The sequence below is a fragment of the Globicephala melas genome, chromosome 21 (genome assembly GCF_963455315.2).
Source record: "Globicephala melas chromosome 21, mGloMel1.2, whole genome shotgun sequence".
NCBI classification, from domain to species: Eukaryota; Metazoa; Chordata; class Mammalia; order Artiodactyla; family Delphinidae; genus Globicephala; species Globicephala melas.
Window position 1 is genome coordinate 21,231,488 of NC_083334.1, and position 71,454 is coordinate 21,302,941.

Sequence of the window (71,454 nt, forward strand, 5' to 3'; positions counted from 1 at the left end):
GCTGCCAGCTCCAGCTGCAGGGGTAGAGTCGGCACTGGCCGAGAAGGCCCTGTCTGCTCTGTGCCCTTGTGTGCCTTCTGCGCCGGAAGCATGGCCCGCACACTCACCCCCCACTTCTCTCCCCCAGTCCCTGTTTCCATGTGGAGCTGTTCCACTGGACAGAACAGCCAGCGAGCCCCTTCATTCTGTCCATAGTCAATCAGGTACTCGAAACAGCACATGACTCATGCTGAACTCGGCCAAGACCAACAGCATCAGGCTCCTTTTGTTGAAGAGTTAACTCTAAGTTCCATAAACAATTTCCATCAGTGGAGTTCTTGTTGCTTACACGGCACTGTCTACAGTCAGGGAAAAGCCACAGAAAAGCCAAGCCGCAGAGTAGCACAGTCTTTTCCCTCCTTGAACGCTCTTTCTGGAAGATCATTGTGGAAATGTTTTCCTCTGCGACCTGGCCATGGTCAGCAGGTTGAGTTGGTGGTGCGGGCTCAATGCAGAGCTTATCAGAGAAGTGCTGGGTTTCAAGTGCAAGAACCAGCAGTGCCACTCCAGAGAGGAGTGAAGGTCAAGGATAAAATTCATCATTAAACTCAGGGGTCTGCTGTCAATGCTGACTGCGGTTTGGGGCAAACCTCAGGATTTCTATCTGGGAGGAAAAACAGTCCATACCTCTCCATGGCAATGAAATGTGTTGTCCTAAGAACTGAGGAGCTATAGCACTAAGGGATCTTTAAAACTCTGGTGGATGAATACTCTTCAAGCTGTGCAAATAATGTTTTTAATACCTGGGTTGAAGGCGATGAAACCTTGTCAATTCTCTGAATCAAGTGAGAGGTCAAGTTGCCTCCTCGCTTTAAGAAAGCTTCTGTTGACACACTGCTAAGAGAGAAAAGCAAAGTGCTCTTGTATCTCCAGTCTACTAACTTTTGTGTGAGACAAAAGAAATATATTTGCCGCTGCCCATTTGGTTCATGGCACACAGGAAGGAAAAAGAAGAAATCAGTGAGGATGGGTGGGAGCAGGGTGGAAACAATGGAGGGATGGCGACAGGAGATGGGGGGGTGATACCTCTCTGAGTATATATTTTTTGAATAGTTTGGGCTTTTTTTGCCATGTTATGTTTTATATTCTCAAAATAAATAAAGCCAGTAAGACTGAGGGGTAGGGGAGAGGCGATCTCTGTCATTCCTTTAGGAAAACCAAAAATTGTTTCCATCATCATGGTGATGGGAATGGTCAGTCAAAAAAGGACATAAATAAAGGGCACAATTTTAAAAAATAAATTTATTTATTTATACTTATTTATTATTTTTGGCTGTGTTGGGTCTTCATTGCTGTGTGCAGGCTTTCTCTAGTTACGGCGAGCAGGGGCTACTCTTCATTGCGGTGAGCTGGCTTCTCTTGTTGTGGAGCACAGGCTCTAGAGCGCGTGGGCTTCAGTAGATGTAGCACGTGGGCTCAGTAGTTGTGGCTCGCAGGCTCTAGAGCGCAGGCTCAGTAGTTGTGGTACACGGACTTAGTTGCTGCGCGGCATGCGGGATCTTCCCAGAGCAGGGATGGAACCCGTGTCCCCTGCATTGGCAGGTGGATTCTTAACCACTGCGCCACCAGGGAAGTCCCAAGTCTTTCTAACTTCTAAAGGAAACTGCTATAAACTTGGAAATTGAAATCTACACAATCTAGAGTTCTATAGTTTCCACATGGCTGGAGCTCTTTGAGAACAGAATAGTGTCCATATGATCCCAGTGAGGGTGTTGACAAGAGTGATGCTGTGGACTGAATGTTTGTGTACCCCCCTCTCCCCTCAAAATTCATACATTGAAACTCAATTCCCAATGTGATGGTAGTAGGTGGTGGGGCCTTTGGGTGGTGATAAGATCATGAGGTTGGGGCCTTCATGAATGGCATTAGTGGTCTTACAAAAGAGACCCCAGAGAACTCCCTTGCCCTTTCTGCCACGTGATGATACAGTGAAAATATGGCCATCTATGGACTAGGGAGTGTGGTATTACCAGAACTGAATCTGCTGGACTAGGGAGTGTGGGAGTGTGGTATTAGGACTAGGAAGTGTGGTATGGACTAGGGAGTGTGGTATTACCAGAACTGAATCTGCTGGCACCTTGATCTTGGACTTACCAGCTTCTAGAACTATGAGAAATAAATTTCTGTTGTCATAAGCCACCCTTTATGGCATTTTGTTACAGCAGCCCTACTGGACTAAGACAAAAGAATACCTTTTTGGGACTTGTGGGAAGTCCTCAGGGCTGGCTCCAGGCAAGTGATAAAACAGGTGGTTTGTCTCTGAATCTTGTCTTCTCATTTCCTGCCTTCTCTTCCACCCTTAGATGAAGAGTTCAGTTGCCATGCTCAGTTCCCTCAACCTGTCTCCATGCCTGATTAGCTCTGACAGGGCATCAAGTCAGGAGCCTGAAGAATGACCTTTAGGTCTTAAGACCATACATAAATGTTCTGGTAGTCTAGCCACATCCGGTGTTCAGGACAGTGTTTTTGTAGGAAATAGCTGTAATCACTTCTAGTAAAAGATCTGGAAAGATCTGAATCCAGCATTCAGAATATATGCTAAGTGTACATGTTCAAGTCCGACTGGGATAGCCCAATACCAAGTTGGCTTGCTGGCATGCAGAAAAACCCCAAGTAAACTTGACTTTGCTTCCGCCACTCCAGAAAGTTGGGATGGATGTAGTCAAGTCCCAGGAGGAAACATGCAGATCAGAGAAGACTGAATACCCAGGATCCAGTAAGGTTCCAAACTGACCATGGAAGTTCTGGCCCATCCCCGGTTCCCCCTCAATCAATGGTATTGTGTTCGGGTTAATTTGGACTCCTTTCCTTAAGGCGACCTCCTTTCCAGGGCACAGGTCCTCCAAAGACATCTCTTGCCTGGAGTAGGTTTCCTTGACTGTCATTAACCACATACTTAGCATTGGAAAAGAGACGGAAAGAGTAATTTGTCGACTTTTGTCCCATAGAACTTACCCTAGATGTTTTATTCTTGTCTTTTATTTTTAGCAATGACAGCAGTTGGTTTAAGTTTTGGTTTCTAATAAATCAATTCCATTTACCTCACCCTCTATTAAATATGCCAAGCAGATTTTACGTCATAAATCTACTATTTTAATGAGATTTAATGAGCTTATCCTTAGATCTTCAAAGATTTATAGACATTCATCAGAGTGGGAAAGGGCTGCTTCCTCTATTGGCTGTATATTTAAAGAACACATTTCAGAGAAGTCATTAAAGTGACGTGTGTCTTCCCTCTTCAGAATCTTCATAACTGTTCTGTGTACATGTGTGCATCACAAAAGAGCTTTTTCCAGCCCCAAGCCTTTGAAAACCAGGACGTGTGACACAGTGATAACTACAGCTCCCCAGAGCCCTGTCTTTTTAGATCTGAGCCATGTGTTTTGATAAATAAATCATCTCTGAAGTGCTTATCTTGCTTCTGGCAAGGATATAATAATTTAGATGCCTGCTTCGTAACGCCTACAGGAAAGAGAACGATTCCACATCTTGGCATGAGAAAGGGAAAGGCCCGTTAACAACCCAAATTACAATGTGGAAAGGATATGGGGGCGACTTGACTCAGAGTTGGAGGGAAAAAAACCTGGAGATTTAAATACTAGTTGGGTCTAAAGCCAAGAAAAAAAGGAGATGAACTCACAGATAACAGAACTATGAAACAGCCAGATGTTACAGGACTGTCATCATATAAAGGTCCCTGCTTATTTCTGAACCTCAGTCCGTGGAAGAAACTTTTGTTACTGGACTTAATCCATTCGGTGCTTGAAACTTCTGTGAGGTAAAGCCATGCATCCCAGGTGTATTTTGGGGTAACAAAAAAACAGTTACATCGAGTCCCTGAATTTTGTGTGAATGAAGCTGTTTGCCAAAGCTAATATTTGTAGCCACGTGACTTACCGTTCACGGAAGAGGTGGACCAATGGGAATGAGTGGGTGGCGAGTGCCCTGCAGAACCACCTTGATGAAACGAGGCCTGAACACTCCACACCTGGATTTCACCAACTGTGGATAGAAGAAATTGCCCCATCTAGAAAAATGTTATTTTGTTTACGTGCTATTGGGAACATTATTCGATGCCTTCAAACAAGGAAATCCTTGGCAAAGTCCCTTCAAAACCAAGCACCGGGATAAGGTTTGTTCCTCCCGATGAACAGTTTCCTAAAATTATACGAATTCTGCAACTGGTTGTTTTCCACTTTTCTAGGTTGGTGGACAGCTCAGAAGTAAGTTTTATCGCTATCATTCCTCTCAATTAGAATGTATTGCTATAGTTCCTTTCCTTTCCACCTTAATTTTGGGTTCATTTTGGTTCCTAAAATCTTTTCTACCATCTGTTTTTTTTTTCCTGAAGTGGGTGGCATATAAAAAAGGTGCAATTAATTCAGAGGTTTAAAATGTGCCTCTTGAGACGTTTATTTCCAAATAGCGCCTTATTCCCCGGCAGAATATTTGTTTCCTCCCTCTCCATTGTTTATTTATTTGAAGTAAGAAAGAACAAGAAAGCAAAAGACAGCAAATCAAAGGCAGAGGGTTTGCCTGGAAAATTCCCAGGAAGAAGCAACGGACAAAATAATACCCCCTGAAACAGACAGGTCCTACGGAGAATTATGATTTCCATGTTCAAAACTCTTTCTCTTGTACAAACATAGTTGGAAGCTGGTTTTAGCCACTTCTTCCCTCAATGCTCAAGTGAGAGTTGAAATGACAAATGTGCCCCGAAGCCCCAGGTTTCACCTCAGGTGCTTGCAAGTGTAGGTGTGTTTACCTGGAGTCCCAGGATGGAAGGCTTGTAAAAGGAGTGAAATTAATACGCAGAAGGTGACCTGGGAGATTTCCCCATCCTGGTTGCTAGCCACATTCCTAGATTTCTAGGACATTCATTAAGATCTTTGCATTTGTTTTAAAATTGTCCATAGTTATTAACAAGGTTTGAGAAATTAGTTCACAAGTTGGAAGATTACTCCTTAGGTAGAAATACAAGGGCCTTGGGCTGTTTCTCTTCAAATGAGTATTTAGTGACTTCTTGTGAGTCTAGTTTTGAGGAGGAAAGATCTGCTGCTTCCTAATTTTCTTTGAGTATTTTTAAAGTATTTTGAATGAGTTTTTGAAAATGGAAACCCAAAAGAGCTTAGAACAGCAGGGGGACTAGCGATCTGAAAGTGGGAACACTGGAGTTCGATTCTTGCCCTGTCCTTATCTAGGACAGCAGTACCAGTGGGCTGTTTTCCACCTAGCCCTCTATCCATCCTTCTCAACCCTGCCCAGGGAGGCCAATCCTGCAGACTGTATCACCCAGGTCCCCTTGCTGTCTGGCATCTCACTGGTCTTGGCCTAGGGATGACAGGTGGGAAACAGGTTGCGTGAATCCTCCCCATTCCTGCCCTTGCTTTTGCCTCATCGTCCTTTGCTTTTCTCTAACCCTGCCTACAACTCTCTAAGTGGTCCCCTGTTAAGGTCTTGTCATTTGAACCATCTGGGGTGGCTTCTGCTTTGAGCCAGGCTTCTGATACAAATGACAACCAGCTTTAGCAAACTGGAAATGGATTTCAAGCAGTGGGATTAAATTCTGAAATTCTGGGATCACACCAGCTGTGTCTGAATTCTTCCTAAGAGACTTGTTAGGTGGGGAGAGAAGCGGGGAAGATTAACTGGTCTCCGCATGCCTGGGGCCCTTGCGGCCTTTTGCTCTATCTTACGAGAAGTGTAAGACAGAGGACAGTTCAGGTGGTCTTGAAGTCACTGCTCCAGGGGCTTAAAAACAATTTTACCCGCCAAAGGTATTAACGCACTTGGGCACTTGAGGATAAAAGAGCTTTCTTTACTCATGAGTCAACCGAAAATTTTAATTAAAAATGGAGGGTTTTTTGGTTTTTTTTTAAATAGCCACTTGACAAGAGGGTAAAGAGAGCCCATAATGGGGTAGTGAGACCAGAGTCCAGGCTTCACTCTGCTGGCCACACTGTCCTCAGGACCTTGCAATAAGCTAGAAATGTACACAATTGTAGGCGAAAACTTCGAGGCTAGGGGAGGAGAGGAGGCCAGACCAGGGTGGGCAGTGACATCCTCAGTCTTTTGTATTTATATCTTACACACACACACACACACACACACATATATATAACATCCAAGTACAACAGTCATTTGTACCATTTCCCAGGAGACACAGATGTTTCCAAGGCAAGGCAGGGCGGGGCTGGGGGCAGCACGCGGGACGGGGGCTGCCTCACAGAAGCTGCAGGAGCTTCAGCGATTGTAAGAGAGCTCCGGGCTCCGCCGACGCCAAATACTGGCAGCAGAGCCAGTCCTCCAGCTCCACCCCGCGCCGGCGGTCCACCGCCTTCTCGGCGAACTTCATCATCATCAGGGCCCGCTTCATGTCGATCCAGTTGCTGAGCGTGGCGCACAGCGCCTCCTCCGAGGTGCCCGGCTGCTCCACCAGCTCCCGCCGGGGTCCCCACAGAAGGCACTGCAGCACGCGCTTGGCCTCGCCGATGCGGATGCGCTTGATGGGGTCGGCCTGCAGCAGCAGGTGCGCAAGCCGCTGCAGGCCCGGCGAGTAGAGGGACAGCGCGGGCAGTGGGGGCAGGTCCTCCTGCCGGTAGTCCTGCTCCCGCAGCTGCGCCCGCACCTCGAACGGGTTGGGCTGGTGGAGCAGCTCATAAATGAGGATGCCCGTTTGGAACTCGTCGAACTTGCGGTACTGGGAGGCAGACACAATCTCTGGGGCCAGGCGGGCCTGGCTCTTTTTCTGCTGCAGGTTGGTGGAACCGCCCGGCTTCTGCTTGGCCTTCAGGAAGTTGCTGATGATGAGTCGGGGCAAGTGCTTCTCGCCGGGCCCTCCCTGACAGGCGGGGCCAGCCGGAGGGGTGGGCGTGACGCCGGCCGGGAGGGCGGCAGAGGGGCAAGAGGAAGGGGTAGCTGCAGGGGCAGGGGGTATGGTGGTGGGAGGGGCCCAGGAGGTGGCGGAGGAGGGGTCCGGGGAGGCCTGCGGGGCGCAGTGCACCAGCAGCAGGTTCTCCAGGCATAGGTCCCGGTGGATGATGCCGTGCTCCTTCAGGTGCTCCAGCCCGTTGCAGAGCTGCAGAAGCAGGAAGCACACGCGCCGCTCGTAAACTTCGGGCTCAGACTGGTGGCTGGTGGCTGAGTCTTGCACAAAGTCCGAGGCGGTCTGGTGGGGTACCTCTCGGGTGATGACCACCACGCAGTCCTGCTCCTGGGCGGGGGGATGTGAAGGCAGGGCAGACAGGGGGTCCTTGGGCGCATCGGGAGAGGTGAGCATGCTGGAGGGCACCGAGGCGACAAAGTGGCCGCAGTCCTGCTGGATGTTGAAGTGCACGGGCACGGAAGGGCTGCAGTATGAGGCTGCTTTGGGCTCAGGGGTTTTGCAGATCTGTGGGGGAAAGGGGCAGTGAGGTCAAAGGGCCAGAGCCAGCATTCGGTTCAGCAGCTGGGGTTGGGACATTTAGCTTTCCACATGCAAAACGGTGAACTTACACCCATATCTCACACAATTTAACTCAAAATGGATCCCAGAGACCTAGGTCATAATGGAGAGACTTAGATGTGAGAGCCAAAACGTACGCACTTTTGAAGAAAACACAGGACAGAATCTTTGAGACCTTAGGCTGAGCCAAGGAGTTCTCAGATACTACACCAAAAGCATGGTCCATGAGAGAAAAAATGGCACCAAAAGCATGGTCCACGAGAGAAAAAAATGGACAAGCTTGACCTTACCGAAACTCAAAACTTGTATGCTTCAAAGGATACTAAGAAAATGCAAAGACAAGTAATAGAGTGGGAGGAAATATCTGCAAAACACATATCCAGTAAAATGATTTCTATCCAGAATTTACCAAAAATTCTTGCAATGCAGTAATAAGATAAATTACCCAATCAAAAAGTGGGCAAAAGATCAACAGGCATTTCACCAAAGAAATATATAATTGGCCATAAACACATGAAAAGATGTTCAACATCATGAATCATAAGGGAAATGCAAGTCAAAACCACAATGAGAGACCAGGTGAGGCCCACCAGAACGGCTATAATAAAATGATAACAGCAAGTGTCTATGAGGATGTGGAGAAATGGGAACTCTCATTTATAGCTGGTGGAATGTAAAATGGTACCACCACTCTGGAATACGGTTTCGCAATTTCTTAACAAGTTAAACCTAAAATTATCACACAACCCAGCAAGAGTGAGTTCCCTTGGTAGGAAGACGTCCCCATGCCCACAGCGTAGGCTGGACAAATTCTCAGGAAGCCAGATAAGAGCTTACACAGGCAGTCAGCCTCACTCCCCAGCCCTTGCACCTGAATTGGCAGCTACCTTATAACAGATGTGTTCGACCCCTGGGATGTTCCCTTCTTGGGGAATCTCGGGGGCAGATGCAGGCCCTAAATCTCTAGGACTTGGTCAAATTCTCTTAGGCTGCCCTAGTTTCTAGATCCAGGTACATATGCCATGCCTACCGGCTGGCACAACCTGTGGGGCTGATTTCAGTGGAACCGCTAAGTGGAAGCCATGAGCTTTTCCTCCAAGGGTGAGTCAGAGCAGTTGAAAGAAAACAGAAAGCTCTCCAGAGAATAGGGAACCCAGAGGGCCCGAAGGCACCCTCTGAACCAGAGGTGGGAATAAACAGACGGATGATCTCAAGCTCCTTTGGGGAATTCCCAGTATCTTTCCCACCTCTTCTACATCTTCTTGTACTAACGACAGCGACTGCCAACTAAGGATCCTGAGCAACAGGAACCCTCATCTGGTGGCCACACAACTGAAGAGTCTTGAGCCAGACACAGTGGCCCCCTGTCAGGCCTCAATTTCCCTCTAATTACACTGAAAGGGTCGGTATATGGTCTGTGGGTGCCCCTCTCAAAAGGAGATGATGCAACCCCAGCCGTACTTTGTAGAAAGGTAAGGATCAGTGCGTAATCCTGAGAAGAAAGGCATTTCGCCTCCATCTATAAAATATCATCCTGCAAACAATCCAAAAATAACCCTTTGGGGTGCTGCACGGCTGCACTCAGATGAGTACAGCAGTGTTTATGGAGCACCACAATGCTTACAGGTGACGTTTTTAGAAGTTCTGTTGCAAGTACCTTTTCAAAGAGATTTATTTATATTGCAGTTCTACAAAGCTCAGCATAAAACCTGGCATAAAAGAGCTCCGCTTCTGAGAAAACTTTTTAAAAGATAATTGAAGGGCTTGGGGGAGAGAACACATTAATTTATTGATCCCTCTATTAGAGAAGTAGAATAGAAATAAAAGGAAAGTACATTTTATCCCAGACAGTGCTTCCTATTACTAACAAAAGTGATTTCAGAATGCATGCCTAAAAGGCACTGCTGCAGGCTCTTTCTTATCCAAGCACACCCAGCTATATTCAGTTTTTATTTTTGGCTGTGTTGGGTCCCCATTGCTGCACATGGGCTCTCTCTAGTCGAGGCAAGCAGGGGCTACTCTTCGTTGCGGTGCGCGGGCCTCTCTTGTTGCACAGCACAGGCTCCAGAGCGCAGGCTCAGTAGTTGTGGCGCACGGGCTTAGTTGCTCCGCGGCATGTGGGACCTTCCCGGGCCAGGGATCGAACCCGTGTCCACTGCACTGGCAGGCGGATTCTTAACCACTGCGCCACCGGGGAAGCCCTGTATTCAATTTTTAAATGGCAATCTTCTGGAACACTATTACACTAAAGGAAATTTGGGAGGGGTCCTCAAAAAACAGTCTTGCATATAAATACCAACCCCTGTGTATGGACCCGTCTGCTGTGCCATCCATGGATACTGACGTCATCCCCTCCAGTGAGGGCTTCTCAACTACAACATATACCTACCGAACTCTTGCACCATGCCTACAAGCATTTTGTCATGTAGTGTCTCGTTAAATCTCATTGAACAACTCAATGAGGTAGATGCTACTACAGAGGAGGAAACTGAGACTTCAAGAGGTTAAATTATTTGCCCTAGATTATACAGCTAAGAAGTGTTCTGGAGGTGAAAAGTATGGGCTTTGGAGTGAAAAGGACCTTAGTTTAAATATAAACTCTGTAAACATTGGCAACTTTCCCTTGATTCTTGTTATTTGTAGTAGTTATGTTCTATTAAGTAGCCACAAACACTGAATGCATGAATGCTGAACCACTGCTCCTGGGGAAATACAATGTGAAGTTCTTGCAAGCCTCTGGTCACAAGATGTTCACCAACTTATCAATATGTAACCTTGTTGTATACTGTGTGTGTTTCTGTTTAAAGACGCCTTATTCATAGATACTGCTGATGCACTAACACTGACTCACAGCCAACAGCAGTGTAACTCATGCCTGAACTAAGCCGATCTAACACCCTCTCAAAGGTGCATCACAGCCTTCCTGACCTTAGGAACACGAGACAGGACTTCAGCGCTCAGCGTGGCCATTTTAAAGCGAAATCGCCAACGAAAAGCACAGAAGTGTGACGATGAGGCACTCAATAGACACAAAAAGCACACCTGTGTACAGTATGAGAGCTGAAACAAGAAGGCGGAGGGTCCCTTTGTACCACCTCAGCTGAAGACGTGCAAGTCAGATGACCCGGATTTCCGCCCCTGCCCACTGTGTGCCAGTTCAGGAATGAACCCCAAAGCCCTCCAAGTATTGACGTGGGGTTACAAGTAAGTTTCAGCATCGAATTCACAAACGCAGAATCCACGAATACTGAAGATCAATGGTATTTATCTCCAAGTATGTTTCTCCTCTGTATCTCAGGGGCAGTGTCCCTCTTCACAGGGCCACTGGGAGCATTAAAGGACACAGCACAGGTGTAGCTTTCATCACAATGCCCAGGCGAGCACCCACCGGGAGAGGTTGCTATGGTGACTGCCCTTGCGGGTCCGGCTGTAGCCATGTGGTGGTGCTGGGCAATTCCAGAGCTGGCTGGCTGTACAAACCCAGAGGGTTCAGCTGCCGGGGCCTGGGCTGTGTTTCCAAGGATCCCTTCTCCAGGGTATCAAAGGCCTGGGCCCGGCAAACACTCTCCTTGGGAGCTCCAGGCACTTCGCACAGAGGTGTAAATGAAAGAGGAGAGTAAATGACAAGTGGCCTGGATGCATTTCAGAATCAGTGAGCTGGTCCCTCTGGCAAGACCTGCAGCTTCCTCACTGCCTCGAACAAAAGACAGAGCGCGTGTTATCCAGAGGGGCAGCCTGGGCCACCGCCAAGATCATTCTACAGTGTCAAATTAGAGGTGAGGGGAGAGGAGGGGGCGGAGGGAGGGGATGGCTTCTTTTCCACCCCATCTCCCCTCACCGCCCCCCAAGTTCATTTTCAGGGAGTCTGTGCTTGGGTTCTGGCTCAAGACCTTCACACAGACCTTTGGTTCAGCTCAAATTTCAAACGTTTCACTGAGCCAAGTCTCACTTTAAACTTTGGTGCCACGGCCTGATTCGTGGTTGAAAATCTGGGCTAAGTCACGTCTGTTAAATAAAAAAGGCCCAGCCCGCTTAGCGCAGGTCCCTAATTACCGGAGTTCTGGCTGACTGAGGCATGAAACGGCTTCGAAAGCACACACAACTAAGGCTTTTTTTCCCTCCTCATACTCGTGGAGCTGGGCTGCATGAGCTGGCTTCACCTCCTCGTGGCTACAGGGCGTCAAGCCCACAAACGGAGGGACCAGCGTCAGCCCGAGCAGGTGGGAGCCTGCAACTGAAGCTCCCGCTTCCCAGGCACGGATGAAATGAGCTCAGCCACAGCCAGGCGGTGCGGGAAGGAGCCCCCTCCCCACTCCTGGGGATTCAGCCGATTTAGATGACTGTATTCCATCTAGGATCAGCACTAATGAAGTGGAACAGCAGTGTGGAAGGATGCTCCGTGCCCCGCCCCTCCCCTCCCCTCCCCCCCCAGACCAGGCCCATTTGCAAATTGATATTGTTGTTCCCCAGACTCTGAATACTGGAAGCTCTTCTCCAGATTTTCTTTTCACACATTACGGAGATAGTCCCTGAGCTGCCAAGGCTCCAGCAAAATCAAAGAGGAGACCCCGGGGACTCTCTTCCTTAAGAGGACCAAGGTCTATCGCTGGCTTCCTTATGGTTTAGATTTCGAATGCAATGAACGATGCTGCCTTTTAACATCCTCTGGAAATGCTGAATTTTCTGCACTGTTCTTCGGAGAACTGGCTAATTCTACATTGTTACAGGAGGTCCTAGAATCCAAGTTGCACGTCACCATGATGGATATAAAAAACAAACCCCTTTGCCCGGAGGTTCTGATCCAGCGGCAGATCTTGCGCCACGTGGCCCCCTGGGCCATATCACTTTCCACCCCATGGGCAAGAGGGATTAAGCCTGTCCCACCAGGCTCTTTCCTCCTCAAAATGGAGAAGTCAGCTGTCTCTTGACAGTGAAGGAGCCGCCCAGGTCCAGCCCAAGTAGGCGGGGGAGAGTAACACATGCACTTGAACACAGGAAATGTTCAGGGTGGAAGCAGAGACATTATTCACAAATCCCTTTCTCAGGTCCACTAGGTTGGCAGAAGCAAAGAACTTCCTAAAGGCACCTCCATCCCCTTGACTTTCAAGGAGCTCAAACTTACATCCCTTTCAGTGCATGGATACAGGCCCCTGGCTCTGGGCCACCAGTGATGACCAGGCTGACCATGTCCAGCTCTCTGGAGGGTCTACTCACTCTTCCTTTACTGGATACAGCACCCTGCTAATAGGAAGGGAAACGCTGGGGTTGTTTCTTTTTCTTTTAATTGTGGTTGGGGGGGGGGTGACCAGGAAGGGTAGCTCAACAAGAGAGTACTGCCGAGTTCAGATATAAAGAGGCAATGAAGTTCAAAAATCTATCTAGTCTTTCGGGGCCTTGATTTCTGACAATGAACTGGATCCTCCTAATAGCTACCTTCCTGCCTAGTTTTTTTGCAAGAAGGCAGCGAGTAATTATACAGAGCCCCTTGAACAAATAAATCAGGGGTTCCCAATCTGTATTTTATGGTGGTGTCACCAATTTTTTAAAAGAAAAATCTCACAGTAAAATTCACTGCAATTTTCCTTGGTTAATAATCATAGTATTAAAAAAAATCTTACTGGTAAGAAGGAAGCCACCCCGCCAAGATCGTTTCATGTTAGTTCACCGTTTGCATTTTTTCTAATTAGAAATAAAAGAATGTCTTGGGGCAGGTGATGGCAGAAAAGAGTTCAGGGTTCCCTTCTCACTCCTCACAAAAGCCTGCATTTATAGAAGGACCACAGACCACCAGGTACTCAAGGGACACCAAAAGAAGATGAGAAAAGGGGCCACCAGAGGGGCCAGATGGATACAGACAGCTCCACCAGCTTACTCAGAGCTGTGCCCCAAAAGAGCAGTGGGGCGTGCTAGCAACAGCCCTGATCCAGGGCCAACGATTAAACAGCTGTGTTACTTTAGGCTAGTCACTTAGCTTCCCTGAACTTCATTTTTCTTAACTGAAAGGGTGGTAGCATAGGCTTTGAGACAAGACAAAGAAGACTTCAAATCCATCTTAGCCACCTGCCAGCTGTGGGCAGATTACTTAATCATTTTGAGCCTCAGATTTCCCACCTGTAACACCTACCTCCCCTGTGAGGATTTGAGGTCGTGTAGTTAACACACCCATCCAAGAGTCTAGTTGTATACTGACTGCTCTATCAATAATATTACTGTTGTGGTTCAAGATGATGTTTGGGTCTAACTCTCCTTCCGGCTCTATTTTAAGAACTATATCTGAATTGCCTACCTCCCGTATTAGATTATAGCTCCACAGGAACCATATGTTCACCTCTATATAGTCAGATCTTTACAAAATACCTGGCTCATAGGAGGCATTCAATAGAAACCTGCTGAATAAATGAATGAATTCTCCATCACATTAAAAGGCAACTGTCTTAATCCAACTCGATCACGTAGGTTCGTTCCTGAAAGCACAGAATGAACCTTGTATTCATTGTACAAATCACACTGCACCACGTCCTGGGCCAGGCAGAGAGTGAGATCACCGAGCATTTTTTGGAATCTACCCTCCTTCGGGAGCTGGCTGAGGGGAAATGACTTCCCCAGCCATAGCGCTGCCCCCCCAGCCAGGACTGGCTGGCGGCACTGTGGAATGGGAGGAGGGGTTGGTACCTACTTTCACAGCGTAGGTGCTGCCGGGGTCCTCGGAGCAGGTGGCACAGTAATAAATGGCATCCCCCGAGTCGCAGCAGGGCTTGTTACAGGCCAGCTTGAACAGGGACCAGTTATTCTCGCTGAAGTGCAGCCCCTTTTTCTGGCCGCCCATGAAGAGGTCCTCACACCTGGCCACGAGGCGGACCAAGGACTGGGCGTAGAGCCCTCCCAGCTTGGTGTAGGTGCCCTCCTTGCTGCTGATGCTGCTCAGGAGGCTGTGCAGCTGCAGCTGGGCACTGCCCGCCGAGGCCTGGCTGGACACGCTCAGCTGGGAGGCCGCGGCCGAGGAGACCCCTTTGCCCTGCAGGCTCTGGCTGCCCGCCAGCCCTGGCGCTGGGCCCCAGGGGCCATTGTCTTTGAATGTTTTCTCCAGAGGCTCGGAAGCAGAGAAGGTGTGCTGGAGGCGGCTGCCGGGGCCTGAGGAGTAGCTGAAGTGGGACTCGTCATGGACACAGACGTTGGTTTCCGAGTGGCTGAGGTTCAGCTTGGGACCTGCTGTTCTTGGCTTGGGGGAGCCTTGGGTCCAGAAGAAGCCATCCGGAGAAGAGGCCGCCCGGCTCACTAGCTTCTTCTGGGGGAGAGGTGGGGGCTGCAGGGGGCCACTGGGGGACACATCCTCAGTGGAGCCCGAAGGGAAGGGGACAGGGCTGAAGAGCTCCTTCCCGCTGCTGGTGGGCGAGTGAGTCAGCTCAGATGATGGACCTGAAAAAGAGAAACAGAAACCATCAGACCGGGGGCCCAGGCCACTCAGTTCCAGGGTCCCGTGGGCCTTTTTTTTTCTTTCCATCAAAGCAATCTATTTTATTTTGTTTTTATCTATTTCTTGAAGAGACAACATATGCACAATGAACACAACTCAAAATGCAAAAAAGGTGTACAATGCCAATGAAGTCTTCCTCCTACCCTGTTCCTTAGCGCCCAGTCCCTCTCTTCAGAGGAAACATGGCTGGCAATTTCCCACACATCCTTCTGGAGATCTGCCAAACAACCCAAACACACACACACACACACACACACACACACACACACACACACACACACACATTTACACAAAGGAGAGCAAACGGTGCCCACTGATTGCAGTATTCCTTTTCTTCACTTGCCACTATGGCTTGGAGATATTCCACATCAGATGATGTTCAGGTCTATCTAATTCTTTTTAAAAGCTATCCCATACTGTATCATCATATGCAAGTACCAAAATTTATTTAACTGGTCCCCCATGGATGGACACTTAGGTTGCTTCTAATATTTTGCAAACAATGTTGCAACAGCACCAACAAACTTGAACATGTATGGCTTGGCTGGATTTTTTCAAAATGTCAGTTTATAGAGGGTACAATTTAGCTACAGTATAATTCCTCCTTTTTAGGGTATAATTCTCTGAGTTTTGACAAATGCCCTGATGGCCTGGGGGACAGTGCAGGCCCACAGACATTTCAGAAGACAGAGAATGTGATTTCATAAGAAGAAACAGATTTCAAGGGAAAGCGAGTGGTTCCCAGGCCCCACAGTTCCCAGAGGTGCACGTGGATATTGATGTGATTTGGGGAAAGTTCCATCACTGCCTCAGGCCTCCGCAGAGCATGGGGACCTTCAGAAATGTCACAGACGGTGAGATAAGAGCGAAGACTGGACTTACTCTTTATATCAATGTATGAAATGGAGAGTTCACAATGAAACAAGAGTTCAGGTAAAAAATACATAAGAAAAGGTACTGACATCAGAGACAAGAAAGGGCCAATTGAAAATAATACTCATTTCTTTCATTCTAAGAACTGACTCAAAGATATACCCAATATTTTAATAACAGTTTTTAAGGGGATTAAAAAAAAACCAAAACATTAACTGTATCCATACATTATAAAATACATCCTATTATCCTGAAGGTTAAAATGTGAAAGAAATATGGGTCTCAGATTCAAGGAAATAGGCAGTTATGATGTGCGCCCCTCATTTAGTTGACTGTGCATGTAGCCTAAGGGTGGGGCACATAGTGCCTCTCTGGACGCCCTCCCACCTTAGCAGGACGACCAAGATGCAAGACGCACAACAAACACAGAGGCCAGAGGCAAGTGGAGAAAGGCCGCAAAGGAAGCAAACTGTCTGTTAGTTTTGTGTCACTTCACTCAGAGGCACATGGCCTTCGCAGGGCTGCTTCTGAACAGGTAACAGCTGTCTCTGCTTGAGTCCCTCTCTGATTTCTCCAGCCAAAGGGGGACAGAATGGGCTGGCACCAAGCCTCTCCCATCAACACGGGGGCCTCCTTACATGGGGGTGCTCCACAGGCAGGAGGGAGCCAGGTGGATGACCATGTCCTCAGGCGCCGATGTCCGTGCCTCAGCCCCATTGACCAGCATCAGTAAGTGACAGCAGGGGCCTCCTGCACAGTACAAGCTCCAGCGCAAAGCCCCCAGGAGGACAGAGTTGGTAAACGCAGCTAGTTGAACACAGGAGCTGGGAACCAGGTTTGTGCAAAGAGATGCATTATCAACACGCAGAAGATAAGGGTTGGGGAGGCGGCAGGCAGAGCGTGATCAGAATCCCGGTCAACGCTTTACTCAGTGCCTCCAGTCTCCCTGTCCAGACAGGGACAGCCTGCCTATGGTCAGGACACCTGGGTCCCCCGTCCAACCAGCCGGGGAGCTTTTTGACAAATCAGTTTCATGGCTAGTCCCCTCCTTAAGCCTTATGCTTATTCCCACCCCTTTCTTTGGTTTGTCTTCCTGGGCTTCCCCCTACAGCTCTCCTTGACGCTTTCAACACATTCCTTTCTGCCTCTGGTCTGATCTGAGGGCGCATAGTGGGATGAACCCTGATGTAAGCTGTCAATCTTACTCGGCTGAATTTCCTCATTTAAAAACTGACCAGGGGGCTTCCCTGGTGGCGCAGTGGTTGAGGGTCCGTCTGCCGATGCAGGGGACACAGGTTCGTGCCCCCGTCTGGGAGGATCCCACATGCCGCGGAGCGGCTGGGCCCGTGAGCCATGGCCGCTGAGCCTGTGCTCCGCGACAGGAGAGGCCACAGCAGTGGGAGGCCCGCGTACCGCAAAAAAACAAAAACTAACCGGATTGCATCCCTGCGAAGGCTCCTTCCAGCACTAACAGTCTATAATTTCAGCCGTTCTCTCCATTTTCAACAACTCCTCATGTGCATTTTGTCTCAAAGCTGCCCCTGAAATAAAATACCTCTAGGCAGATGGTTATCTTGCTTCCACTGTTCCTCTATCTCTAGTTCCCACAAGCTGCTGCTGGAAAACTTTTCAATCTTTAAGCATAGCAGGAATCTTAAAAAATATATATATATATATATATATATATATCGGTAACACTTCTCATTCCCTAGATTACCAAAGCAAACCAAGAGGTTGTGCTTTAGCACAGAAAATAACGCGTGTGTTCAGGCGTTGGAAGGAAGTGATTTTCTCCTTTGCCCTGTGTGTGTTCTCTTGCTTTCTTGTGGGACCTGTGAGTGCGTGGCTTTGATCAGATCTATATCCCATAACCACTTAGCTAAGTAGGGGCAGGAGTACTGGGTATTAGAAGGAGGTGCGGCTTCAGGGATTAGCATGTGGACTGGTTCATTTTTCTTTATTTTTTAGATGTTAGGTGTTTCTCACCCAACAATCACTGCCTAAAGCACACGGTAATCAGAGGACGGCACTGCACAGGAAGGCTCCTAGCCATGCACTTCCCCAGAGGCTGTAAAGGACTGCATTACACAGACCTCATCTGGTGAAGTGAGGCTCATCTGAAATGTGCACTTCCTCTGTATGACTGGGCATTACATACACATATTGTGTATGTAACAGGTACACCATCTTCTGACCGTTCTCCAGATGTGGACCCGCACCAGGCAAAAAGACCATAATTCACTCTGATCGCCCCCAGGCACCCCAGGACCATATAACATCTCAGCTGTTAATATTCTTGGCTGTTAATATTTGGAGGGAGATGTCTACGTGTAGCCCTTCTCGATAAAACCGATTTCTCCAGCATGAGACAAGCAGTTAGCTGTCTTCTGCGGGACCAGAGAGCCCCCCAGAAGACCCGCTCTGGTTCTGTCGTGTTGTTGGCTCTCGCACGGGGCACCTCCTCACAGACACAGCTTATCCCGGTTCTATGCCGGTGTTAGATCACCCTGTTTCCAAATTCTGGCTTACAATTAAGGGTGTAAAAAGGATATGAATGGAAAATTCATATCAAAGGATATGAATGAAAAATACTTTGCTGGGAAGTCTGCCTACATCATAGTTACATAATTAGTGGTTTTTTGTTTTTTTTTTAAATGACTTTGAGTCCTAATTGGGCCAGAGAGCTACAAATCCCATTTCCTAAGTTTTCCTTCCAATTTCCAATTCTGCATGTCAAGCCTGCAGCCGGCTATAGAGCAGAACACCTCTGCATCTCCTTAGTGCCTGTGCTTCAGAGAAGAGAAAAAAGTTTTCTAGAGAACTTCCTAGAGAAGTTTTCTAGGAAAAAACTACACATCACATTTGGTGCACTGGGTGGGATCTTAAAACGATGGAGAGGAAAGTATACCAGTTTGGTGCCATTATATTTATAAAGCAGAGAAGGGAAATCAGGATTTCAACGGTGGGGGAAAAAAAGGCTCAACTCCTATGCAGAAATGCAGGCCAAAAGTTCAAACCCAGCACTGTGAGGTTTTCTGATTATAGAGTCCTCTCTTCTGGCTGGGTTTTAATAGGTACTTTCACTGTTCTCTATAGCCAAAGGGAGAGCTGGGCTTCAGGAGGAAGTGGTCAGTCCAGTTTTGAACCGTATAAATGAGCCCGTGTGGCTTGCTTGGCGCCCGGCTCTGCCTCCTGACGGCAGCTGGGCCAGAACAAATGTGGGGACAAAGGGCAGGGTCCCAGCTAAGAGTCCCCCAGCTCCAAACTTCAGCTTTGGTGTCTGACGAGTCTCCAACTTAAAGTAAAGGAAAGCAAATTGCATTTTCTTTTGTTCGAAACACTGAGTGTTCTGTGGATTGTTTTTAAAAATGAGGATAAGAGATTTGGCTGGAAACGGCTGTATAGATGAATCCATGCATTCACTCAGCATTTCTTGAGCACCTACAAAATGCAAGGCAGAGGGAACAAAGCAGATGGAGAAAACCTCACCCACACCCTGTGGCCTGGTTCAATCCCTTCATGTTCAAGGTGAGAAAACTAAAGCCATCTGTGTAGGCCAGGGTCACACAGGAAGTGGCAGTCTTACAGGTTTTGGCCAAAACCCCTCTTCCCACCCCCAGAAGACGTGAAGAGTGGTGGCAGAGGGGATGTTCTAGCCTCACAGAGAGTAATTTTTTCCTCCAAAGGAAAATTTGGTCAGAATAAACTCTAATTTTTTTTTTAAAGGAAGGCACATAGCATTCCTTCAAGAGGAACCCTTGCTTTTTCAAGAAGGTAAACGTGGTCTGAAAATGGAAGCATAGTATTAGCATTTTACAATTGGATGGAAAATGTGGCATTTGTGAGAAGTCTCTCCAGACCAGTTAATCATCCCAAGAAACAGTGATCCAGATGGGTAGGCAATTGACATGCAAAACAGGAGAAGCACCGTCTCAGTTTGGAAAACAGGCTCGTGGAAAATATTGCGTGTCTACAGCCCATGTGTGGTTCCATGATCTTTCCCCTGTTGTAACAAAATCATCATGGGTTTTCTTCCAAATGAACAGTAAAATTAAAAGTTAGTTCAAGGCACTTTCACATGCTGTTGACAGAAGCATAAACTGACATTTTTAGAGGTTAATTTGGTAACATCTGTTTAAAAATGCATATACATTTTGACATACCGATTCTACTTCTAGTAATTTATCTTACAGATATGCTCACCAAATTATCTTGGTGTACGTCACAGGATCTTCCTGCAGACTTGTAATGAAAGTAACCTAAACGTGCATTGACAAGAGAAGGGTTTAACCAATTTATACGATGAAAAAAATATACAGCATGAAAAAAAATGAGGTAGACCTAGAGGTTCTGATTTGAAGGACTTCAAGATACATTAAGTACAAAAATGTGTAGAACTGAAGTTTATATTTAAAATATGGATACGAATTTCTGGGATGATATAGAAAAAAATGTTCCAAATGGGGGGTGGAGCTGGGAGTCTGAAGACTCTGACTTTTCACTTTATATCTTTCTCCATTGTTTGGATTTTTATCATAGACATGTATTGACTTCATTGAAGTAATAATATATTTTTAAAAATTTAGTTTAAAGGGAATAGCTCAAACTAAAACGAAGCTTCACTTTAGAGATACTGTGAGGGCTCAGGTCACAGACAATCTTAAAAACGCGTATTTTTTCCTTTAGGATAACTTCTCCATCCTTCAGTAACACATCTCCCAGAATAGAACCGGTGACTCAGTCTGTCTCCGTGGGGGATGGGAGGGTATACTGTGTTAGAGCAAAACATCAGTGTAATATATTAGACTGAACCCATCAATTTAGGATCAAGTGCTCTAACAAGCCTGCTTAATTGTCAGAAAGCACGCTATTTTTGGCTAGAGAGGTTTAGATGCCTTTTTCAGGACCACCTTTCTTTTTTCTTTTTTTTTTTGGCTGCTACGTGCGGCTTGTGGAATCTCAGTCCCCTGACCAGGGATTGAACCTGGGCCACGGCAATGAAAGCCTGGAATCCTAACCACTAGGCCACCAGGGAACTCCCAGGACCACCTTTTTAAAAATACTATTTCTTCTTCTTTTTTTTTTTAACATCTTTATTGGAGTATAATTGCTGTACAATGGTGTGTTAGTTTCTGCTTTATAACAAAGTGAATCAGCTACACATACACCTACATCCCCATATCTCCTCGCTCTTGTGTTCTCCCTCCCACCCTCCCTATCCCACCCCTCTAGGTGGTCACAAAGCACGGAGCTGATCTCCCTGTGTTATGCGGCTGCTTCCCATTAGCTAACTATTTTACATTTGGTAGTGTATATATGTCCATGCCACTCTCTCACTTCGTCCCAGCTTATCCTCCCCCCTCCCCATGTCCTCAAGTCCATTCACTACGTCTGCATTCCTGTCCTGCCCTTAAGTTCTTCAGAACCTTTTTTTTTTTTTTTAGATTCCATATATATATGTGTTAGCATACGGTATTTGTTTTTCTCTTTCTGACTTACTTTAATCTGTATGACAGACTCTAGGTCCATCCACCTCACTACAAATAACTCAATTTCGTTTCTTTTCATGGCTGAGTAATATTCCATTGTATATATGTGCCACATCTTCTTTATCCATTCATCTGTCGATGGACACTTAGGTTGCTTCCATGTCCTGGCTATTGTAAATAGAGCTGCAGTGAACATTGTGGTACATGACTCTTTTAAAAATACTATTTCTTCTTAGAGTCTCAGGTAACAGCCTGAGTGGGTGAGCAAGGGCTCAGTGAGGGTCAGGCTGTCACTCATTCTGACTGACGTCTTTGTGGACTTACTATCTCCCCACCCTTCCCTGGCCCCTTCCTGGCTGACTTTTCCCCATAGCACTTACTGCCATCTGACACACTGGCTACTTTAGTCCCTTATCTTCCTCATTGCCCATCTCTCCCCACTAGAATGTGAGCTCCACGAAAGGAAGGGACAGGGCATTTTTTGGTCACTGCTGTATCTTCAGCATCTAAAACTGTATCCAGCCCATAGTTTGTATTCAACAAATATCTATCAAACCAATGACTGAATTAATGTCTATATTTCAAAAATCTTCTTGGCATTATTGTTGAGAAACACAAGCTGACTACTGTCAAGATATTTAATTAACTTCCTGTGTTTCTGGTTGGCAGTTACAAAAAAATCAGAACACAAACACTGCCTTGGTGCATAGCTTCATGGGAGTTTATAAGTATATTCACTACTGTATAGTTATTTAGACCTCTCATCTATCACTTCTGCCCATATTTTCAGTTCAACACAGCACTCATCTCCTTTGGGAAGAGGGGAACCTGGCATCTATGATGTTTGTTTAACTGTGGAACTGAGTTGTAATGTTATCCTAAATCAAAAGGGAAAATGATCTTAATGCAATTATGAGGTCTGCGTATTTAAAAGTAACCATTTAAAAGCACAAGAGTCTTCTGGTGACCATTTCTGCTGATCATTCCCCCCACGCCCATCCATCCATCCACTACAGAGGACCTTCCCCTTGGCAGCGTTCGTGGATCTGTCCTAATACATGCAGTTTGTCCCTCCCCAACCAAGCATAAACCCGACAACTGCTTAGATGGATTTTTCCTTTCACCAAGTTGACCTACTGTTCAATGGAACTGCCCACATGGACAAATGGGATAACAGATGTGCTTGGAGAAGTATGGAATGTGATACAAGCACAAAGAGCTGACATTAACACTGATATAAAATATTTTGTCAACGAAAAGTTTAGACACACTCGTTTTTAAAATGCAACCAAGTTATAGCTTTCGATTATGTTTATTTTACTTAGAAAATTTAAAACTATATTTTGGGGGACCACAAAACCTGAATGGTAGAAAACTAATTTTCACCATTAACCCTGATGAGCTTCCAAGAAGTTTACACAGACTACTACTATGCTATGCCCCGGAATGACTTTGTCCTTAACTCCCCCAGGCCCACCCATACCACAGAGGCACAAAGTCCATGAAATGCATTGTTTTCGTTACTGAATTCTTACTGACAAAAATCAGTGTATAGTTGAATGGTCTCTTTTGACTTAATATATAATATTAAAGAGGTGGACGCTACATTCTTGACCTAACTCCACCTCTCCCATTTGGATTCCCTCTCTCAGCTTTGGCGCTAGATGCCGAATAGTAACAAAAGGCACGATGGGTCAGTATTTCAGCTACGAGGTAAAAGTGAGTGAGGATTCACAGGATGGAAAGCTAATTGTTCAGTAATAGATTAAAGCCAGCTGTCTTGGCTACCGACGAGCGGTTGAATGAAGGGTTTCCTACATTTTAGGACCTGCGGTTCTGGACATTCTCCAGCTTAATGTTTAAGAGACACAGAAAAGGAAAAAAAGAGAGAGAGAGAATGCCTGTGGTCTCTTGCCAGTTTCAAAGCATGGTTCTGGGTACAGAGCCATAAGTAGGAACAGCAGATAGAAACTGCTTTGCTCGGAGAAGCCAGAGTCCGGTAAGAAGGTATATATACCTTTTTGTTGATCTTCTAGGAATCTAAATTTCGAGGTGCATTTCTACTGAATAACTTGTTCGTGATAAAGGACTAACCATGAACATATATTCTTTTTTAAAAACTGAAGTACAGTTGATTTACAATGTGATTTCAGTGTCAGGCGTACAAGAAAATATATTCATTTTAATTCGAAAATGACTGAGTTAGGTGTCACCATTGTACTCATAAACCCTCAAATGGCTCCCTATTTCCGAACTCCACAAACTGGTTTTGAGAGTTTTGTACAATCCAGCCCCCAGCCTCCCACCACCTCATGTCCCACTGCCCCTCATTTGCTTCCACTGAAGTGCGTTGGGCTGGTCTGACCCTTTCCCCATGTGCACTGCTAACCCTGTGCCTTCTATCCTCTTGAATTGTTTCCTTAACCTGCAAAGACCCCTCCTCCTCCCTCTACCGTCTCAATTTTAACCACTCTGGAGACAAGAGCTGAAGTCCCATGTCCTCAAAAAGCCTTCTGGGGACTTGCTTGGCAGTGGAGTGGTTAAGACTCCACGCTTCCACTGCAGGGGACGCGGGTTCAATCCCTGGTCAGGGAACTAAGATCCCGCATGTCTCAGGCGCGGCCCAAAAGAAAAAAAAAAAGCCTTCCCTGAACCCTACATCAGCACTCATTGATTTCTCTCTCTCTGGAAGCTTTCATAAGCACTCCTGTTCTGAGCAGCCCAATTTCCTAGCTTAACCCATCCACCCACATGTCACGTATTTTAATCTTACCTTCCTGGCTAGACCGTGTAAGAGCCCTGAGAGCAAACATCATGATCTGCTGGTTCTGAGAAGCAAAGTGCTGGGGCAATTAAGTCCAGTTCTCACTAACACCAGCTGGCAAGTGGAGGATGAAAGACCCCTCCCTCAGAATTGCTCACAATCCCAAGACAGCAGGTCAGGGCTGACCAGCACAGGGACTAACGGTTCACGTGCCCAGCCCAGCCTTCGATGGCATAAGGTGCCTTGTAGAATTTCTGCACAATGGAATGGGAAAAGGAAAAAGATAGAAACCCAGGAAAATCTGCAGAGAAAGAAAATCCTTTTTTGCCACGTCCCACCCAAATCAAGGCTAAGATATTTCCTGTTTTGAAGTCAGAGCTGTCAGAAGTTTCCCATCAGAACACACCACAGGCTGACGTACAACATATGCTTTTGTCTTAGCAGCGCTAATCTTTTAGATAGAAAAATGTTGGTGACAGTAAATTCACAATGGAACCCTCTACTCCAAAAATGCCTACTGAGAGGAAATACTTCCTTAGGACTGAGAAAGACAGTCATGCTAGCACACGTCCAAACCTAACATGCTAGGGCAAGTCAATGAGAAAAGCAGGAGAGGACACACACACACAAGTGTTAAAGGGTGAAGGTTTTAATAGTACCCATCACAACTACAGGAAAGCAAGAGTTCTTTTTTTTAGGAATACAGTCGTCCTTCATTATGTGCGGGGAATTGGTTCCAGGAATCGCCTCAGCTACCAAAATCCGTGGATGCTCAAGTCCCTTATATAAAATGGCGGAGTACCGTCGGCCCTCTGAACCCGAACCAACAGAGGTTGGAAGGTCTTTGAATCTGCGAATTTGGAGCCCGAGAATACCAAGGGCCGACTGTACACCCAGTCAGGACTTAGCCACATATTACGCCTTAGAGCTTAATCCAGAAAGTGGGGTGGATGGTGGTCTAATGAAGCCGGCATGCTTTAACTCAACACACACTTATGTAAACGCCTGCTGTGTGTCCAAGGAAGTGTGTGCATATGTGTGTGTGTGTGTGTGTGTGTGTGTGTGCCCACGAAAGAATGAGAGAGACAGAGGGTGGAGGAGGGGGAATTTGTGGTTGGCATGCACCCAATCCCCTGTAAACTAATCCTGAGGACAGAAATGGAACGCAGACCTATACACAGATGTCTCATTACCCAAGGAATCAGGAGTCTTTCGATATGCTTCCGACTTCAGCCTCCTCCCACCTTGCTGCCATGCGGATGCGCTGTGTGTAACTGGAGAGGGAGATATGGGATGGGGCGCCTTGTCATAAACTCAATAGGGAATAAATGTCAACTGCTCCTTGGTAGAGTCTACTTCACAGGGAAAGTGGGACCAAGACAGTAGGTCTAGCTCGGCCCTTCCAAATCTAGGCAATTAACCCAGGCTGGCCTTCCAGACTCAGGGAATCTAAGCCTCTCCATCAAGGTCAAGTCTGTTACCTCCATCACTGCAGGTCCTGGAGTCGGAGGCCAGGCTGTCCGTGGAGCCCGTGGTGAAGCTGACGTGGACGCCCCTGAAGGATGGGCTGAGGCTCTCAGCAGAGCCCTGGCTCACCTTCTCCAAATCAGAGCTGCTCTTGTTCATTTTTAAAAGGTGCCTGGAAAATGTAGAAACAAATGATAAAAGTAATTAATTTGGTTTCTATTCAAAAACCAGCTGATGGATTATGAACCTACTATGCTCCTGAAGCCTGATCAGTGCCAGTAAGTTTTAAAAAAACAATTTGGGGAAGAGAGAACAGGGACTCTTCTGAAACCTTACGCACGTGAATGGCAGGAGATTTCTCAAGCATGGTTAAGGAGAAGTGAGTCTATTAAATTTAGAAAAGCACCAAAATCATGATTTGGGAGGAACTGCCTTCATATTCTGGCCCCGTCTGCCAAAACATTTACGTCATCTACTACATTCTATGCAACATCTCTACAAAGAAAAACTGAACATTATCATACAAGCCAATGTATAGAGATACACAGAGATTGGGTAGGTTTTGCAAGATCACAGGACAAGGGAATTGCAAATTCAGACCAAAAACAAGAGATTTCTTTTGTGCCTGATACCCTCTTGACATAGCTTCAAAGGGTCTAGCTTATTCCTTGGACTTAAGGTCAATTTTAACCAGACATCTAGTGCAATGTTTAGATGGAACCATGTTAACATAACCCTTATTCCAGAACTATGGAATGAATCTGCCCTTAGGCTTTCTATGAAATCTTTGATTGCATCTCTAAGATAGCACGACCGATACATCAGGGACAGGAATACCAAGTTCAAGAGAAAAGAACTCGCCTTGGAGAAAAGAGTTCCATTATTAAGTGGAAGGTTTAGCTTATTGATTTCTCTTTCCCTCTTTCCAAGGACTACATGAATATTCACTCTGACCTGACATTTTCCCCACGCAGCCGGACAGACCACAATCAATCCAGCCCTTTCCCTGTTGGTGGTAACCCAGATTTGTCTGAACTGATATTTCCTGATTACATGCCTGCTCCCACTATGGCAGATCTGTATCTCAATATCTGCTGTAGGAAATACACAATACAGTATTGATTTGGCATCAGAACTGCCTCATTTAACGCACATGACCTTACAGCCAAGAATGTATCGATCATTCTCTGTGTTCAATATTGCGCAGCCCTGTACTGGTCCTCACAGGCACTGGAATCCCTTGTTCATTAACAGAAAAGTTTAGAGAAAGTTCGCTCCCTTGAAATGTGCTCCCTAGAAACATGTCTGTCTCCCCACCTCCAACCCTTAGAACCAGATTAAAAGACGTTTTTAAGCTGTTACACCTAAGTGTGACAGTGATGGCAATGTTACAACTAATAGTATTCTTTATATTTCAATGTCACTGTAGGGACCGTGGGGATGTCAAATCTTTTGGAAGTGCTACGGCAGTATATTATCTTTATTTTACCCTCTGGCAAAATATAATCATAGAAAGTTTCATGAAATATTTTTATCCTCATCAAATCCATCAATAATGGCTTTTGCAGATGAAGCCAAGATATGAAGCTGTGAATAACGACAAGTCCTCAGTCTAGGAAAAAAGCCAGATCTATGGCAATCCAACTACGCTGCCCTCTTCAAAGTGGCCCCTGGAGTCTCTTGGTTTTCAGGCTCAGAAAGCTGCCAAGGGAGAAATTCCAGCACCATAGCTGCTGAGCTGGTGCAGAAAAACACTAGATGAAATGTATATAAATAGATGAAACTAAGAAATACATAAATGTGTGTATGTATGAGTATATACAGATACACATACGCACACATACACGTAATTATTTAGTGTAACAGTGAAGCATTAAAAGAAAGAAAAATGCGCAGTGCCAGATGCAAAGGGAACAATGATTTTCAAATGACTAGTAGTGAATGAATGGCCAGGTCAATTTCATGAGCCAAGGCAGTTTACCAACTAGCAGTTTATTTTAATAAGAACAGACGAGAAAAAAATATGAAAATATAGAGTGAGGATTTGTGAAACTTTGTTTTGTGGAATTTTTGTTTCGTGTGTGTATGTGTGTTGGATCACAATATTAAATATATTTCTTTAAAATATATTTTAAAAACCTGGTTCAAAAAAGGTTAAATAGGGATAGACAAACTTTTCCTTAAAGGCCAGATGGTAAATATTTTAGGCTCACAGATCATATAGTCTCTGTTGCAAGTATCAACTCCGCTGTTGTAGCAGGAAAGCAGCCATTATATGTCAACAAATGGGTACGTTTTCTAGTAATACTTTATTCACAGACATAGATGGCTGGCCTGTGGGTGGTGGATTACTGACTCCTGATCTATTGATAGAACAGCCTTATTCAACAGAAGTATAATGCAAGTCATATATCTATACATGTATATATATATAAAATTTAAAAAATTTTAGTAGCCAAATTATAGATGAAATTAATTTTAATAATGTATTTTATTTCACAAAATGCATAAAAATATTGTCATTTCAACATGCAATGAATATAACATTATTAATGAGATATTTTATTTATTTTTTTCATTCTAAGTCTTCAAAATCTGGTATGTATTTTATATTTACAGCACATTTCAATTTAGGCTCACCACATTTTAACTAGTGGCTATTGCACTGTACAGTGCAGATCTAGAGAAACTCATGCATGGACAAGACTGTTCACAGTGTTACTAACAGCAAAAACAAAATCATAAACAGTCCAATGTCCATCAATAGAGGAGGAGTGGATACACTGTGGTATAGTCTTGTAATGGAATACCACATAGCATTCAAAAATAAACAAACTTGATTTTAAGGTACCAGTATGAAAATTATTCTTAAAATGTTGAATATTAAAAGTAGATTGCAAAAGGCTCATGTAAAGTGTGATACCATTTATATACAATTTAAAAACACATAATGATGCTCTGTATTCTTTATATATTACATATATGTGGTAAAATGGAAATAACTTCATCAACTTCAAGATAGTGATGACTCTGGGTAGCAAGGGGAAATTGAAATGGAAATTGGATGGACAGGGATCTTCCACTGTACCTGCAATATTTTATTTAAAAAAAAATCCAAAACAGGTAACAAAATGTTAATATTTGAAAAATCTTAGGGGGACACATGAAAGTGAGTTAAATTATTCTTTGAACTTCATCGTATGCTTGAAATACTTGATAAGTTGAAAATGAACATAGAAATGTTCATTTCTAGAAAGAAGGAAAGAAAATCACTAGGGCCTGAATGAGTCCAGGATGGCCATTCCTGTTGACCTGTTGCTGAGCCTCTGAAAGGCAAGGAACAGAGATGACCCAGTGAGATTTCCATCAGTCCCCATGGGACAGACAGGCTCTATGAGGATTGGTTCCGCCACAGAATAGCCTCATGGATGGAAAAAGTTATTTCTCAGTCCTAACAACTCGCCTGAGGCTGTGGGTGTTAATTTTTCTGCATCTAGTCACTATGAGAAGTCATAGCTGTGAAGCCCACCAAGTGAATGCAGACAGAACCAGATTATTCCTGTGGTTGCAGGATAAATTCTCCGTGTGTGCGTGTGTGTGCGTGTGTGTGTGTGTGTGTGTAGGGAAGTGGGAAGCCTCCAAATGCAGACTTTGGTCAATCTTAGTACAAGCCACAAGTGGAATTTTCATGTTTCCATGGCTTCTGGGGATATTACTACTGTTTCTCTACCAAAAAAGCTCAGGAAGCCCAGGTTCCCGCTCAGTAACAAAAACCCAATAGGCAGTTGGGATGCTTAGATGTAAATAAGGAGGAAAGGGGTGTCCCCTTCTCTTAAATCTGTCATATGAACTGCATCAAATATCTTCCACCTTGGAAACCTGTATGATCTGCTGTCTTAGAGAATTGTCACTTTAATTATTGAATGAACAAAAACACACCAGATTTGAAAATGAAAGGGGAAGCTGGCCATCAAAGCAGACTGACAATCACATTGTTTTTGTATCTCCAGTCTGCGTGTGCAGTAGATTTCTTAAGAATCCCTGCAAAAGGCTTAACATTCCGAAGGTGACTTTTCTGAGCCCTAATGGATTGTTCTGTCAGATGCAAGGCCAAGGTCAATCCGAATGTACTCAGCAACGCATAACAAGACTATACTTATTCTTTTTTACAGGCACTTTTCCCTCATTAATGATAGTTTGATTTGCCTTTCATAAAACCAGTGCAAACCATCTATAAGATGAACTGATGTCATGTGATTTAAGGAAGTGGCTTCATGGGCCCAAAACCACATCTAGTCTTTCCTCTCTGGGTGGCAAATAACTCTTATCAGCTGCAGCGAGAGAGCCCGGCCCGCACAGATGTCTTTGCTCCGCGCTGTGATAAATGACTTGCTCTTGCTCAGACTTCCTTCCCTGCCTCCCCACGTTGATTAGACACAGTCACAGGAGAGCAGCGTGAAATACACAGCCAGTGGCACAGCGTCCTTAGAGACCTGAGCCCTGCAGCTGCTGCCCGGTGTTTGCAGAATGGCTTTTCCCCCCATTGTCCTTGGAGAAAGAAGCCTTGCCAGAGTTTTCTCCATACTGTATTAGTAGAAAGCTGCAAAAAATAATAATAATCCAGCCGGAAGAGCCATCTGCCAGACTTCCTCATCTGTAGGAAAAAAGCCGAGTCTAAAAATACCCCCTGAGTTTTCAGAATGTCCAAAATTTTTAATGGATACTGGACCCCAGTGTGGGTCAGAGATTGTATCTCGAACTTCACATGGCTGCTAGAATCCTCATACGGCAGCACAACTTAAAGTGTGACAGAGGCACATTTTCATTCTCACGGCCGACTTTGGTTTAGTTCACATCCATTTGGTTGAAAACTTTTTGCTTCTGGAGCAGAAGATATGAAAAGTCACATAATGCCCACACGCAGTTTTAGACTAGCTCTCCAGACCCTGGTACACAATCACACCACCCAGTCTTTGGATTGGGCAAGTTCACTGCTAAGTTTAGCCTTTTGGAGAAGCCCTTGCGGGTAGCTCTGAAAGCACAAACACGTTAGAAAACTCTATATACCTTGTTTACATTACCAAGAAGTGAAAACAGACTGGTTTAGATGCGAATAAATCAAGTCATGCCTAAATCAAAGAATGAGAGCCTCTTACCATCCCGGACTCCAGCCTGCGGTGCTGTGATCATCCGCATGGCCCCCCAGAGCCTGGGGATGGGCCGTGCCAGTGACCGTGGGGTCCCGTGGAGCAGCCCTGAGGATGAAGGGTCAGCTTCAGAGGCGGCTGAGAGTGCCCTGTCAGACCGCTGTGAATTCACCAGCTCAGAGCTCTCCGTTTCCCCTCAGTTCCTCTCTGACTTTTCTATAAAATGCACTTCCTGCAAAAGCACAGGAAAATAGGGAAGGCTTTGCCTCTGTGACCTGCAGCTTTCAATCTCCAATTGTCCTGTTGGGCTGCATCATTAGAAGCAATTCAAATACCCTCTCAAATACACTCAGTTTCACTCCATTCATTCTCTACTATTTGGCCACATCCTAAAGTCAAAATCATTCAGTGATTTGAGCTAAAACACGAGGTTTGCTTGGTGAATAAGAGCACCCCGTTTTTATTTATCTTATGCCTGTAGGACCTGCAGTGCATCCCCCATCCTGTCTCTTCTGACTCTCAGATTTTCCAACGAATAAATATTGACTGCCTGCTGCGTGCCGGGCACTGTGTCAGGTCTTGTGCATACAATAGTGAGTAGAGGTGACACTGTCCCTGCTTCAACAACCCTTCCCTGGTGGTTAAGAATCCGCCTGCCAATGCAGGGGACACGGGTTCGAGCCCTGGTCCGGGAAGATCCCACATGCCACGGAGCAACTAAGCCCATGCGCCACAACTACTGAGCCCGCACGCCTAGAGACCATGCTCCGCAACAAGAGAAGCCACCACAACGAGAAGCCCACGTACCACAACGAAGAGTAGCCCCTGCTCGCTACAACCAGAGAAAAGCCCGCGGGCAGCAACGAACACCCAATGCGGCCCAAAATAAATAAATAAATAAATTAAAAAACATATTTATCTACAACCTGGTAGATAAATATTGATCAATCTCCTTTCAAAAAGTATATACAGGGTTCAAGCCACATCTTCCAAAAAGATCTGCAGCCTTGGGGCAGATCATCCTGACTCAAAATCTTTCCAAAATTCTACTCTCATAATGATGACCAACCCTGAAGAGCCCCTACACGGAGCTCTTGTAAGTATTCTTGACCTTGGCAGCCATACTAGATCAGCTCTGGTCCTCTATGGTGACAGAAACACACACCCTGGATTTTCTTTGACACTCCCTATTTCAAATATTTCCCCACACGGTCTGTACATTAGAATATATGCCTAGTTTTTAGTTTGGAAAAAAATTATCACCATTTTGGTTAATCAATACCTATTACTTATGCTCATATATACTTTGCTCTAATGGGGCTAGTCTCCCACTGTCCGCAAAGCACCCTGCATTCCTGTCCTTTCCCCACCTTGGCACAGAGGAAAACATTCTCTCTCCCCTTCAAACCTTTTCCATCCCCAAGACCTAGCAGCAGGATCACTCACCTAAAAACCCTTCCTAAACCATCTCAATCTTCTCTGACTGGTCTGTCCCCTCTGGAACTCACACCAAACAGTCTGATTCACATCACTAAGCATTTGGTTATAATCCTGGTTAGATTACTCTGTTTCATGTGAAATAGGCTTGTTGCCACCACAATTATAAACTGTTTGAGGAGCTGTGTCATAGTCAGGACATGCTGGAACACAGAGTAATTATTAAATACTTCTTGATTAAGTTTATCTGCCTCTGTTTCAATAACTGGGAGGCATCTAGGAGGATAAATGTTTCCTTTAAGAAAAGAATTACACTTGCCCAGCAAAACTTGCAAAAGGGGCAAAACTTGCAAGAGGCAGGGACACTGAGTAAACAACAGCCCTCAGCAAAGCTGGACCTTTCTCATATCTACAAAATATAACAGTCCCAAAATATCCTGAATTTACACAATCTTGCAGTTAAAAAAATTTTTTTTTCACGAGATGGGATGAGAAAGGCAGATAGCTGCGCCAGAAAGGTTCTTATTGTTTTTATCTTTAGTGCTCTTTGATGAAGATGCTATGGGAGTTATTTTGCAAGTGTCTAAGTGCCAAATGAAGGAACTAAAGGATCCAGTCTGCTCTGGGGCAGGTTTCCCCGCTGATTTATTAGCATGTATAAAGAATAGGAAATCAGTTTCATTTTGGGTCAGATGACCTTTACGGTCCCCACGGTGCAGACTTGTTAATTTGCATTTGCAGTTAATGCACTGGTGACTGCTGGGGCTCTTCAAGCTGAAAAAGCCTTTGGTTCAACCCAAAAATGAATGTGCTTTGCATTCAGTGGAAACCATTTAAAAATAGAAATAAAGCCTTTTTTTTTTTTTTTTTCTTGCGGTACGCGGGCCTCTCACTGTTGTGGTCTCTCCCGTTGCGGAGCACAGGCTCCGGACGCGCAGGCTCAGCGGCCATGGCTTATGGGCCCAGCCGCTCCGCGGTATGTGGGATCTTCCCGGACCGGGGTACGAACCCGTGTCCCACTGCATCGGCAGGCGGACTCTCAACCACTGTGCCACCAGGGAAGCCCAAGCCACGCTTATTTTTAAAGATAGTGGTAAGCGTGCCTGTGCACGCACGCACGCACGCCTGCACCTACACACACATCTTTAGGTTACTAGTTAGCTAGTATAAAAATGGATAAAAATGCTTAAATTGGTCAAATGGAAATTTGGAGCCATTTGCCCTGACTATACACAGATATACTTTGGCGTTGAGAGACACAAATGGTTTTAAAAGATGACCTTTCCTGTCTTGGAAAATCAGTCTCTTATTTGTGGCCGCAAGTCTGCGTGGCTGTGTCCTTCCCCAAGGAGGTTCTGGTGCAGGAGTGAGAAGGGCAGATGTTTGCAACCACCAAGCGTGGGGAGGTTTCAGCTAAGGCTGAGGATGGGGATACCAGCTGTTGAGAGCAAGTAAGAGAGTACGGAAGAACACAGCGGCTGGACTCCATCACCTGGTCCGCTACGCTTACACCTCCAATCCCATCACCTGAGAACAATAAGTCTTCAACTCCTGGCCTGTTAAGCCAAGGTGGAAGCTCTTACATCTGTTCACACAGGGGCAGATGGGAAAGAAGACGATGAATAACCACTGGAAGTAAAGACTGAACAACTGCAATCCACAGAGGGGCCCCTCCCACCAGCTGCCCTGCCCACAGGCCAGCATAGCGTGGAAGGACCCTCTGGAGCCTTTGGGAACAACAGCAATGTAAGCATTTGAATAGCTTCCCAGACAGATTTCAGAGTCACCCAGGAAGGCCACTGATGTAGTTAAGAGCATGAACACTGGGGCTCCGCTGCCTGGGTTTGGGGTCCTTGCTCCACTGCTTACTGGCTGGGTGTCTTGGAAAAGACGCTTAATCTCTCTGTGCTATAGCTTCCCATCCATAAAATGGAGATAACAATACTACTTACCTCATTGTGGGGAAGGAGAGTGGTTAGGAAGATTCAATGAGTTAATATTTAAAAAGCGCTAAAAGCAGCACCTGGTACATAGAAGGTACTGGTTATACAGAAAGATGGGTGGATGGATGGATAGATGGGGAGAGAGACAGAGAGAAGACTTCAGCAGTCTCCAGCAAACCCAGTAATTCTTTCTGCTACCTTGATAGAAGCAGAAAATGGATGGGCTAGAGATTTCACTCTCTTGGTACTTTGAAGAGACCCAAAAAAGAAAGTTCATCAGGGTGATTCTTTGAGGACATGCATTATTCTAAAATAACTAGGAAGAGTTGACTTGTCTGTCATCCAGACCTCAGTTTGAATCTACACATTCAAGAGCTTGATGAACGGTAGTGTAGCTCCAGGTTCAGGGGCTGACGTAGTCTTCAGATGACCAGGTAGCTTAGCTCCATTACACAAAAATTTAAAAACAGAAGAACCTCTTTTATTATATTAGCCTGCCTCCCCGCTGTAAAAAAAGAACCTCCCATGATTCCTTCCCCCTTCACACCACCTCCCCACCCTCTAGCACACAGAAGACTTCCAGTGATGGACTGAACTAAAACTGTACTGAGTTGTTGCTCACCAACCTGGGAATCGCCGCTGTTCTAGTCCTGACCTATTCCTGTTGGAATCAATCCACCACAATGATCTCTGCCTGGCCAGAATCTTTTTGTTTCTAGACTACTGATTTCGGCAACCCTGCTTTCAGAATGATCTTTCCCTCCTTCTCTTGACTCAGCAAATGCTTCAAGTCCACTTTGTTGGCCCAGCTTCTGAGCCCAGCTATTGGGCTTAAGAAATCTGTATGTATTTGTTAGATTTCATTCCTACTCTCCTGACTCGGGAGATTCGGGCTATTTGTAACTGAGCTCCTAGGATGATCTACTTCTCTACTCTCCACTTTGGTCCAGCCTGTTGCCTAATAAGGATAAGGTTCCCCTCCTACTCCTGGGTCAGTTTGTCAGCACCCTCTTACCTGCTCCCCAACAGCTTCATCTCCTGTCCACAGACTTAGCTGAACCCTCCCCACCCCAGGTAAGGGTTCTGGTCACCCAATTCCAACATGGGATGGTGTGCTCCCCACGCCATCAATTCTCGGACGCCAGCTGGGTGTTCTACCATTCAACTCAATTCTGACACTATCTACCCAGAGACAGCATCAGGTTCCACAAGGTTAAGGGCTCAGTCCCACAAGACCGCCCTCTGTTGCAGATGACCGGCTAGGGTTAGACAGGTTGGAGGTTCCAAACTGGCTGCAGAAGCTCACAGAGAAACATTTTACTTAAAATTAAAAGCACATGACTCAGGAAGAGCCAGATGGAAGAGATGCCTCGGGCAAGGTATAGGGAAAGGGCAGGGAGCTGCCACGCCCTCTCCCAGTGCCCCACAGGCCACCTGTGCCACTTGCTTCACCAACCTGGAAGCTCTCTGAAGCCTGTCCTTTTGGGTTTTTATGGAGGCTTCATTACGTTACGTATGCATGACTGATTAAATAATTTAAATCATCGGCCACTGGAGACAGATTCAACCACCAGTCCCTCTCCCCTCCCTGGAGGTGGTAGTGGGTGGTAAGACTGAAATACCGACCCTAATTACATGATTGGTTCCCCTGGCAACCGGCTTCATCCTTAGGTGGGGTCCAAAAGTCAGCTCATTAACATAATAAAAGACACCTGTATGGCTTTCAGCACTTAGGAAATTCCAAGGGTTTTAGGAGCTCTGTGCCAGCAATGGGGAGGAAGACCAAATGTAGATTTCTTATTATAAATCAAAATATCAAACTAGGTAACTCCAAACATCCTCACTCTTCACTAGGCAGCCCAGTGCTTCTCTAGGAAAGCACAAAACCGTGCAGACTGGGACCACAATTAACGCATGCTTCCTGACCAGCTAGCTCTTGCGGCTCCCTGGCCATCCTTTCACTGGACCTCCCATTCTCCAAAGCAAGACTGCTGTTAAGTATTTCGTCGCACACACATTTTACTTTTCTGTTTCCATAGAGGTGAATACCTGGGTTTGCTCCAACTCCCTGCTACTGTAAGCAATGTTGTAAAGATCTTCACTGGGGCTTCCCTGGTGGCGCAGCGGCTGAGAATCTGCCTGCCAATGCAGGGGACACGGGTTCGAGCCCTGGTCTGGGAAGATCCCACATGCCGCGGAGCAACTAGGCCCGTGAGCCACAACTACTGAGCCTGCGCGTCTGGAGCTTGTGCTCCACAACAAGAGAGGCCGCGACAGTGAGAGGCCCGTGCACTGCGATGAAGAGTGGCCCCCACTCACCGCAACTAGAGAAAGCCCTCACACAGAAACGAAGACCCAACACAGCCAAAAATAAATAAATAAACAAAATTTTAAAAAAAAATTAGAAAATTAAAAAAAAAAAGATCTTCACTGTATATGCCCCTAATTGGTCTGTGTGTGTTACCCTAAGGCATGGCTCAGGAATGAAGACCATGGGGACACAGTGTGGTCTCATACTTAATTGTCCAGAGTAATTCGTTTTAGCTCCACTTACACCAAGTCCTCAATACTGGGTGATTGAATGACTATCAACACCAAGAAAGTCTCAGACTCTGTACTGTTGGAAGAGTCTTTCATTAGCTTTCCCTGCTTTCACAGGAAGCGCAGACCAGTATTTAAGGTAGGCCAAGAAGCTGGATCAAGGGGCTGGATTTAGGATTTACTGCACAGACAATTCCCTGTTTCAAGAGAACACAAATATAGAGAAGGCATTTTGAGAGATTTGAAGGCAGGTCACCAAGTAAACATAACAGATCAGTGAATATTCCTGTCCTGGTTTTCTTCTACTTTCTTACCTAGGAAGATGCGTTTTGTCCTCACGTTGAACATTTTTATTAAAAAGATGGCTTTGGGCTTCCTTGGTGGCGTAGTGGTTAAGAATCCGCCTGCTAACGCAGGGACACGGGTTCAAGCCCTGGTCTGGGAAGACCCCACATGCCACGGAGCAACTAAGCCCGTGCACCACAACTACTGAGCCTGTGCTCTAGAGCCCGTGAGCCACAGCTACTGAGCCCACATGCCACAACTACTGAAGCCCACGCACCTAGAGCCCGTGCTCCGCAAGAAAAGAAGCCACCGCAATGAAGAGTAGCCCCCGCTCGCTGCAACTAGGGAGAAGCCCATGCACAGCAACGAAGACCGACGCAGCCAAAAAGAAATAAATAAAAGAAATAAATTTATTAAAAAAAAAAAAAAGATGGCCTAACTTGCCACCAGTCAAAAAGACTTGGAAAAATTATATGTAATATTAATTATGAAAACAATAATTTGTCTTCAATTTCCAAAATTTAAATTTATATTATAATATTTAATTTCCAATTACAAAAACTATTCCTCCAAAAGATTCTGACATACCTCCTAACCCTTACCCCTCAATCTGGGACACAGAAAGTCAGTGCTATAAGTCAAAGAGGGTGAGGCTAAGTGAAAATTCATTGTTTAATGAGATTTAAGGACCGAAAATGTAAATTTAAGGTCTATAAGGAGAAATAATACTTTAAATATTGGATACTAGACTTAACGGTAACTGTTTTTTACTAAAATAGAGTTCCCAAAATGCCTGGAATATTCATAATCACTCATTAAACTTCACAGAATATTCACAGTCACTCATTAAGAGAAAACCAAACATTTTGGCACAATAGTCTGAAATTGAGGCTGTAATCAGAAAGGAAGACCATCTTCTGCAAACTCTTTGCTTTGGGCCATGTGGGCTGGACAGACCACACACCCCTCCCAGGTATGAACTTTTAAATTAGTATACGAAACAGTTATTGACCACCAATGATTTTGCATCACCGATGGTAAACTTTAGATTCTGAAGCTGGATTGGCAAGCAGCTGGCACACATGTCTGCACTCCCCCCTCGTATAACGTGCAGACAGTACTAATGGATGATGGCAAGCTCTCCTGCAGGGTGGGCACGTGGCCTCACTGTTTTCCATGAAGAGCTGCAGACTGGTACTCCAACTGATTGCAGCTGGTGTGGAGGATGCAACCTAACTTGTGGTGCGAGAATATGCAGTCACAAAACCCTCCTTTTGATCTGCACACATTCGTAAGGATTATTTTAAGTGACCTCCTCACTATGACTGATTTTAACATTCCAAGGACTCTTCTTCCCTTTCTTCCTGATCTTCAAGGTCTTATTACTAATTCATGTGTCTATTTATCTCAACCATTCATGGTTTTATCCAAGGTGGCTGCATTTTCATTCATTTTGACTGTCTACAGAGCTCCTGAAGTCAGGAGCCATTCTGGAGGGTTTCTACAACTCAGGGACATACGGTGCACACACCGCCAATTATGGGCCTAAAACACAAGTTTTAAACTCTAGGGAAAATTTTTATAGCACGTGCATAAGTGGGCACGAAACGGCTAAAAACCAAACCGACAGGAAGTCAGGGGGATCATTTGATAGTGACAGATACTAAAATTAACTGGAGAGTAAAATATCTGAGTAAAAAGGGAAGGATTTTTTTAAAGTAGTCTTTAATCTGGAACTTCCCCTTTGCCCCCAATGGAGAACACTTGTTTATATAAGTCTGCCTGTTAAAAAACTACAGAGGATAAACTGTCCAGGGCATCAGACAAAAGTGGAAGCAGGGGATTTTACAGAGCTGTATGGGAACTGCACGAACACCCTTAATACCCAGCATTTTTAGGGATCTGCTCAAAAGCCAATAGAAAGAAATAATGAGCGATTTTAGCACAGAGGATGAAGACTCTCATCTTAAACTCTGAAAAGTATTAGCTGCAGAAATGGCTGCTGAGGAGTCTCTGTAGTTGGTCTATCTACCCTGATAGAGGGAAACGCAAGCCTTTTCATGATCGCCAAACAACAAATTTCTTGCACTACAAATAGAGAATAGAGGTGTGAGTTCCACACCTCAAAGGTAGGCTGGCTATTCTAGGAACAAAGTCCCTTTGATCACTTGATGGGCAGAGGGGGCTTGATCATATGGCCCATGCTTGTGTTTCCCAACCCACCTCGGAAAGCACGGAAAATCTATTCTCAGAGAAATTAAACCACACCCTAGAATTCCTTGCAATTCATGGGTGGGGAAAAAATGTCCTTAGGTGATTACTGCCTGAAAGGAACATTCTTGTGGCAAGAGAGGGCTGGGCTCCACACACCTGCTCAGCTTTAAAAAAAAGAGCAAATGTACAATCGTTGGAGAGTAATTAATCCATGAAAGGATGCATTGTGCCCTCATGGTGTTTGCCCACCTTGAGGCATTAATAATTATTAACTTCAGTTTCTTTAACTCAAGGCGACAATGTTCTATTGAGCAAGGCTGGCCACAGAATTATAATGGGGTGTCCAGTAAAAAATAAGGCCAAGATCTGTAGTTCCCTCTGGCCTTTCTTCCCCCTAATTCAATAATCTTTTATTGAATACCTACTATGTCCCAAGGTATCCTATGGGAAAGTCAAAGGAAAATGTATAAAACGTGGTTCCTGTACTCCCAAGAGTTTACAAGCTTTCAGAGAGATATGAATATGAATCCAGTTTAGTTCAAGACACTGCATTAGCTGCCAAAACAGAGGCAAGAAAAGAGCACTGGGGCCACCCGAAACCTGGGTGTCAGAAAGATACTTTGATACAAGTATTTAATGATGCTACTTGTTCCTTTTCCAATATTTCTTCATGCGCGAAACATAAAGTTAGGTGCTTTGGGCCATAATGAAATAAACAGGGTATGGCCTCTGCCTACTACTGTCTATTGGATAAAAATTTCTTGAGCATCTACACGTGCCCGGCATCAAACAGGATATTTTGGGATGACAGATGGTTAAGCCTGCTTTTCACCTTCAAGGAGCATCTGGATTTTTTTTTTTTTTTTTAATAAATGGTTATGTATATGCTGTACTATGTGTGATCTTGTATCAGGTCAAAGGACCTTAAAGGAAGGACTATTTTTTCATTACTCCTGGACACCAAGCCGAGCTTACCTTGGCCTTACTGAATAGAACAAGGAATCTGGTGAGAGGCCAGATGCTATGGTAAACAGTCTCATCAAAAGCAATCAAAGCAGCAGTGAACCTTTCGTGGTCATTTTGCACATCTGCCGATTTCATTCATACCAACTCAACCCTCAGGGGCCTTAAGGGGCAGAACCCCAGTCACTGGCTTTTTAGCACCTTGCACAAAGTGTAACAGAAAGTAGGCAATTAGTAGATATCTGATGAATAAAATAAAGAATCTCTAATCCCTAACCTTCACCATGGATGCCTGCTCAAAAATGGAGAGAATATTGTAAATATTTCATATATATGAAAATCAGTGATTTTTAAAAAAATTACAGAATAGGAAGATAGGAATCAATTTGATTTCTCCCTGCTTCAGCATCACTAGATGTCCCATGTCAGGTTCTACCCACAAACTCATGGGAAGAGGCCAACTAGTAATTTCCCTCTGGCATGGAGCAGGGTATAAACTTGTATTGTTGATACACGTGCTTTGTTCTGTTTGCCAAACTTTGTGTGTGTGTTGAGGGGTGCGGGGTGTGGAAGGCAATTTCTCCCCCTGAAGTATGCCCAGTATTCAGTCTCCCCTGGACCGACTCGACCTCCAGCTGACTTAAGTTTTGTCAAAAAGGCTAAACATAGAGAAGATTCTTGAAGCACATACAGTGCTTTCCAATACAAACTGTGATCTTCAGAATGCCACCCAGAAAAACCTGTTGTACATGAAGAGTGTGGGATTTCTTAGTAAATTGTTGCCATCCCATTGTAATCCACTACAGTAGAAAGGGCTTCAGGAATAAAGCATTTGGAGGTTTCATCAGATTGGATATGGGGTCTGGAGACAATGACCCATCTCACTCATCTGACTCCCATCCTCAAGGTCATGCTAAGAGATCATGTGATTGAGAGACCACACAATGAAGTCGTTTTGGTTCCTCTGGATAGCAACGTGGCCACTTCTGTGTGCAGAAAAGACCTCTATCTTTGACACCATCACCACCTGTCTGCTGAGAAGCCACGTGGAAGGGAGGGAGGGAGGGAAATTAGGAATGAACGAAAGTCCAGGACAGACTCAGTCTCTGCCCCCAGAATCCCTGCAGAGGAGGAGGAGAACTTAGTACTATTGGGTTAAAATTACAATAAGCATGAGTGATAACTTGAAAACAAAGTCATCCCTCGCTTTCTTGGGGAAACGTTTCTTTCTTTTGATTAGTCTCACCTGGGGCCAGACCATTTGGAAACTAAAACCCTATAAACCTGTCTTATTTCTCAGTCACCTGTTGTCCTCTAATTCCACCTCTGAGTTCAGGTCTACCAGCCTAATTTGGGGTTTCTTTGTGAAATGCCTGCTCTGCACTAATCAGATGATTTTCCCTCAACTGACCTTTTCATTCAAAAGCCATAAGTCATTTAAAACGCAGTTTGCATCCACAAGGAAATAAAAGGCAGAAATAAATTTGATTTTTTCGCATCTTAATTACTCCCCCAGGCACTGGCTGCTCTCATTAAACTGCCTTAAGTCTTGAACGTGACATTTAAACTAAGAAGTCCGCACTTCCTTCCTGCAGGTTTTCATTTTCTAACCAGCAATATTTGTTGACCCTCACCTTCCAACTCTGCTCTAAAGTGGAGCAGGGGTGACCCAGACTCAGTGGGGTCAGTCAGGCTGAGTAGGTGTGAGCTTGTACAGGTAGGAGGCTGCCTGGGCAGCAGCAGGTAAAGAAGGACCCAGGACCCTTACCTGCCCGGGAGGAGGGGTGGGCATATACTTAAACACCTCTAAATGGCTTTCAGGCATTAAATGAGTATTGAGAGCCTTCGTCCTACATGGCGTTACAGCAAGAGTTTCCTCAGGAACCCTAATGGGAGTTTACAGAGGATGATATCTCAAAACAGACAGATAAGCTACTGCCAACCATTCAAAATAAGACCACAGGAAAGCCAAGCCACTCTCGACATCTATTTTCTTTTTCCCGCCAAGTGAGTCAGTTTTGTAAAACAGGACCGTAGGAGCATGATTCTTTCTTCTTCCATAATGGCCCAAGAAAGTAGGTGGATCTGCTTAAGTAAGTGTTAGTAAAGAGTAACACCACCTTGCATCCAGCAGCCCCCTTCTCTAGAGCTGTGAGTGTACATAATACACATCGTGACAGCAGGTATCGTTGTTCACAGGTGAGCTTGATCCTTAGAAACAGGACCCACTGAACAGATGACCCATGTGAAGAAATTAAGTTAACCTGGGATGTCGCTCAAAGACCTTCCAGCATTTCTCCACCTTGGAAAACTGACATCAGCCTGCAACAGTCACCAATGTGGTGCTGGTATCGGTCCTGGATCAACTGTGGGCTGCATTCTCATCAATACTCTGATGTGCCACCACACGGCTAGGTTTGAAGGCTGTGGGTTCCTGACACCCTCCTCAAAGGAATTCAGTACGTACAGTACCGAGTTCCAGAAACAAAAGTCAATTTATGGTCCTGAGCCTGCCCTCTTATCTCCTCATGGGAAAGATGTGATGATTCAAAAGAGAATGTTGGTAATGCTTGAAAAATCTTCCTCAAATGAATATATATATACTAGTTTGATTTATTTTAAATGGTACCAGATGCTCTTTTCTTTTTTCTGTGTTCCCTTACGCTAATTTTATTTCCTAGATTTTTCTCCCCAAAGTTCTGAAAATAAAAACTTTTTTTTTAAGAGCTGGCACCTAGAACCTCTGAGATTCCCACCTGGTTTATGTTTTATATAATCCAGTGGTTTTGTCATAAAAAACTGGCCCCCAAACTTGATCGCAATCAACCCAGATGCTAACGAACATTCTACCTGAGTCACATTGTTACAGTGGGTGACCGGGGTTTCTCCAAACATTATGATTCTCACCAGGAAAGTTTTAGTTCCTTCCCCAAGGCTCAGGTGGTGTTCCTGGGATCGGGCCAGGCCCATTCCTACAGGGTGTGTGTGTCCCTGCCACTGTCAACAGCTTGGGGCGGCTTTTGCCTACATAACTAATCTCTGCATTGGATTCTGCTCATCTCACTCGAGAGCCTTTCAACAACGGGGTGCTGCAAATGTATTGTTATTATTAGCCCATTTTGGACAATGACTTGGAGTGGAGTTCACAGCGAGCGGCTTGCGTAAGATCACTTCACCTGCAGGTGAGACAGGCACAGCATGAACTCGATTTTCTGACTCCAAAGCCAGTGCTTTCCACCAGCCTTCCCAGGCCTGAGGCAGACAGATACAATGCCCACGTTTTACTCGCATGCCCTGCCTGCTCCCTAAGCCGGCTGATGTGCCCTAGGTGTTTGGAAGCATAGACTTTGGAAGCAGACTGCCACGTATGGCCGTGTGACCTTGGCAGGTTACTCAGCTCTTCCTATCTCTGTTTCGTCATCTGTAGATGGTAATTCCTCCTTCCTAGAGCTATTCTGAGCATCAAATGAGTTAATACGTCTAAGTCTCTTAGCTCCCTGCCTGGCCCATAGTAAATGCCATATAAATGGGAGCTCTTCTGAGCTGCCTCATTCATTTAGGGAGTGAAAACTGTAGCCCAAGAGCCTGCGGTCGCCCTACGATCTGGAGGATGGCTGTCTACTCCGCATAGCAGGCGCCCAACTCGATACCAGAATAAAGTAGCGGTGCCAGAAAAAGCCCACGTTAGAACGCATCACAGCCCGTGATGCTTTGATGTTCAAAGTCAAGTGTCACAGCCGCTTCCCCCTGCGGTCAGTTCCCCGCTTCTGACATCAACCTGGAGGCACACGAGCTAAAACAGAACCAACAGAGATGACCCGACTGAAGGAAAGTCTGTTCGGAAAGGCTGTCAGCTTTTGAAAAACAGCAGGTTGCTCCTTTCCCTGATAGGAATCAGTTCTGCTCTAATAGAGGGCCATTTTTACCCCCCAGAATTTGAACTCCATGCACAACTCAATACCTTAAAAAAGGCATTTGTTTTTCTTGGGCCTTTGAGAGGGACTTTAAACCGGACTTTAAACTCGGGCCTTTGAGAGCAGTGAAGCAGTGGAGAGAGCTTTCAGTTTCAGCATGCTACCATGAAACTACATATATATTTTTTTCTTTAAAAACCCACATCTGAGGGTTCCAAACCACGTGCAGCACCTCCTGCTACTCTGCTTTTGGCTCCAAAGCCTAATCGCCATCATGGTCCCAATTCAGGAGCCCTTGCTCCTTGGCCTCCCCATCTCGTTGCCTCTTGAGATTCTGTAGCATAGCCTCCTGGAGCCTTCTTTTCCACGTTTAAATAAACGGGGCATTTCAGGATTTGGAGGGAAAAGCCTGCTGAAGACACTTCAGAGGGACGGAGAGAAAAAAGAGTACCAGATTATAAGAGGACGGGCACCAGGAAAGAGCGCCAGCTTGACATCGCTTCTTGGAAAGACGCCTTCCGAACAGCCAATCCCAAGCAGGGCGCTGCTTGTAGGCTTGTGTGCTGAGCACCAAGTCACAGAAATTTACACAAAGGCACGAGGGCCTTCGGGCCGACACTGGTGCCCGGAGGTAGGGCTCTGAGCCTGGGCCTGATGGCTTCGGTACAGGTGGCAAAGACCAAGGTTTCTGGAAGAGGCCTCGGTCCTGCCAGACGAGCCCCGGAGTCGCACGCGCACACACACAACCGTACTCACCGTGACTTCGGAGGCGGCGGAGGAGGCGAGAATGCCTCGATCCCACTTTTGTCCTTGGGGAACTCAAAGGCAAACGAGGCCGATTTGCTCATCCCGGTCCCGGCTTTGCTCTTCGGCCCAGAGGCGCCGTCTGTGGGGCGGGGTCGGAGCCAGGTGGAGGAGCTGCATGGGCCCGTGGGGCCACCGTCCACCCCTCTCCCCCAGCTTTGGCTCAGCAAGTCCTGCTCCACCTCCTCCTCTTCCTCTATCCGGCACTGGCGGCTCCAGGCGCCGGTCTGGTACCGGGGCCGCCTCTGGTCCGAGGCTGACGTGGCAGTGGCGGGCGGGGGGCCCCTGGCAGAGTCGCTGGCAGGGACACCGTTGGCCCGGCAGGAGGAAGCAGGGTCAGCGGGGCCCCTGGATGGAGGCTGGGGCCCAGTGACACCCGAGTTGCCTTCGCTGAGGCTGGGCTGGGGGGAGGCCGATGGGGACACCGGGGACCCTGCGGGGCTACTCTTGGACAGTTTGGGAGGGATGGCAGGCCTCCCCTTGGGCGTGCTCTCACTGGCACCGTGATGGCGGCTCTCCCTCGAGCTGAGCCCCTGCCCAGCCGAAGGCTCCCCTTCGCCTGCCTCAGGGGCCTGGCTCAGGGGCCCGCGAGGCCACTGCACCCCCACCGAGGAGTCAGGGCTGCTCAGGTAGATTGTCCGGTGGTCTTCTTCTGGGTGGGCCGCCATGACTGTGATGGTGGCCGCCACCTGGGGGGCCACCTCTGGGCCTTCCCTGTCCTGGCCCCAGCCAGACGTTGTTTTCTGAGCCCAGGTGTTAGCCATCCTCACCTGGCCCTGGCCCTGGGCAGCTGCCGCCTGTTCTGCCTTGGCCTGTGGCCTGGAAGGCACTGGAACAGCCTTCTTCCTCTTGGTGCTCTCAGCATAGATGGGTTCAGGCTGTGCAGTCTCCCCGGGGTGGGATGGGGCCTGGGGCTCCCCAGTCAGCCCCAGGCACCTGCTGGAGGCCACCCCGTGGCAGCCAGAGTCCTGCTGCTTCCCCGGCCCAGGTGCCTTCATGAGGGAGCAGGAATCACTCTCGTGCTGGGGGACCAAGGGGCTGCTGGCGCGGCTACTGGCACTCCCGCAGGAGAGGCCATCCGAGGAGCTGGCAGCCTCCGAGGTGAGGGACTGCTTCTTGGGGCCCAGGCGGGGTGGGTTCTCTGTCGGGCCCTGGCTGCGGCACTCCCTGGGGAAGCTCAAAGCCCGCCTCTCCTCCTCGGTTGGCTTCGAGCACATCCCCTGCTCCCAGCAGGCCGGCGAGCAGTCCCTGCAGCCCTGCCTGCGCCCGGAGTCCTCAGCCTGTGAGGCGTCCTGACCACCTGGGCTCCCAGGGCAGCAGTCCAGGATGGAGCAGTATTCTCCCCCTTCGCTGTCCCCTGAGGGCGAGCACCTTTGATCGCTGTCATCCTCCGAGGGCAGGGATTCCCGCAGGGGCTGTGCAGAGGGGTAGGGCCTGGGGCCCTTGTGGCAGCCAGAGGTCATCTCAGCAAAGGCAGCCAGTTTCTGGCGGAAGCTCTCCTGAGGGGAGGTCAGCTCTTGGTAGGGAATGGTGGGTTTATCTTCTCGTCCAAGCTTCTCATCGGGGAGGCTCACTGGGTGGAAGGCGACACTCCGTTCCCCCCGGGGCTCTAGGCTGTGCAGGCCGACCATGGCATAGGCAGGGGGGCAGCGAGGGTGCCCCCCGTCTGCCGGGGCCAAGGGCCCAGCAGGCTTCTGGACGCCTCGGAAGCTGCCCAGGTAAACTACTGGCACATCTTCCTGCTTCGGGAGGGGGAGCTTGCCGGGGGCTCGTCTCCAGATGACCTACACAGCCCCAAGGTTAAAAGACTTACATTAGACCTTGTCAGAGAAAAAAGGAAGAGAGAGAAAGTGAGAGGGCAGGGCCATGACACTGTAAACTGTCTTCCGAGCCACCATGAAGCAGGCGGGCAGCGTGCCTACCCTCTAACCTCCCCACAGCCTTCTTGTCATCACTGGGGGCCCGTGGAGCCACTGGGCTTCCCGTAACCTGCACTCCTCACCCCTGTCTGTAATTCTTTTGGCTTAGGTCTGTGAGGGGGGGGGGGAAACGCCAAAGAATAACGTTTTGCCTTCTCCCTCAAAACTGCTGGACGAGGTAAGTTCTCCCAAAGGCTTCGAAATAGAGTTTGGGGTTTTGTTTAATTTTTGCTTTGTGTTCACTAGTGTTTTGATAACATTGTCACAGCACAAAGAAAACAAAGCCATAAAGCTTTTAAAAACACTTTGGGGGGCTTCCCTAGTGGCGCAGTGGTTGAGAGTCCGCCTGCCGATGCAGGGGACACGGGTTCATGCCCCGGTCTGGGAAGATCCCACATGCCACGGAGCGGCTGGGCCCGTGAGCCATGGCCGCAGAGCCTGTGCGGCTAGAGCCTGTGCTCCACTACGGGAGAGGCCACAACTGTGAGAGGCCCACGTACAGCAAAAAAACCCAAAAAAACCAAAAAAAACCCCAAGACACTTTGGGTGGGTGGTGGTGGGGTCGGAGGGCAGCAGGGTGAGGGCCGCTCTCCGAGCTGGGTCCCAGCTCCCTTGCTTCGCTCTGAGCTGTGCTCTTTCTCCCAGTTACAGGCAGTGACCTCAGCCGAGGCTGCATAAGTGGCTGGACTAGTCAAGCTAGAGACAGCGATGTGGGGTGGTCATTCCCATCACTGAAATCACTGTCCCCTCCTCCTTCCCCTCTAGTCTCCCCTATCCCCAGTTTTAAAGCAGTCTCAAGGCAGGGTCGGCCTCTGGCTCCTTTCCAAGATGATTCAGAACAGAAAGAGTCCCTGGTTTACATCTGTGAAGGTCAAAGGTATTGAGAAAGGCCTGGGGAATGGGTGTGACCAGCTTCTGCAAAATGGAGCGGCTTTGAAGGGGACAGGAAGCTGAATGCAGCCCCAGGAGATGGCTCACCTTAGTCAAGCCTCCCTTGATTTAAAACTGACCTCTGATCTCACAGACGCTCACACACCCTTCCTGACCCCTCACCATGATATTTTAAGGAAAACTAGTTAAGTTCTTAGAATATGCCCTAGAAATGCAGATTCCCAGAAGACATGTCTAGAGGCAGCAGGCTCCATGTGCCCTTTAAATAATTACACCTTGGTCAGGGTCACCTGGGGGATGAGCGGAATGGTCTAATCTCTAAGGATGTAATTGTCTTTAGTAATCCTAGATTAGAGCTGGAAAAACCCAAGCTCCCAAATTGGAAATATGAACACTGTCTGGGAGTTGGATGACATTATGGAATTACTGCTGACATTTTTAAGTGTGATAATGATATTTTTGTATAAAGACTTTATGTTTTAAAGACGTACGGACATGATGCAGTATGTGGGGTTTGCTTTAAAACCCCAGGTGGGGAAGGGAGGGTCGGGGCAGGGGTAGAGATGGAACAAGATTGGTCATGAGTTGATGATTGTTCAACCTCACGCGGCAGGGTGGTGGATGCATGGGATTCGTTAAGTAATTCTTGCTACTTTTGTATATATTTAAAATGATCCATTAAATAAAAAAAATTTTTTTAACTTTTTAGAAAAAGCTTCATTCTGGTGTGCCCTGATACAGTCTTCAAATGAACTTGGGGGGACTGCATTGATGGTTCTCAGCCTAAAGGGACAGAGAGAAAGGAGGGCAGAGAGAAAAGAGAGGGCGGTAGTTGGGAAGGAGCAGTTTTGGGGTGAGCCAACAGGAAGCCACCCTGCAGGAGTCCTGCTGGGACAGCCCTCCTTGGCCGCCCGCCAGTCACCGGTGTTACAACAGGAGCAGCCTCGTAAAAATACCACAAAAATACCACAGGGCTGAGTCAGCCTCACCTGCGCAACGTCGGCACTCACGCCAGCCTCTGTCCACCCATCGGAGGCATCGGAGCTCATCATGGTGGGCTTCACGGCAATGGTGGGCTTGGAGTAGGGCGAGCTGCTCAGGCCTTCATCTTCCGGGCGGCTGCTCTCGGGCCTGGGGGGCAGGCGAGGCGGAGGGGGCAGGCTGCTAGCTCGGGGCTGGGGGCGGCCAGGTGCCGGCTGGTGGTCGGTGCGCAGGCAGAAGCAGTTTTTGCAGGACCCGGGCTTCCAGATGTGCTCCACAAAGTCGCTGCACGCAGACATTTTCGGGCTCTCGGGGTTCACTGGGATGGTCTGGTGCATCTTGAGCAGCAGGCGGGGTGCTGGTTCATCTTGCGCCTGGCTCCCTGCCGTGGTCTCAGGGGAGGCGGATGGGGCTCACAGGGTGGCTTCCTGGAAAGGCAGAACACTTGCCTCATCAGAGATCTCCCCTGCCAGAGGACGGGGGCATGATCAATTCGGGTCTGACGATGTGACTGGGGAGCAGAGCGGGGAGCAGGGGGAAAGGAGGAGAAAGAGGTAAAGATGAATATTCTATTTATTCTGAGACCCTCACCCATTTGTCATGAGGCTCTTAGTCCCTTTCTAGTGGTGCGGCCTTAGAAAAGCCGTAAAAGCTAAACACAGCTCTGTTGCGTGAGTAGAGCGCGTAAAAGACACTTCAGTCCCCTAAACTCCTGAGTGCTTGGAGGTTTGGGGCAGTTAACGGGAAGAAACCGCACAGGGCTGGCGATGAGAAGCTTGTGGCTGACCCATGCCTCCCCTGCTGCTAGGGGTCTCGAGCCTGGGACTCTGCCCCAGAGAAACAAGAACTACCAAGTAGGACAGCAGATAAAAATCGTGGCTTCTGGAAGACAAGCCACAATTTTTAACCAAGAACGATGTGTGTGGGGAGGCAGGCCTGGGCTCTGAAATCAGCACTGTAACCCATACTTGTGAGGATATGGAGACAGAAGTGGTGAGCAAGGGGGAAGGTGGGGTGCCGGCTGCCCCCCAGGGACCTTTGTCGGGAGGTCTGGCATCTTGGGAATTCGCCCTCCCCGGCCCCCCTTTCTTAGTATGCCTCATTCAATCCAGGGCTCAGTGAGATCAATACAGCCAGAGCTGCAGGGCCAGGGGGAAACCGAAAGAGAGATTCATGGTCACAACAGCCCTGTGGTCTAGGGCTGGTTAGGCTACAACAGAAGGAAGAGATGATCAGTTATTTTCCCTACGAGGCCCCTGAAGGGGAGGCAGTGAGCTTGCTGAAAGAGTTTGTTGCCTCTGACAGTAAAAACTGAAGGCTGAGAGTTTGCACCATAGAATTCACTCAGTAAATTCACCGTTGAGGGGGAACTCGAAGGGTTGCAGATTTTAACCAGTTAACCTGAATAACATCCATCAGGTAGCTGTCATCCCCATTTTACAGATGGCAAAAGAACGGCAGCGACATCAACTAAGACTTGGCCACAGACACAGAGAGTTCGGGCGTTCTAGAAAAAGAAGCCAACTTTGCTGGCAGCTCCTCATTATCACCTCACTCATCACCTCATTCTTTATACTGAGTTGCTGCCATTATCTGTTTGCTGCTTTTGCTCTTCTTTCCTCATTTAAATGAACTGACTTCCTCAAAAGGAGAGCGTTCAGGAGAAAATCGTCCTGAAGAATCTACAGTGAACATACTCTCATTAAACAGGGAGGGTTTGGCCCTGGGATCTGCTTTCCACTTTCCTCCCGTGAGACCTGGCTCTGAGGTTGATGCTCTCCATACCGTCAACAGGACTAACCAGGTGAAATGAGCCAGGAGCCCCAAAGATCATTCCAGAATCTCTGTGGGAAGAGCTCTCTTTCTGGTCTCCCACACTCACAGAGAGGGGTGCCTATTCAACAAGAGCTGAAGGTATATTGGCCTCTTTTCCCTCCAAAGTTAACCAGGAAGCCCACCGCATCATCTTTAAGCTAAATGAACTCTCTGAAATAAAAGACAAGTATTTGTCTTTTAGTTTGTGACCATTGTTAGGATTCACGCATCAAGATAATTGCAAGTTGGGTTCTCCTCCTGCTACACCCAAGTTGCAGGTTCATTCCCTGCCAAGTTCCCAGAAGAGGTCACTAAGCTTCAACAGGCAGAGGAGAGCAGGGATTTTTCTTTCTTCTACAATCCCAGGCCACGGAGAGCTCTAGGCTCTGCTGCTAGACTGTGGAAAGAGGAAAAAGTGGAGGAGGTGCTCTGGTGTTCAGTAAGGCAAATCTCCATACCCCTGCCCCGAGGTGAGGAGAAAGTCCTTTCCTGGGGTTCCTGGCCCCCCTCTTCTACTGCAGGCAGAGGCTCCCACGCCCCAGGTGGGATGGAAGGAGAGAGCTTGGGAATCGGTTCTGTGTGGGCTCAGCTCCTTCCTGCAGCTCCTCACAGGGCTGGGCTATCTGAGGACGGGGTGGGGGGGGGGCGGGCATCCTACAGATTAGCAAAGCAGCCGCTTGGGGTAGCCACGCCTCATCTCCTGCTCAACAGGCAACTGACCCACGCTTGTCATGGTTACTTGGTGCCGGAGGTTCCCCTCCTGTGCCACAGATGGCCCACTCCAGCCCTGGGACTTTTGGTAGGCTCTGGATTACCAACGTTCGGGAAGCTTCCAGAACCCCTCCCCAGTTCATGAGCACTCTCCTTGCTCCCATCCTCAGCTCTGAAATTCTCTGACGGTGAGTACAACTTCTACCACAGACTGGAGAGGTTTTTCAGGAAAAAAGAATGAAGATGAGAACAGAATAAAGCCCTGAGCTCCTCTCCATCGCTGACTCATTACACATCCTGTTAAAACTGGTTTCTCAGTCACAGCAAACAGAATCTGTCACTACATCAAGCCAGAAAGGATTCTCTCTGTCTAGAGAGGTTCTGTGCTTGGAATTATATCCGATTTGTTTTAAGTAAAAGACGGTGGAAAACTCAAGTGGCACTCACAAAGCAGGAGCCCTGCCTGCCTGCCAGTGCCAGCTCTCCACAGCCCGGGAATGGCACCTTTCCAGCCCGCATTCCTTGCCTCCGAGGGGAGGTAGCCCCCAGAATTATGCAAATTCCTCCATTTCAGTGGGAGGCAGCGGTGTAAGATTAGAAAAAGATCTCAGCATTCTTTCTGATCCAAGTCATGATAAAATATCTTTGCCTCTGCAAACTTCTGCACCAGATTTGTGGCTAAAGTGTGCAAGATCGAAGCTGTCAGACACACACCCACCCCACTGGAAAAAGAATCCGAAGAATGGTGACCAGATCCATAAAATGAAATCTCTGGGCTCCAAGTGCCCCTCATACTTGCATGGAAAGTTGCTCACACCTTACCCTGAAGTGACAGAACTCCAGAAAATACTCATCTAAAAAAATTATCTATATTACAGTTAGACGAATGCAACACCGGAAGAGAGAACTATTTATGAAAGTGTTTGTCTGGATTTCAACACTCCATTGACAGAGGTTGCCCCGGCAGAAAGGAGAAAGTGACAGCCTTACCTCCCCTCTCCCCCCCGCACACACAGAGGGTAAGTCATGATATTCACTCAACTTTTAATTTTCTTTTTTCCTTCTCCAGGGTAATGTAATCTAATCTCAGCAGTAGGAATGTGGTTTCTGTGGGTTAGACCCATTAGTCTAAACCAGTAAGGAAGATACCCGCGTTCCACAAGACCCCATGATAGCGAAATAACCGCACAGTTTCCCAGTGCTTCCTGTCAAATTTCCGGCTCAAAAAGGGAAGGGGTTGTTAAGGACAGGTCAGGCCAATGGTCCATAGGGCCTTCCCAACCTGACTCGGGGCTGGACGCCTTGCAAAACTCCTCCCTCCTAGACCTTTGGGCTTTGCTATCGGCTCTGCAAAGCCATGTGCTTGCTGGCTGAGCTTCACCTGAGAGAAACATACAGAGCCGGCCCTGCCTCCATTCTCAGTGGAGAGGTTCTGTTTTCTAAGAGAGAGAGAGAGAGAGAGAGAGAGAGAGAGAGAGAGAGTGTGTGTGTGTGTGTGTGTGTGTGTGTGTGTGTGGCTGGGGAAGCGGCAGCACAAGCAAAGGTTAACAACGTGCCCACAGTAGCCTTTCAGAGGGCTCTGCCACGGCTCAAGAAGAAGGCATCGTCTCGTTCCCCTTGGAGACCCCCAGGCTGGCATCCAACTCGGGGCTGCCTAAGAGGCAACTACGAACTTGGGGTCCCAAAGCATCACCCCCGGGGTCCTGGTCCGAGGCGCGCGGGCGGTCTCTCCCTCTCTGCTCCTTTGACAATCCTGCGGCCGCGGAAAGGCAGTCTCCACAATAGCAATCCCCAAAGCGCTCCGGTCTCCTGCCCCAAACCCAGCAGCCAGACCAGCGAGACCAGCAGAACAGTCGGTTCCCTTGCCGGAACTCGGAGGAAAGTTTCCCCGTTCGAAAGAGCGCGATTCTCGAATGAATCGAAAACACCCCTCCGGCTCCCCGGTCCTCCGGGATCGGCGCCTCCACCTCGGGCGCAACCCGGGGCGCACGCGGTCCGGACGCTCCACCCTCCCCCAGCGGCCGCCTGTCACTCCGGGGGACGCCGACTGGGGTCGCCCGCTCGGTAACCGCCGCGCTCCCCCGGAGGTTCCCTCTGCGCCCACGTTTGCCAAACAAAAAGAGGCAGGCTTTGGAGAAGGCGCCGCGGGCTCACCTCGGGGCCGCGCTCCCCCGGCCTCGCCGCTGGTCTCCGAGCCGCCAGCCGCCCCGCCGAGCGCCTCGGAGCATTGTTTGGAGAGTGTGTGCGCGCGGTCCGTGCCCGGCCGCGGGCGGTGTCGTCTGCCTGGGCCCGGCGGCCGGGTAGCAGCTGCGAGCGCGGCTCCGCCCCCTCCGCCTGCGGTGGCGCCGCCCGCCCAGCCTCAGCCGCACCTCCGGAGTCCCTGCCGCCGCCCCGCGCCCCCCGCCGGCGGGCGCGCTCCCTGGCCCCTGATTCCTCCCGGAGATCCACGCCCCGCCCCTCCCTCACGCTCCCGACGGAGGCTCCGCCCCCAGCCCGAGACTTGGAGGCGTCCGACCCCCGAGCGAGCGCCCTCTTCCACCCCTCTCCAAGGAGGGCCCGAGGGGTTCTGCAGGGGCGAGTTTCGGTTGTCTAAAGCCTTCCTTTTCCCATGATGTGCGCATAGGTATGTAGTTGTCTTGCGTCCCTTCATCCTGCCTGCTCTGAGAGACCCTGAGAGGACCAGAGAGGCGTGGAGTGTACAGCCCCAGAGCTGGAGGGGCGGGCGGGTGGGGAAGGAAAGCGAGGGGTCCGGAAGGGAATGATGAGGTCAGGACCGAGACGCGTTCCGAAAGCTGCGTGGGCACCGAGATTGTCATGACTTTTGCAGGTAGGAGGAGGCTGACGCACGACCCAGCCGGACTGGGAGTCCTGACAGCGGATTCTGGGTCCTGCTCAGTCCCTCGACTGAGGCCTCAGGCAAATGGCTTAACCCCCTTGAACTTTAGTTTTCTGAAAGAGGAATACAACGGTTAGAGTGGAAAGAGCTGGTCTTCCTCCACACTGGGAAAGTGAGGGCTTTCGCAGGCCAGTATTACACCTGTGTTTACACCGTTTCCAGTAAGTGACTCATTCACTGAGATAGAATGAGTTCGAGATAGTCCTCCGGCTAAAAATCTTTTAACCGAGAGTATGACAGCCTACGACCCAGTCAGTGCCCTCCCTTTCTCCTGCTGCCTGCAACAAGCTTGCACCTTGACCTGGGTGTTTCCTCAAGGAGCTCGCACCAAGGTCACCACCTGGCGCTGGCCTGGTTGGGGGGAATTCGCGAAGACCCCAGAAAAACACTTGTGGCTTTCTCTCTGCTCCTTCCTCCTTCGCAGAGAGGCAGTGTATAGTAACTCCAGCGGGAGTCCTCCGCCAGGCAGCCCACCACGATGCGCCTGTGAGTCTCCACCCAGCTCAGAGCAGGAAAGCTGGTTCTCCTTGAGATTCCTGCGTTCTCTTAGCGATCCGCCGGTGACGGAGCAGGAATGGGGGGTGGGATGAGGGTGGGGAGAAGACATGTATTTGAGGTTTGGTTTCTGTGTGAGAAAAAGAGAAAGTTAGAAAGGATATTTAAAAAAATACTTCCTGTGCTCCAATGTCACTGATTTCTCCTGAGTATGAGTAGAACTGGGGAGAAGGTTTAGAGGGAGGAAAGTACGTTAAATACCTACCCTGTGCCAAACAACCCCATGCGAGGGACATCATCCCCATTTCACAGAGAAGAAGACCAGGGCGCAGGGGGTCACGTCATTTGCCAGGGCCCATCAGCTGAAAAGTCGTGGTCCTGGGGTTGGAACCAAGAGCTGTCTGACTCCTCTGATGGGCAGTTCCACTCTGCCACTCTGCCCTCCGCTAGTACTGGTTGTCCAGCTCTATTTTTCTTTCTTCTCGAAGTGAAGGGAAACCATTTGAACAAACATGGAAGGAAAACTCCGTTTAGGCTCCATCATCATCCAACAAAACTGAAGGGTCAATCCCACTCATTTACAGAGAGACCAGGAGGGGAAGGTGTTGATAAGCAGGTAGGGACAAAGTGGTTGTCGCTGGAGAAATCCAAAAATGACATCAGGAGGTGCATGCAATTCAGTTACAACCGAAGAGGGCAAACCCGGGTGTTTGACAAGTTCCTAGTTCCCATGATTCAGGTGGGATATCTCCGTTCTTCCTCTGTAAAGCCTGGTGGGGACACCCACCCCGCGGAATGGAGCATACAGGAGGCACTCGCGTTCCCACATTGTTCCTTCTCTTTACTTAATTTGTCTTTAATATATTAACAGGCTAAAGAACGTAATTATAAGAAGCAAAGGCTATAGTATAAGATTGGCGGTTCTGTGGCATGGTTCAGCAATTGAATGGTTAATTCAGTCTTGCAAAATAAACTGTTTTCAAGCGTTTTGCTGCGCTCACACGAAGTAAATGCATTATACTGTAGTTGCTGACATATAAAGTGCATCTTTTAATGCAAGCGACATGGCCTTAAAACTGGCTTCATCTTGCCTAATGAAAAGAATAAAAAAATACTTCAAAAGAGTTGCTTAGATCCACACAAAATACCCATTATCTTATGCAGTGCTCCACCAGTGACTGTTAAGTATGTTATCTCCTCAGTGAAGCTACAGTAAGCTCATGCATTTTAATAAAAAATTCTTGCTTGAACTTCCAAAATTCACCCTGCAATGCAGTGCAATTAGTGTATACACAGCATTCTGCGTCTACCCGCTTATCAGTTCATTTTCACGACATTTTTAACTGCAGGGCTTGGCTTCCCAGATACAGATCAGACCTCGAAGAAGAGTGATTCTCTTCAGGGTTTTAGTCCTGGAGCACCATTCTGTACAAGAGAGCAGTTAAATTTGGGGAAATTAAGACAAAGTCTGGGGCAGGTGGTGCTTTGAGGTAAATAAGGGTAAAGTAATTTGGAATTAGAAAGGCAAAAAGGTAGGATTAAATTATACAGAGAAAATAATGCTAGCTGGGATACTTGAGGAGTTAGCATGAAGACTGGACCAAAATAATCCAAGCCTGTATCTCCCTAGCTGGAGAAGAGACCTCAAATGATAGAGAGGTGTTCAATTTTAGTCAACAAACATTTCTCGAGTGCCTTCTCCTTATGAAGCACAGCATGAGGGAATATAGGGGGGAAAAGAAAGATGAAAAAAAGACAGAATAAAAGCTCTATGAGAGGAAGATAAGCTAGGAGCAGTGAGGATTCAAAGGAGGAAAAGATAAAACCGCAAGAAGTGGTTTCAGGGAGGAAGGGGCTTTGTAGGATGAGAAGGATTATAATTTGTGGACAGTGGGGACTTTCCAGACGGAGAGAGTGGTATCCGCAAAGGAATGGACGTGGGCGAGGCAGAAGACTTTTTGAGAGATTTCTTATCCAGTCTGGCTGGAGCATGATTATTGGAGACAAGCCTGGAAATGGCGTGGGGCACTGGGCAGGAAAGGCTTGCTTTCTAAGTGAGCCAACGGGAGAGGATTGACATTTCTCATCAGCTGGACGATGCTCTCCAAGTTAGTTTTTCATTTGCTCTGTCTGGATCTTATACCTCAGGTGGATTAGGAAGTGGGAGAAGAAATTGGAGACAAGGAGACTGGCTTAGAGTTTCTAACCCTGGTCCAGATGGGAGGTCAGGGCTTGATAAGGGACATAAGCAGGGGCAATGGAAAGGATGGATGTTGGAGGGAGGGCTTTGAAAGGCATCAAGAGGGAGTTGTGGGAACTGGATGCTTCCTGATCACTGTGAGCAGTGAGATCTTAACTACTCATGGCTTACAGGATGGGGTGCTTCCTCTGTGTCAGGCCCTGTGTGCTACATGCTTTACGTACTTTCACTTAAACTGCACAGGAACTCTGAGGTCAGTGCTGTTGCTGAGGGAGAGGAGGGAATCAAAGATAACCAACAGAACTTTCGCTTCAAGAGACTGGTAGAAAGATGATGTCATTAGTACAAATAAGGAAGTCAGAGGATTTCGCTTGTGGTCTCTGGAGTCTGAAGTGTATGGAGCCATCTGGTGAATGAAGTTCTCCTGCCAGAGTGGTGTCTGGAGCCAGAGGAAAAATGAAAGAGCTTGGAGGGGTGGGTGAGGAAGGAGCAAAGATGAGGCGAAGAGAGGCATGGTGATCTAGAAGGCCATGCATGAAACAGAGGCGCTCTCTTCCAGACCTTGTGTAATCCGGAGCAGTGTGAAGAGAGGTCTCTTGGAGAGGATGGAGGAAGCATTGTCAAGGGAATTCCAGGTTTCTGCTAATTGCATGAGGTGGGGTGTGTTCAAGACCAGCTTAAACTCTTAGTTACTTTGCTTATATCAGCAGGTGTTTCCAGCAGACCCCACGGAAGAAGTAGATCAAATGGGAGCACAGATGGGATGGGAAAGGCCGGCTTGACAGGGACGCAAGTCGGGAAAAGGCGGATTTAGCAAGGGGAGGAGGGTGACGGCAGGTGAGAGAGGATGAAACTCCTGGAAGCCATGGGTGTGTGCCGGGCTGCCTTGGTGGCATCTGGAGTCCCAGAGCCATCATGGAGGGGATTGCCAGGGTAAGGAGAGAAGGAAAAAGGTCTTCTGAAAGTTTGCTGTGAGGAGCCCTTCTGGGTTCCCTCTGTCCTGCGAGAAGATGGTATTCTCAGCCAGCCAGTAAAGGTTCCTAGGCGTACGCGGCCCCACTCCTCTTTCTTTTTCCTTCCAAGTGATAATCAGCTCTTTAAGTTGCCAACCCTCAATTCTCTCTTCCTTCTCGAAGGTGTGGAAACTCAATCTGATCAGTTAATCCTGGTCCTGTGGTTATGGCATCACATCCTTGTGTCCCAACTTTTTTTTTTTTTAAACCATTCCCAACATCCCGTTCTTCCCTGTCTTTAGTCCCAGGCAGTGCTACCCAGGATAAGCCATGTTAAATAATTTACATTATTTTATCCCAAGCACTGAATAGATTCCCCCCTCCAAACTGAAAGCTATTATTTAAATAACTGCAGATGTCAGAATCTCAACCCACATGGGACTGAAAGCCTAGGGTTCAGGATTGTTACGACGTTTCTTTGTGCCCAAGCGCCGTAGAACTCAGATGTCAGGTGTTGAAGAAGGAAAACACTTTTCTCCCCTTTTATAATATAATTACAGTGAGATGTGTATTCAGTGACAGATACCTTATTGCAAACCTCATTTTTTTCCAAAATGTTACTGTTATGGATTGACTTGTGTTCCCCTACCACCCCTCCCCCTAAAAAGATATATTGAAGTCTTAACCCCCAGTATCCCCAATAAGGTCAGATGTGACCTTATTTGGAAGTAGGGTCTTTACAGATGTAACCAAGTCTAAATAAGGTCATTAGGGTGGGTCCTAACCCAGTATGACTGGTGTCCTTATAAAAGGGGGAAATTTTGACCCAGAGACAGACACACAGAGGGAGGACAGTGTAAAGACACAACGAGAGAAAGGCCATGTGGGTAAAGTGATGCATTTACTAGCCAAGGAAGGCCGAGGATTGCCAATGCACCCCAGGAGCTGAAAGACACAAGGAAGGATTCTTCCCTGAAGCTGTCAAAGAGAGCTTGGCCCCTGTGACACCTTGATTTGGGACCTCTAGCCTCCAGCACTGTGAGACAATAAATTGCTGTTGTTTTGAGCCACCCAGTTTTTGGTATGGCCAGCCCTCTGTTTCTAAGGCTTCAGATCCACAGCTGGTTGACTCCAAGGATATGAAACCCAAGGATACAGGAGGCTGACTGTATTCCTTGAACTACCTCATTTTATATAAGGGACTTGAGCATCTGTGGATTTGGGTATGCGGGGCACTCCTGGAACCAATCCCCCACGGATACCTAGGGACGACTGTACTTTGTTAGAGCAGCCCTAGGAAACTAATATAGTTCCTAAAATAAAAATGTTCCAATGAGTGATATACACTACAGCTTCTAGACAGATGATCGATATTTTTCAAAAATCAAGAACATGACCTACAGAGGCATGTTAATTAATGCCCACCATGAATGTAATGCCAGACAGTTCACTAGAATAAGAAAGTCAGAGTGTCCCTTCATTCAACCTGCCCGAGGAAGAAAAAGGTCATTCTTTCATCTGTAGCTCCCTCTTTCTCCAGTTTTAAGGTCCATGGTTAGGGGAAAGTCCCAGTTCCTTAATTGAGTTTGTATTTGCATGGTTGAGAAACTCTTTACCTCCACACCCAGGCAGTGTGCATTAAGTATCTCGAAGCCCATCAAGGGATTGTTCTGGGTCCACAGACACATCCAGAGATGCCCTTAATGGACCTTAGAAGTCATCTTGGCCTAATCCTTCACTGACAAATGGGGGCCCTGAGGCCCTAGATGACCAATGTGACTTGCCCAAGGTCTCATAGAACATTTCATAATACTTCTTCTGAGCTTTCAAGGTTGTTTGATTTTAATGTGAACTCAGCTGTGAGTTAAGGATGTGAAAATGAGAACTATTTGAAGAATTAATTCATCACGCCCACTGCTTGGCTTTCTGACTGAGCTGGGGTCAGAGTTGAAAAGCAGCAGAACATTTTACACTGGGAAGGTCACAAAGGAAAAACAAACCCATTTGAAAGATGTGTTTACTTACCCTCAAGCAGACCTCCTGATGGCGCAGCCACATTGGAAGACAGTCTGACAGTTTCTTAAAAAGTTAACTGTAAACTTGTCGTATGGCCCAGTAATTCCACCCTCAGATATCTACCCAAGAGAAATGAAAATATGTCCACACAACAACTTGCATACCAATGTTCATACAACATTATTCATAATAGTTAAACAGGGAAACAACCCAGATGTCCATCAACTGGTCAATGGATGAGCAATATGTGATATATCTGTATAATGTAATACTATTCAGTAATAAAAAAGAATGAAATAGTGATACATGTGGCAACACAGATGGACCTCAGAAACATGCTAAGTACCAAGTGAAAGAAGCCAGACTCAAAAGACAACTTAATGTATGATTCCATTTCTGTGAAATATCCAGAGGCTTCCTTGGTCGCACAGTGGTTAAGCATCCACCTGCCAATGCAGGGGACACGGGTTTGAGCCCTAGTCTGGGAAGATCCCACGTGCCGCGGAGCAGCTAAGCCCGTGCGCTGCAACTACTGAGCCTGCGCTGTAGAGCCTGCGAGACACAACTACTGAGCCCACGTGTCACAGCTACTGAAGCCTGCATGCCTAGAGCCCATGCTCCGCAACAAGAGAAGCCACTGCAATGAGAAGCCTGCACACCGCAACGAGGAGTGGCCCCTGCTCGCCGCAACTAGAGAAAGCCTGTGTGCAGCAACAAAGACCCAATGCAGCCTAAAAGAAAAAAAAGAAAAAAAAAAGAAATATCCAAAAAAGGCAACTTTTCAGAGACAGAAAGTAGATCAGTTGTTGCCTAGGGCTGGAGGTGGGAAAGGGGTTGGAGAGTGAGGATGAACTGTAAATGGCCATGGGGGGGATCTTATTGAGATGATGAAAATGTTCTAAAACCAGATTGTGATGATGATTGAACAACTTGACCAGTTTACTAAAAATTATTGAGTAGCACGCTAAAAATTGTTGCACTTTATCGTATATAAATTATACCTCAATAAAGTTGTTTATAAAAAGAGAAAGATGGAATAGTATTCAGCCTTAAAAAGGAAGGAAATTTTGACACATGCTACAACACAGATAAACCTCGAGGGCATTAGGCCAAATGAAGTCAGCCAAGAGGACAATTGCTGTTTGATTTCACCTAAGTACCTAGAGTAGTCAAAGTCATGGGGACAGAAAGGAGAATGGTGGTTGCCAGGGCTTTTGGGAGGGGGGAGTGGGGAATTATTGTTTAATGGATGCAGTTTCAGTTTGGGAAGATGAAGTTCTGGAGGTGGATGGTGGTGATGGCTGTACAACAATGTGAATGTCCTTAATGCCATGGCATCGCACACTTAAAAAAAGTTATAACAGTAAATTTTATGTTACATATATTTTATCACAATTAGAGAGAGAGATCACCCGTGTCTCTGTGAGAGAACTGCCTGAGTGTGAAAGATGAAGCAGGTCTGAGAAATCTCACGTATCTTTAGGTCAGTGAGCCTTAGTCATTCAGAAGGCCATCTGGTTTAAACTCCTGTAGCAGATAGATGGATCCATGATTCTCTAACATCACAGAAACTCCAGGCTGATTGCTGCCTGATAAATCAGGTCAGGGTTGAGAAAACATCACATGCTTTACTGTGGTTGAACAGTTGCTTCCCCCTCGTCTTTCCCAAGGCAGCTTCCGTTTCGGTTTTACTAGGTCAGTAGGCTTCCCGAGTGTCCTGACCTCTGTGTTGTTGTTGACTTTGACAGGAAACCTTCTGTGTAACCTTACCTCTGAGACCCAGTTATCAGTTGCCCAAACCCAGCCATAAGGATGTCATTCCATGGACCATATCTTAGAGGTTTTCACTTACAAAGGTAAGCCGGTGCTCTAAATCAAGTTTTCCTGAGGATTTTTTCAGTGGTAGAATAAAAGATTTCTATTTATCTAAAAAGAACATGTCATTTGCCATCTGTTGTAAAGTTGTCTAAACCTCTTGAAAAACTGTTTCCTTTGGTTAGTCACCCTTGAAGTGAGGTGGCCTTTTCTCTTTCCCTTCTTCTTTTTTTTTTTTTCCTTAGCTTCTCTTTTTTTAAATTTTTTTTTTTTTGCGGTACGTGGGCCTCTCACTGTTGTGGGCTCTCCCGCTGCGGAGCACAGGCTCCAGACACACAGGCTCAGCGGCCATGGCTCACGGGCCCTGCTGCTCCGGGGCATGTGGGATCTTCCTGGATCGGGGCACGAACCCGTGTCCCCTGCATTGGCAGGCGGACTCTCAACCACTGCGCCACCAGGGGAAGCCCTTCTTAGCTTTTCATAGAAAATATACCACAAAAGGATCTCAAGACAATTTTTGGACACAGAGCATTTTACCAATAAACAGCCTTGGCCCTTTGCAGGAGTAAAATCCCATTTTAATACAGCACAAGGGACGCTGGAGAGAGGTCTTATTTCCCTCTGCGGTACACCACATGGTGAAACCAAAAAAAAGACTTTAACTTGCTTCCTCCTTTCAGGTTTCTGAGTGCGTGCACTCAGTCCAGAGACGTATGTTGCTTGGTTTCTGCATGGGGTGGGGTGGGGTGGGGTGGGGTGACATGGGGGAGCAAATAAACCTCCCCTGTAGGACCTGCAGGTACCCTGTAGCCTCCTTCAATTTCAGGTCCACAGTACATAATTGACACAGAGTATCTATCTATGCCAACCCCTGCACCTTCTACAAACACTGACTCTTATTAGTAAATTACCTCTTCCCAAGTCATAATGTCACAGAATTAGCATTCTCATTTTGCATCTCTGTCAAGTAGTAGGGGGAGGACTTGCCTAGGCAGACCAGTTAGTAATCAAGTGTAGAAGATTGGAGGGAAAAAACCACGATTAATTTGGTCTTCCAGAGCCTCTGTATAAAACTCCCAGATAGCGTCGCATGCAGTGTCACCAGTGCGGCACTTTGTGGAGCCGGGATGATCAGCGCACTCCTGACTGGTGCTGACATATAATAATTGTGGCCGAGAGGCTCCTGGAGGGACACTTGGTGGAGTATCCAGTGACCACAGAATGTAGCCGATTCAACAAGCTTTGCAGTGACCAGTGAATGGGGAAAGGGGGGCATCATAGCTAGAAGAGAGAGCAGAGCAAAAGCTTGAGCTGATTTACTGGAAAGCCCCAGGCCTTGTTAAGGAATCTTTATGATAATAGCTCTTTTGACTGGCCGTTCTGTTTTTTCCCTTTCAGAAGTAGCAGTGGTGGTTGGCTGGGAAAGATGTGGAGAGAGCAGGGTAGGAAGGGGGTCAGAAGACACGTGACAGGGCTGATTAACAAGTAGTCTTTGTGAGCATTGGCCAGGGGACACCTGCAGCTCTTCCAGACATGCCTGCCCAGTAGGGGTGGTTTGAATGAGAAAACAGCTTCCCAAAAGATGTAACACAAGAGCATAAAAGGAAAAGAAAACTGTGCATTTGTGAGATGAGGGAATTGTAGAGTTTTATCTCTGATTCTCCTTTAAATAAACCTTTTACTATCTAATACTCTCACCCGTAGGTCAGGGCTCACCAGATGACGAGAGAGAGGACTCATTACCAGGGCTCCAAGCTGGTGTTTTGCTCAAAAAGGAATTTGCTTTCAAACAGACATGTATTCACTAATCTCTTTTCTTAAAAAAAATAAAAAATAAAACAAACACAAAATCTCTTCCAACTCAGCTGACTAAGTCTGAGTGGGGATGACAGCAGCATTCACTGGCGTGATCCCACAGAGCAAGTGTCCAGGATGAAAATAAATGTGACTTTTCCTATCAGGGCACAGTGGTGCTTTGTTTGTAATTCAATTAAAGAACAGGCGTTACAATGCTCTTGTATGACAGAGGAGATAATAAAGAGATCCACATCTTTAGGGCTGAAATTCAGCTAAACCTGTGCTTGACAGATTGGAATCAGTATCTTAAGAGAGCCAGAAGGGGACAGTCCTTGGTTTCCAAGGGGCTATACTTGGGGGAGGGGGGAGAAGCAAAAGAAAAAATCCTCATACCTTCCATGTTCAACCAGCTTAGCCCAGATGTATTCTAGGTGGTTGTTTCTCAAATTTATTGATATTTTCCATAGCTAATAGAGCCTTGATGAATATCAATTGTGTGATCGTATTGTGAGATATTAATTCATCTTTCGGTCTATCTCTCTCTCTCTCTCTCTCTCCCTATTGAAATGCTAAGTCGCCAAATAAGGTCATCACTTAAATTTGGTTTTAGCAGGACTTGGAAGGAATTAAGTGAGGTGTCATCACTGTCACCTTTGGAAAAGCTTTCCTGACTGTGGAAGCTGAGTTGGATGTCCCTTCTTGGCATTTTCACTGGCTTCAGTTTCCTTGTCTGTAAAACATAATTAGTGATACCTTCCTCGGGAGGTTGTTTTGAAAATTAAGTAAGCTAAGTTATGTAAAATGCCTAGTTCAGAACCTGGTGTCTTAGCCCATTCAGGCTGCTATAACAAAGTACCAGAGACCAGTGACTTATAAGCAGAAAACATTTCTCAGCGTTCTGGAATCTGAGAAGTTTGAGATCAAGACACTGGCAGATTCAGAGTCTGGTGAGAGCTCACTTCCTGGGTCATAGAAGGCTGTCTTTTTGCAGTGTCCTCACGTGGTGGAAGGGGTGAGGGAGCTCTCTGGGGTCTCTTCTATAAAGGCACTAATCCCATTCATGAGGGCTCCACCTTCATGACCTAATCATCCCCAAAGACCCCCCATCTCCTGGTACTATCACCTTGGGGGTTGGGTTTCAATACATGAATTTGGGGGGACCCAAACAATCAATCTGCAGCACCTGGCAGGCACTCTCAGTAATCGATGGGCATTGTTAGAGCATGCATCAGAAAGCTAAGTCCATTCATTTACTCATTTGGCGCGCTTTTTTTTTTTTTTTTTTGAGGACACACCTTGTACTAGGCGCTAAGCAAGCCCCTGATGATAACAGCAATGAGCCCAACAGATATGCTTTCTGACTTTCTGAATCGGACAGTATAATGGAGGGGAGAGGGGTAGGCAATGGGAGAGCCAAACAGGACCATGCACTTTTGATGACAAATTGTGACAGGTGCTCTGAACGGACAGTGCTTTGTAAGGTCACAGTGCAGGAGAACTCCATCATCTAGGGAGTCAAAGAAGTCTTCCTTCTGAATGGACTTTGTTGCCGAGTTTGCAAGGATAAGGTTTGACATGGAGGGTGGGACATGAGACAGAAGCAGGATGTGAGAAAGGGTATCTGTTCTGTTGTGGTTTAATTTCATACTGTTGGAGGATCAGGGGATTTATTGATGTGAACTTAGAAGACTAAATTCCTCCAGTGCCTTTTCTGGCATGAGTTGCTGTCCTCTGGTATCACAGGGATGTGTATGAAGGGAACACAGACAATGCAAGGGAGACGGTTTAGGGGTCTGTGGGGAAGGCACCTGGCTGGCAAATAGGAAGGAGCCAATAGGATCGTGGAGTTAACACAAGGAGCACCGGGCTGAGAGGCAGGAGAGTTAGATCTTGTCCCCAGCTAGCAGTTGTAGGATACAGATGAGGAAACTGGGCTTCAAGAAGATTGTGTATTTACCCAGGATATACACCTGATAGGTGGTAAAACTTAAACTAAAATCCAGGCCTTCTTATTCCAGGTCTCTTGACTATACCACAAATGGAAGGATTTGAGAAAATAATCGCTGAGGTCCCTTCCAGGTTTAAAGTTCAATATTATGAATGATCCCCATGGTACGTCGTCCTCAATAGTAAAGAGAAAAAAAACGAAAAAGAAAGAAAAGGAGGAAAGGTAAGGTCAACAAGGATGGAAGGAAGGAAGGAAGGATGGAAGGAAGGGAGGAAAGAAAGAAAAAGAAAGAAAGAAAAGAAATGAGATGAAGACCCACAGAGACAGACAAAAAAGAAAAAGAGAAAGGAAAAGAGAAAAGAAAAAAATCTTAAATTTTATCTATGATTTTTCTACTTTGGAATATGTCCAACTTAATCATTTATAGAGCCGTTAAAGTCCACATCAGAGCACTTGCCAACTGAGTGTTCTGTCTCCAGCCCACCGTCAGGGCACTCACTAGGATGGATGTGAGACTTGCCTGCCATATTATCATAATGTTTATTCCAGCCAATGCTTGATTATCTGTGCCAAACACAGGGCAAGCCATGGAGACACGAAGCCCTGAGAGAGTTCACACGGTTCTGAGTCATTAGCTCCACTATCCTCGCAGCTCCAAAAGCGGCCAAGCTGGAGGTGTCTGCAGAGCTTCATTGTCTTAACCTCTTCCATGCTATTGTGTTGAGCCTGTAGGTTCAGAAATGAGACATAACGCCAGGCAAAGAAACAATTTACTTTGCACCCAGGGCAGACACCAAGTTAAGTCACCTGGCCAAAATTAGGGTCTCGAAGGTAGGCAGTGCCTTGTCCTTTTATTTTTTACACCAAACCTCCTTTTGGCTACTCTAGGTATAAGGCAAATTTGCTTCTCCTCAAAGCCTTTTGGGCATTTCCTTTTTCCCTAAGCCATGGCGACCAGACACTGTTCTTCGTGCCAATGTCTGCTTCACTGCCCTCCCCTGTCACACACACACAATTTTTCAGTTTACGCTTTTGTAAAAAATTTAAATGTGTTGCCAGTTAAACACAATATCAAAGGCCCCAAGTTGTTTATTTCTGTTTCTCTATTAGAAGAAAGGAATCATGAAAAAAATTGTGCTTTGTGGTTCTGATGGAATTTAGATATGTTTTTAAACAAAATGTTGGTAAGAGACACCTATCTCCTCCTCACCAAAACCCCTCATTTTATAAAACAAGTTGGATCTATTTTTTTCTGTGGAATAGAAACTCAGGAGTGACATTGAAACTTGCTGTTAGTAATACATAGCAACAGCTCCCGGGCTCTCTGTGGTGTAGAAAGAGCAAGCTAATGACTAAAATTGAGATATTCTGACGTGATATAATACATAGACAAATAAATTGTCTCTAAAAACAGCGTATTAATAGCACTCTCATTTTTAACCAAAGTTACTGTAAAACAGAAGGATCTTCTCAATGCTTCTCCCAAATTCCATTATTTAAGTATTTCCAAGGGCTGGAGGAATATCTAGAAATGTACAGACCAGAAAGTACAAGAGAGTCAAGAGAGAAAATAAGGTCAGTTCTTCCTGACACACAAGCTACTTCAAAGGAAACTGGACATCTTTTAAGGAGCAAGGGACTGTCTTTTGGGGTCTAGGCCATCAGAAGACGGTTCTGTTCAGAAATGTCATCTGTGTGTCGTGGAATCCCCAGTCTAAGATTTAACTCAAGACTGGCTACACTGGGTCATGTCATTGGAGAGTAACCTATGTTACTTTAGAAAAGATGTTTGTTTTTTTTTTTTGGCCACGCAGCATGTGGGATCTTACTTCCCCAACCAGGGATTGAACCCACACCCACTGCATTGGAAGCACAGAGTCTTAACCACTGGACCACCAGGGATGTCCCAAGATATTGTGTTTTAAGAAAAGACATTATTGCCCTTTGTGATGCTAACCCTCTGTTCAGGATACAGACACATCCCTAGTTCCTCTTAATGACCTATGATGTGTGTATAAACTGTGAGTTTGTATTCACACTTCTGAATGTATATACATTTAGTCTGTATCTTTCAAGGTTATCAAGTTCAATAAGGTTTCCAACTACTTTGCAAAGTAATACTTTATTTTACTTTCTCCAAATGCTCTCATTTTCTGTCTCCAAAAGGTGATCCTACGTCCCCTTTGGGCTCCAGGGAAGCTGTTCATATTCTTTCACTACTTCTGCAAGATTTCTTTTTTTTAAATTAATTAATTTATTTAAAAATTAAAAAAAAAATTATTTTAGGGCTTCCCTGGTGTTGCAGTCGTTGGGAGTCCGCCTGCTGATGCAGGGGACACGGGTTCGTGCCCCGGTGTGGGAGGATCCCACATGCCGCGGAGCGGCTGGACCCGTGGGCCATGGCCGCTAAGCCTGCGTGTCCGGAGCCTCTGCTCCACAGCGGGAGAGGCCACAACGGTGAGAGGCCCGCGTACCACACACACACAAAAAATTATTTTATTTTTGGCTGCGTTGGGTCTTCGTTGCTGCGCGCGGGCTTTCTCTAGTTGTGGCGAGCGGGGGCTACCCTTCGTTGCCGTGCGCGGGCTTCTCATCGCGGTGACTTCTCTTGTGGCAGAGCACAGGCTCTAGGCGCACAGGCTTCAGTAGTTGCAGCACATGGGCCCAGTAGTTGTGGCACTCGGACTCTAGAGCACAGGCTCAGTAGTTGTGGCGCACGGGCTTAGTTACTCTGCGGCATGTGGGATCTTCCTGGGCCAGGGCTCTAACCCGTGTCCCCTGCATTGGCAGGCGGATTCTTAACCACTGCACCAGCAGGGAAGTCCCTGCAAGTTTTTTTTTTAAATCTCTCTTGGTCTTGCCCTAAGTTTCAGTACACAAGTTCGTCCTAGACATGTCCCCTTAAATCTGTCATCATCGATGGAATGTGTTTACCCTACCAATGAGTTTTTCCTTCCATATTTTCTATTCTAATCAGTTCTAATTGTTCTACCCATAGAGTTCTTTCATACCACCCTCCCCAATCTAAATTCTGCTCATTCTCCAAAGTTCATCTTTAGGTCATTTCCCCAACTCCCCCCACCATGTCCTTTGCCTCTTAATCCAATCCACTCCAAACTCCAAACTACTCTACCATTTCTATTGGTCCCCTTCATGCCACCTCCAAGCCTCCTTTCATTGTTCTTAACCATTTTAGAGTTTTCTCTCTTGCTCTTGCCTTGACAGTGAGAGACCAAAGGCCAGATATCCCAATTTAGACTTGTTCTGTAGGAGGGAGCTTTGCATCTAGCAAGAGCCATACACTGCATTTTAGAGTCTTTAATGGTTTTTCCCTGTCAATCTTTGTCAAGAAGATATTTAGTCTGTCCTCTTGCTAAGTTTATTCCCCACCTGGATCCCTTTTATTGCATCTATACAAACAAGGACACACCTATTATGACTGTGGAAGCTGGTTATCTCAATATGAAGCAGCAGGAAGGGGATTCAGTGGGTAATCATGCTGATAGATTAAGACTCTGCAGTCTTTAGAGCAGCTACAGACTTCATGGAGGTGTTTGACTGAAAATTTTATGGTATCTTTGGGTAAAAGAAGGGAAATAAATTGTGCTGAATCTGAGCATATCTGGCTCCTGAAGCAGTCATTATTCATTCTGAATTAACTCACTGGCCTTCTGGATTTTATATACTGTACAACCTCACAGGCTTGTCCTGCCACAGGCAGCATGATTGACCTTCAGGGTACTAATAAGGTCAGCATTTGCTGCCCTGGTCAAACCCACCATGCGTACTCGGTTCTCATCACCACTTTTCTGAGCCAGGGACCTCGTCTTTTCCTTATGCAGTTTCTATCGTCATAAGCTCAGGGTTAAGCCAGCAGCAAGGTGATGTGTTACCAAAAAAAGTCAGTACAATCTTAGACTCATTGCAGCTTTGGGTGATGGCATCCTGGGCAGAGCTGACGTTCTAGCAGAGCCAAGAGTCTGGACACTGTTGATAAGGAACAGTTTAAAAGGCTGGAAACTGTATCACCCAGAAAAGAGGATGAGAGCGAGCAACAGGATTCTCTTTTTATCTCTACGGGTTGGGAGGTAATGTGGAAGTGGGACTTTGTTCATATGAAAGCTAGGACTAGTGAGGTTAAATTATAGGGAAGCTCCATAAGTTTAAAAATGGAAGGGATTGCATTGTAACTGGTGAGCACTCTCCTAACACTAGTCAGATGTAAGGACTTGCGTTCAGTGGTTAATCAAGATACTATGGAAGGGATGCCTGCATTACATGAAACTAAAGAGACGCAAATCAGCTCTAACTCCAGCCTTCTTTGAATCTGTGATGGTTTCCAATTCATTTATGTCTTTCAAGAGATGTAGCACCTGAAACAAGTAAGACTCCAGATTTCGTATGGATGAAAAGATTTTATGCGAGGGCAGGATTGGGAGGGGGGAATGGGCAGGGGGAAGCTTTGTCCAATATTAATCTTGATGGCTTTGTTCTAGTAGGTCTATCTTGAAAACAGCAGTGGTCACTCACAAGGCAATACTCATTTTGTTCCCTCCTTCACAACCAGTACACAACTCAATACAGTCACCCCTTACTATTCATGGGGGATTGGTTCCAGGACCCCCACGGATACCAAAATCCACAGATGCTCAAGTCTCTTATATAAAACCCGGTAGTACCATCAGCTCTCTGTATCTGCGGGTTCCGCGTCTGCGAATTCAACCCATCTTGGATTGAATTTCGACTATAAGTACACCAGGATTTCAGGCATTCTAAAACCTCTAAAACTTTGAAAAATAATGTTTGGTTGCTTTTTCATGTCAATTTACAATGACTAGGAGTACCAAATAATTAGGCTTTGGGGGAATTATTCTTTGGAGAAAAAGTACCTTTTACTGAGTTGCTTTCATACATATATCACATTCAATCTCTAAAGTAATTCTACAAGGTAAGCATTTTTATTCCAATTTTACAGTTGATGGAGTTGGGGACTGCAGGCAACTTATTCAAGTTCACATGACCATAATGCTGCTGCGCTAGTCTTTGAATCTGGGCCTGTGTGATGCCACAGTCCTTTCACAGAATCCCATGGCTCTAATCATATATCCTGCATATTTTTGAAAGATGGAAGGCAATGTTTAGAGAAGCCTGTTACTTCTGAAAGACATGACTTGGCTTTACAAGGATGGAGGAGTATTTGCTTAGCGGGTGGGAACTCCAGCTCTGGCAATGCACTAGCATGGGTCTGAATATCAGCTCTTCCCTCTTAAGTCGCTGAGTGCCCTTCAGCAAGTTCAATAACTTGTGTAGGTCTCTATCCTTATCTGAAAAATGGGAGTGCTAACAGTATCTTCCTCATAGGGCTGTTTTTAATAGTAAATGAAATAATATATGGAAAGCACCTAACACAGTGTGGACATGGTAAGTTTTAGCCATTGTGAGGAGTATACGGTTGACCCTTGAATGATACAAGTTGGAACAACACTGGTCTACTTATATGTGAACTTTTTTCTATAAATATATTGGAAGAATTTTTGGAGATTTGCAACAACTTGAAAACACTTGGAGATGAACCGTGTAGCCTAGAAATATCGGTAAATACAGTACAGTATTGTAAATGTATTTTCTCTTCCTTATGAGGGATTTTCTTAACATTTCAAGATATAGTAGTTCTGTCACCCCCTCAAAGTTCCCTCGTGCCCCTTTGTGGTCAACGCCATCCTGCCATTTCTGGCCCCTGGCAATCGCTGACCTAATTCCTGTCCTTATAGTGTTGCCTTTTCCAGAAAATCACACTGGTAGAATCATATAGTATGTCGCATTTTGAGTCTGCCTTCTTTCACTTAGCATAATGCTTTTGATATACATCCATGTTGTTCCATGTAGTAGTATGTTTTTTTTAATGCTGAATAGTATTCCATTATATGGATATACCACATTTGTTTACCCACTCATCAATTGACGGACATTTAATTTCTTTCTGGGTTTTGGTGATTTTGAATAAAAATTCATTTTGAAAGGGTTTTTATTTTTTGTTTTTGAAATTTGTCAACCTTGGTTTTTAGCAACTTCCCATAACTTACTCATGTAGCAATTAGCAATCAGTACTTTTAGTTTGATTTGATATTAAGGAATTATCTTTTGCCTTTTCGCCTTTTCAACTGAAGTATTCGTTCTGAAATACGATGACAACTAGGGCAGGCTGGCCATGGGAACTCA

The 71,454-nt window shown here is 46.6% G+C and overlaps 1 protein-coding gene across 4 annotated transcripts; it reads right to left on the reverse strand.

Moving 5' to 3' along the window:
• Positions 1 to 4,427: 4,427 nt before the first annotated feature.
• On the reverse strand, positions 4,428 to 53,449 carry PRAG1 (PEAK1 related, kinase-activating pseudokinase 1). Of its 4 annotated transcripts, none has more exons than XM_060291774.1 (7): positions 53,270 to 53,449; positions 48,598 to 49,017; positions 44,751 to 46,582; positions 25,565 to 25,722; positions 25,277 to 25,357; positions 14,160 to 14,899; positions 4,428 to 7,429 (listed from the first exon to the last, which is right to left on the reverse strand). In XM_060291774.1, the coding sequence occupies exons 2-7, from the start codon at positions 48,925 to 48,927 to the stop codon at positions 6,263 to 6,265; spliced, it is 4,308 nt and encodes a 1,435-aa protein (XP_060147757.1). In that variant the 5' UTR covers positions 48,928 to 49,017; positions 53,270 to 53,449; the 3' UTR covers positions 4,428 to 6,262. The 4 variants fall into 4 exon arrangements, with proteins under 4 accessions (XP_060147757.1, XP_030688087.1, XP_060147758.1 ...); XM_030832227.2 differs by having other exon boundaries at positions 48,598 to 49,100; XM_060291775.1 differs by lacking the exon at positions 25,277 to 25,357 and having other exon boundaries at positions 53,270 to 53,447.
• Positions 53,450 to 71,454: the final 18,005 nt, after the last annotated feature.

What these genes read in the sequence shown, in the direction of transcription:
- PRAG1 (XM_060291774.1), bottom strand. Translation starts at nt 48,927, where the DNA reads ATGCACCAGACCATCCCAGTGAACCCCGAGAGCCCGAAAATGTCTGCG. An exon ending in CAGGACCTGCAGTGATGGAG is followed by an intron (nt 25,358 to 25,564) that starts GTAACAGACTTG and finishes CTCCCTCTCCAG; the next exon opens with TTACACACAGCGCATCCGCA. An exon ending in AAAGACTCCTGATTCCTTGG is followed by an intron (nt 14,900 to 25,276) that starts GTAATGAGACAT and finishes TCTCTTTTTCAG; the next exon opens with GTCCATCATCTGAGCTGACT.